Source organism: Zea mays, chromosome 9 (assembly GCF_902167145.1).
Source record: "Zea mays cultivar B73 chromosome 9, Zm-B73-REFERENCE-NAM-5.0, whole genome shotgun sequence".
In the NCBI taxonomy this organism is placed as follows: Eukaryota; Viridiplantae; Streptophyta; class Magnoliopsida; order Poales; family Poaceae; genus Zea; species Zea mays.
In genome coordinates, this window is record NC_050104.1 from 38,279,893 (window position 1) to 38,351,981 (window position 72,089).

A 72,089-nucleotide genomic window follows, 5' to 3' on the forward strand; every position below is an offset into this window, starting at 1 on the left:
TTAAAACAATGTCGAAAAAGACTGCATCGACGGTCTTCGGCATTCGACCACATCGAAGTCACCGCGAGGGGCAGCGCCGGCCTCCCTCGCGTGCGACACTCCGCGCAAAAGTTGCCTAAGGGTGCAGCCGGACTAGCACCATAAGTGCGAAAAATCGAAGTCTTTTCCAAAAGACTCTCCGTGCAAAAGTCGCCTAAGGGTGCAGCCGGACTAGCACAACAAGTGCGAAAAATCGAAGTCTTTTCCAAAAGACTCTCCGTGCAAAAGTCGCCTAAGGGTGCAACCGGACTAGCACAACAAGTGCGAAAAATCGAAGTCTTCTCCAAAAGACTCTTCGTGCAAAAGTCGCCTAAGGGTGCAGCCGGACTAGCACAATAAGTGCACAAAACCACTCTCCGTGCAAAAGTCGCCCAAGGGTGCAGCCGGAATAATAAGCACGAAAAATCGAAGTCTTTTCCAAAAGACTCCGCGCAAAAGTCGCCTACGGGTGCAGCTGGAATACTAGTATGAAAAATCGAAGTCTTTTTCTACAGAACTCCGCACAGAAGCCTACGGGAATAGCCTGATCAACGAAAGCGCGCAGCTTCATCACACATAATTATGGTTACACACATACAGCGAGGGCATCACACATTACATCGTCTCAACCTTCGGGATGATACCCATCTCCCTATAGTTGAACAACATTATCCTCAATTCCTCACCCGCAAACAGACTTCGTAGCTCCCCCTCACCCACACTCACCCCAGCCGGCGAGGACAACAATTCTCGTTTGCCAGTCCCATCCACACGAAGACGACCACCCTCCATCTCACCATGATGACGCCTTTCACCTTGCGGCGACTCACCCACTCTCCGTTTCGCCACCGCTCTTCGCCGCCTACGCCCAGCACTCGCACCCAGATGATCCTCAGCACCCATCACACGTGGAGGAGTCTCCGCCGCAGCCACATCCAACGCTGCGAAATAATCCAAGTCCTCTTCCGAAGACCCCTCCGTCCACACAATCGAACTCCCAGAATCATCAGACTCAAAAAACTTAGACACAGAATCATCAGAATCGCCTTCAGCAACCACGGTCGAAGCCGCCACAAAATTAGCATTGTCAGTAGCGGTTGTGTGCGTAGACCCAAAACCCTAAACCTGCGCAGCAACCGAGGTTCAGTAACACAGACAAAATTTCCAAACTCCCCAGCACCTATTTAGCCACCTGCGAAGGCCCGACCACGACCGTGGGGTCTTCGGCTGCCGGCTCAGCCACCACCTTCAAAGCATCTTCGACTGTCGGCACAGGGGCCGACATAGGGTCTTCACCGGCCACCGTGGGCACGGGTGCAGCTGAGGAGCCTTCACCGGCATCCAGGGGCGGCACCGGGTTGACCTCCACAGCCTCGGGCGGCGCGTCGACTAGAGCTCCAAGGTCCTCAACGTCCTCGGCATGCGCCATCTGCAGCAACAGCACTCATTCAGCAAAAAACCACACACACCCACACATATAACCACACATAAAATGTAACATTTACCTGCTCTATCGCCCGGTCGGACCGCTCCCTGACCGCCTCCCGACCGTGCGGACCCCACATCCTATCAAAGAGTGCCCCCGCTGACTGCTTCACCATAGGATCTTCGACCTTATAAATTTCACGTTCAAAGTTCTCATCTGATTGGTCGAAGACCTCGTAGTGCCTGCAGCCCTCGCGGGACAATGCATTCATGGCCCCCTCGCAGGTGACGAGGGAGGCGAAGGACATGAAACCCTCCACAATGGTCGGGAGCACCAGTAGCTCCTCTTGCAACCATTTGAGGAAGCGAAGGCCTGCTTCTCGGTCGGGTACTTCGAAGTCAGCAGTCCGCGCTCCCAGCTCGCGGTACGCGTCCACAAACTGTGCGTGCGTCCGCTCAACTTCCGAGCACGTTGAGGCCTCGACTTTGTCCACGTGGCTACGCAAGGCATTGAACCTTGCCTCCAGCTCCTCGGCGCGTTGACTGGCGAGACTGCTCTCCGCCCGCGCCACTCTTGGTCTCCGCTCGCGCAGCCTGCGCTTCAGCGATGGCCTGATTCGCCTCCCTCCTCTCCTCCGCCAGCTGGCGCCGGAGGTCCGTCTTCTCGGCATCCATGGCGGCAACTTTCTCTGCCAGCCTGCGGGTTTTACTTTCCGCAGCCGACTTCTCCCGGACAGCATCCGCATGCTGCGCCCGAAGCCTCTCGACTTCGGCAGCCACGTCCACAGTCAGGACACCCGACGCCACGCGGTCGGTGAAGTCGGCCGCCTGATAAAAGCACATGAGACCCAAACCCTCATGAAAACAACAAACACTGAAGTCCAGCACAACTTACTTGCTTCAGCTGCTGCGACGCCTCCCTCAGCCGCTAGGACATGGTGCCTGCCACATCCTTGGCGGCGGCAGCTGACAGAATCTCGCCGCTCGCGCAAAAAGCGGCCCACGGGTCTTGCGCGGCACCCTTCGCCCGGACCACCGCCGTTGGCGACGTGGTTACCGCCGAAGGCGAGACAACAACCAATTGCCCCTCATCCGGCCCTGAATCTGATAGATCTTCTCTCCATGAGTTTTTGATAAACTCAAAAACTTTATAAGTCAGTTTTTCCTCTCTCTTATTATCAAGTGATTTTGTTTCGTAGGACTTCATGAGGGTATCCCAGAACTGATAAAGTAGATCTAACATCTCAGTAGTGTACTTACCATTCTTTTCTTTGGGCACCCAAAATTAGGAGTTATACCTCCTAGTTTTTTATTCCCACTCCTCAAATACAGTTTGGTTTTGAGATTCTATAATTTTTTTATTGATCTCTTGATCATCGCGTTCTCTTACTACAACATATCACTGGTCAAAGAACTAGCAAAAAAAAACTTACCAACAAAATAATCCTCGACACTGATGTTCGTGCCGAAGTCGGCAACACGTCTCCCCGGTGAAGGCAACTCACGTCCTTTCGCGGATCCGCCCGGGGGAGGCTTGGTTCAGCCAAAGGCGGCAGTCTTCGCGCCCGCCGATGCCTTGCTGGGTCCGGGCGCGGCCGGTTTCACAGCCGGCATCGGCTGGCTACTGCCGGAAGCAGCAGCCTTCGTGCTCCCCCGCGCCCTCTTCGCCTCATGCCTAGGATCTGCGATCCTGACAACCGCCCGACGCTTCTGTGCAGTGTCCTGACGGTCCTTGTTCATCACTGCCGACACAACAGCAGCAATATTCCGCCCGTAAGGAAACACCTTTAAGTCACGAGCCATGCGAGACGTAAAAAGTCTTCGCCAGCCGCGCGGGGGATCGGAACGTTCTTGGGCCATCGACCCCCGGTAACCTCCAGCATCCGCGCCGAAGACTCCCGGAGCTCGGGCGAAGACATCCTTCCCCCGAGGGCTGCGCACGTCCCCATCAACTCCATAGCAAAACTATCGAAGACCCCCATTCCCCCCACTGCAGTACCTAGTTTTCTCTTCTTAGTGGCCGGGGCAGCCACCTGCGAAGGCTCTTCCTCGGTCACACCCGTCGGTTTTTCCCCATGGTGGTCGGCGGCGTCTTCCCCGGGATAACCAGCGTATGGCAAACGGTTCAATTCGAAGACCCGATTCAATCTATCGTTGGCCCCACGGATATCCCAGCTCCGTAGACCCTCTGTCTTCGGCACATAGCACCCCACGATCCTCGCTGCACCGTCTTCCGCTTCGCGCACGAATGCGGTGGGATCCCGACCATGCAAATCCAACGCGAAGGCTGGACTTCGCACCCGCTGCCCGCCCCGGAACGGCATCTCGCGAGGGCATACTTCGCCCAGCGCCCAGCCATGCGCCAATGGCCACACCCCATACCCGATAAATTCCTCCACTAAGTCACGCCCGCTACTCATGCAGGCAGCGCACCGAAGGGCTCCCTCGTCTTCATCATCCTCCGCACCTCAAACTGCGGGTACGCCACATAATAATGGGAGCACATGACGGCCACGGGGAGTCCTGGATGGTCTTCAACTGCGCCTTCGGAAACGTAAAACCAGAAATCCCACTAGTTGCCCCACTTATTGCGGGCGCAGGGAACCAACTCCATGACTTCCATCGAAGTCTTGCCGGTCCTCAGCGTAAACGTGCACGATCCAAACTGTGCAATCTCACGTCCAATTTTCCTCTTTTTCCAATGCAGACAGTAATGTTTTGTGAAGACCTCCACAGAGGGCTGACCACCATACGAAGTCGTCGCCCAAACATACTTCGCCAGAGCCACCACGGCATTCGGCGTCAGCTGGTGGACCTGGACCTCGAATCTCCGCAGGACCTCCGCCATGAATCGATGTGCAGGCAGACGAAGGTCAGCGGTGAAAAAGCCTCAAAAACGACCAACTCGCCTTGTGGCTCGGGGACCTCCTCCGCCCCCGGGACGCGCCCCACTCCGCTGCCAAAATATCCAAGTTGCTGCATATCCTGGATGCGGACCGAGGAAATCCGCGACACGCCAAACTCCACTGTATCACCAGGATGTAACTCCTCCGCCGCCATGTTGCTCAAAGTGTCCTCGGACGATGCGCCGGCCGGCGGTGTATTTGGAGCAGATGAGGAAGAGGACGGCATGGCTACGTACCGTCGGCGGCGGCGGGCGGTCTACTTGACGCGGGCCAGATCTCCGATGAGCAGGAGCAAGGAGGGTAGGCGAGCGAACGAACAGTTTCAAAAGGAGGCTAGGGTTTTGCGGCACACAGATAGAGTACCTGACCCGCGCCGCCTCGCCCCCCTTTTTATACATAGGACACGACGCTTCGGGAAACCCGCAGTCCAACAGTACCGCGTCCGTCAACGGTCACATCAAAAACCCCCGCGGAACCACTTCGAGCGAGGGCAGCGTCTCCACCATCTAGCGACGTCTTCAGCACCAGATGACTTAGTCGAACTGGTCCCTCGGAGGGCAAATGTTGGGGCAAAGGCGAAGACGCTACCCTTCGCTCGATGCCTTCACCAATCTCGCTGCACCAACGGAGGCGAAACGACCGGCGGGTCCCACCCTTCGTCCACTACGCTGCAAGACGAAGGCCTACGACGAGGTCGCCCATGTCCCGCGTCCTCGAGGAACACGAAGGCCCACGTGGAATTCGGCCCATTGTAACAGGCCCCGCATGGCTAAGTGTATTACGGGCCCGATTTGTAATGACTTTTCTGTAATGACAGTCTGTAACCCCACTTTATGGGAATATTCCGGGGATAGCCTAGGCGCCTGAGGGCACATGCGTCCTTACTCCAAGACGTTAGGCACTCAGGCACCTATAAATACAAAATACCCCCGTACAGTGCCCTTGAGAGGCTGGATGAACAGAGCTATTGCCACCTCGAGTCAAAACCTTGTTTATGTTGCTTTCTTTCCTTCGTTGGATCAACTTGCCCAGGAGAGCAAGTTCCAACACCCAAGGTGCTTGTTTCTAATGTCAAAGGACCCAAGACCATTTGGGTACCTAAGAACAAGGCCTAAACTTATTTTGTAGGTTTATGCATCCGGGGGCTCAAGTTCGATAATTGATAGCGAGTGCACAAACCACATGACTGGGGAGAAAATGATGTTCTCCTCCTACGAGAAAAACCATGATCCCCAAAGAGCTATCACATTCGGGGATGGAAATCAAGGTTTGGTCAAAGAACTTGGTAAAATTGCTATATATCCTAACCACTCTATTTCCAATGTTTTTCTTGTAGATTCTTTAGATTACAATTTGCTTTCTGTCTCTCAATTATGCAAAATGGTCTACAATTGTCTTTTTACGGATATAGGTGTTACTGTCTTTAGAAGAAGTGATGATTCAGTAGCATTTAAGGGAGTATTAGAGGGTCAGCTATACTCAGTTGATTTTAATAGAGCCGAACTCGATACTTGCTTAATTGCTAAGACTAACATGGGTTGACTCTGGCATCACCGACTAGCCCACGTTGGGATGAAGAATCTTCATAAGCTTCTAAAGGGAGAGCACATTTTGGGACTAACAAATGTTCATTTTGAGAAAGACATGATTTGTAGCGCATGTCAAGCAGGAAAGCAAGTTGGTGCTCATCATCCACACAAGAACATCATGACGACCGACAGACCGCTTGAGCTACTCCACATGGACCTATTCGGCCCGATAGCTTACATAAGCATCGGCGGGAGTAAGTACTTTCTAGTCATTGTGGATGATTATTCTCGCTTCCCTTGGGTGTTCTTTTTGCAGGATAAATCTCAAACCCAAGAGACCTTAAAGGGATTCTTGAGACGAGCTCAAAATGAGTTCGGCTTAAGGATCAAAAAGATTAGAAGCGACAATGGGACAAAGTTCAAGAACTCACAAATAGAAGGCTTTATTGAGGATGAGGGCATAAAGCATGAGTTCTCTTCTCCCTACACGCCACAACAAAATGGTGTAGTGGAGAGGAAGAATAGAACTCTACTTGACATGACGAGGACCATGCTTGATGAGTACAAGACTTCGGACCGGTTCTGGGCGGAAGCAATCAACACCGCTTGGTACGCCATCAACCGTCTCTACCTTCACCAAATCCTCAAGAAGACATCTTATGAACTCCTCACCGGTAAAAAGCCCAATGTTTCATATTTTAGAGTCTTTGGTAGCAAATGCTTTATTCTTGTTAAAAGAGGTAGAAAATCTAAATTTGCTCCTAAGGCTGTAGAAGGCTTTTTACTTGGTTATGACTCAAACACAAGGGCATATAGAGTCTTTAACAAGTCCACTGGACTAGTTGAAGTCTCCTGTGACATTGTGTTTGATGAGACTAACGGCTCTCAAGTAGAGCAAGTTGATCTTGATGAGCTAGATGATGAAGAGGCTCCATGCGTCGCGCTAAGGAACATGTCCATTGGGGATGTGTGTCCTAAGGAATCCGAAGAGCCTCCACAAGCACAAGATCAACCATCATCTTCAAATCAAGCATCTCCACCAACTTAAGATGAGGATCAAGCTCAAGATGATGAAAATGAAGATCAAGAGGAGCCACCTCAAGAGGAGGACAATGATCAAGGGGGAGATGTCGATGATCAAGATAAGGAAGATGATGAGGGTCCAAGACCGCCACACCCAAGAGTCCACCAAGCAATACAACGAGATCACCCCGTGAACACCATCCTCGGCGATATTCATAAGGGGGTAACCACTCGATCTCGTGTTGCTCATTTTTGTGAACATTACTCCTTTGTGTCTTCTATTAAGCTATACAGGGTGGAAGACGCATTAAGGGATTTGGATTGGGTGTTGGCAATGCAAGAGGAACTCAACAACTTCACGAGGAATGAGGTATGGCATTTAGTTCCATGTCCTAATCAAAATGTTGTAGGAACCAAGTGGGTCTTCCGCAACAAGCAAGATGAGCATGGTGTGGTGACAAGGAACAAAGCCTGACTTGTAGTCAAGGGATATTCGCAAGTCGAAGGTTTGGATTTCGGTGAAACCTATGCACCCGTAGCTAGGCTTGAGTCAATTCGAATATTACTTTCCTATGCTACTTACCATGGCTTTAAGCTTTACCAAATAGACGTGAAGAGTGCCTTCCTCAATGGACCAATCAAGGAGGAGGTCTATGTTGAGCAACCTCCCAGCTTTGAAGATAGTGAGTACCCTAACCATGTCTATAAACTCTCTAAGGCGCTTTATGGGCTCAAGCAAGCCCCAAGAGCATGGTATGAATGCTTAAGAGATTTTCTTACCGCTAATGGCTTCAAAGTTGGAAAAGCCGATCCTACTCTCTTTACTAAAACTATTGCAAATGATTTGTTTGTATGCCAAATTTATGTTGATGATATAATATTTGGGTCTACTAACAAATCCACTTGTGAAGAGTTTAGTAGGATTATGATTCAAAAATTCGAGATGTCTATGATGGGGGAGTTGAAGTATTTCCTAGGATTTCAAGTCAAGCAACTCCAAGAGGGCACCTTCATCAGCCAAACGAAGTACACTCAAGACATACTCACCAAGTTTGGGATGAAGGATGCCAAGCATATCAAGACACCCATGGGAACCAATGGGCATCTCGACATCGACACGGGAGGTAAATCCGTAGATCAAAAGGTATACATGTCGATGATAGGTTCTTTACTCTATTTATGTGCATATCGACCGGATATTATGCTTTCCGTATGCATGTGTGCAAGATTTCAAGCCAATCCTAAGGAAGTTCACCTCAGGGCCGTGAAAAGAATCTTGAGCTATTTAGTTCATACACCTAAGTTTGGTCTTTGGTACCCCAAGGGATCCACTTTTGATTTAATAGGATATTCAGATGCTGATTGGACAGGGTGTAAAATTGATAGAAAGAGAACATCAAGGACTTGTCAGTTCTTAGTAAGATCCTTGGTGTCTTGGGCTTCAAAGAAACAAAATTTTGTAGCTCTTTCTACCGTCGAAGCCGAGTACATTGCCGCAGGCCATTGTTGCGCGCAGTTACTTTTGATGAGGCAAACCCTTAGGGATTATGGTTACAAATTAACCAAATTCCCTCTCCTATGTGATAATGAGAGTGCAATCCGCATGGCGGATAATCCCGTTGAGCATAGCCGCACTAAGCACATAGCCATTCGGTATCACTTTTTGAGGGATCACCAACAAAGGGGGGGTATCGAGATTGCTTATGTTAGCACCAAAGAACAATTAGCCGATATCTTTACCAAGCCATTAGATGAGAAAACTTTTACCAAACTTAGGCATGAGCTAAACATTCTTGATTCTAGGAATTTTGATTGATATTATGCACACATAGCTCATTTATGTACCTTTGATCATCTCTCTTTCATGTGCTATGACTAATGTGGTTTTCAAGTGTATTACATGCTATGTCTTAGATTAAAATGGAAATAGAGTCCTCGGCGAAGACAAGGCTTCCACTCCACTCCATCGAATTATTCATCCTTCGCCGTCACTCCGCATCGCTCTCCACTTTGGTATAATCCTTCACTCATATATTGTTTGCCAAAGGGGGAGAGAATTTACTAAGGGCTCATATTTCACTCACAAAGTATCCGTTTTTGGCGATTCATGCCAAAGGGGAGAAAATATTAGCCCAAAGCAAAAGGACCGCACCACCACCAATTTCAAAAATTGCAATTTTCAACTTGTATTAAAGAAGTTTTTCAATTGGTATATTATTTTTGATATAAATTCAAATTGGTATGATCTCTTTCAAAATTAATATCTAAAACCCTCTTGAACACTAAGAGGAGAATTTCATTGAGGGGGAGTTTTGTTTGGTCAAAGGAAAATCATTTGAAACAGGGGGAGAAAATTTCAAATCTTGAAAATGCTTCTCAAATTCGGATTCATATACCTTTGACTATTTGCAAAAAGACTTTTAAAAAGAATTTCCAAAACATTTGCAAAAACAAAACAAGTGGTGCAAGCGTGGTCCAAAATGTTAAAATGAAGAAAGCAATCCATGCATATCTTATGAAAATATAAATTGGTTTAATTCCAAGCAGCCTTTGCACTTACCTTATGCAAACTAGTTAAATTCTGCACTTATATATTTACTTTGGTTTGTGTTGGCATCAATCACCAAAAGGGGGAGATTGAAAGGGAAATAGGCTCAAACATTTTCCTAAATGATTTTGGTGGTTGAATTGCCCAACACAAATAATTGGACTAACTAGTTTGCTCTAGAATATAAGTTTTACAGGTGCCAAAGGTTCAACACAAACCAATAAAAAGTCTAAGAAAGGGTTCAAATAAAAAGGAGCAAAACCAACCGAAGGCTACCCTGGTCTGGTGCACCGGACTATCCGGTGTGCCACCAGATAGTGTCCAGTGCACCACCGGACAGTGTCCGGTGCACCAGCGAGATCCACTCTGAACTGTTCAGCTTTGGGTTTTCGGGGAGCCACTCCGCTATAATTCACCGGACTGTCCGGTGTAGCACCGGACTGTCCAGTGTGCCAAGCGGAGCAACAGCTAACAGCGCCAACGGTCGTCTGCAAAAGTGAACAGTGCGTGAACAGTGCGCGGACAGCGCGCGCAGAGTTAGAGCAGGCGCTAGAAGGCGCACCGAACAGTGAACAGTGACTGTCCGGTGCACCACCGGACTGTCCAGTGGCCCCACATGTCAGAGCTCCAACGGTCGAACCCTAACGGTTGGGTAACGTGGCTGGCGCACCGGACACTGTCCGGTGGAGCACCGGACTGTCCGGTGCGCCCTTCGACAACAGCCTTCCCCAATGGCCACTTTGGTGGTTGGGGCTATAAATACCCCCAACCACCACACTTCAAGGCATCCAAGTTTTCAGCCAACACATTCAATACAAGAGTTAGTGCATTCAATACAAGACACAAATAGATTGAATCAAAATCTCTCCAAGTCCCAATTCCACTCAAAGCAATTAGTGACTAGAAGAGAGAGTTTTGCCGTGTTCTTTTGAGCTTGGATCGCTTTTCTTCTTCCCCATTTCTTGTTCCCAAGACATTTGTAATCAAAGCAAGAGACACCAATTGTGTGGTGGTCCTTGTGGGGACTAAGTGTCCCAATTGATTGAGAAGAGAAGCTCACTCGGTCTAAGTGACCGTTTGAGAGAGGGAAAGGGTTGAAAGAGACCCGGTCTTTGTGACCACCTCAACGGGGATAGGTTTGCAAGAACCGAACCTCGGTAAAACAAATCACCGTGTCACACTCTTCATTTGTTTGTGATTTGTTTTTGCCCTCTCTTTCGGACTCGACTTTATTTCTAACGCTAACCCCGGCTTGTAGTTGTGCTTAAAGTTTATAAAATTTAGATTTGCCTATTCACCCCCCTCTAGGCAACTTTCACTTGTCCGGTGCGCCGTAACGTCACCCAACCGTTAGGGTTCGGAGCTGGTCGACCGTTGGAGGCTTTGTCCTCTTGTGGCACCGGACAGTCTGGTGCCACAACGGACAGTCCGGTGCCCCTCTGACTCCGCTGCTCTAACTTCTACGCGGTATTGTGCTGCACTGTTCCTTCTGTCAGAGTCGACCGTTGGCGCAGATAGCCGTTACTCCGCTGGCTCACCGGACAGTCTAGTGGCACACCGGACAGTCCGGTGAATTATAGCGGAGCACGCCCTGGAATTCCAGAGAGTGGCTGCTTGACATCTGTACGGTCTTAGTGCACCGGACAGTCCGGTGTGCCAATTCTCAGCACACTCAAGTTCTTTGCTCCGTTTCAAATTGAGTCCCTAACTTGATTACTTTCTTGGTTTGTATTGAACTTTATGCACCTGTAATACATGAATTGTAGAGCAAACTAGTTAGTCCAAATGTTTGTGTTGACTATCAACCACCAAAATTAATTATAGAAAATAGTTAACCCTATTTACCTTTCAGCCATGTTCAGCTGTCCAATCTTCGTCGTCTTCCTCGACGGCGCCCTCGTCCTGTTCGGCTGTCCGGCGTCCACCTGCCCATCGCTGGTCGGCAGCTCGCCGCCATGGAAGCCCAAGAACCGGATGGACACGAAGGCTTATGGCAACTTTGATAACGAGCTGGCTCACGAGTTAATCGAGTCAGGCCGAATTACCAAATGAGCCAAGCTGAGCAGCTTCTCCAGCTCGTTATCATAACGAGTCGAGTCAAGCTAACTCGTTATCATAACGAGCCAGCTCGATATCCAGCCCTACTAACGACCACTCCCTTCGTTCATTCTAGATTATAAGATATTTTATTTTTTATTATATAAAATCAAAATGTACTGTAACTAAGAATGAACATAGTACATAAGCTACAAACTATACAGAGTTAATAGCACATGTACGGTGTAGTAGATGAACTAGCAAGAAAGTGATATAATGATTTTTACCTTAATGCTCGGTTGTTCGTCGGTAAACAAAAGAAATTGCATGCAAGACTCTTCTTTAAATACTACTCCCTTCATCCAAAAATATAATTCAAGAATCTCGGTGATACTTATCTACTACTACGCATTGTGCAAGGGTAGCAGATGAGCTTGGGGAAAGATGAAGCAGATGTGTTTTCTATTATAGATGTAGACATAAACACACATGTGATGTAGTGGTAGCTACCGCTAGCATTTGCTTGAGAGGTCGTGAGTTCGAATCCCTTTGGAGCCATGTGTATTTTTTTAATTTTAGCTAGGCGTCGGCTGTACGGGGGAATAAGAATGAGCTTTGCGGGGAGGGAGAATGAGAATGATAGATCTAGAATGGTGACAGAACATGGGAATGAACTGTGCGCGGGGAGGAGGGAATCAGAAAGGTAGAACACGGAATGAGCAGAACAGCGGAATGGCCGACTACTACTGCAGCCTTAATAAGTAGTAGAAATTTTACTACCGTGTTCATATGGGAAACATTATTACTGGTTGGTATCTTCAACCGATATTAATGTTAAGTCATTAATACCTGTCGAAGACACACACCAACCGATACTGATGAGTTCACATTAGTATTTGTTTATGTCTCCATCCGATACTAATATATGTGCCTTATAAACATTATTCCTCCTTGAGTTGGTGCCATAAATAGATATCTCTACTACTATTAAGAAGGTAACGTAGACTACTTCTGTGCCCCCGCCTCCCCCTCTGGACTGGGACCTCCGGTACCGGATCGCGCGTGGCGTCGCTAGGGGCCTAGCCTATCTCCACGAAGAGTGCCAGGACTGCATCATACACTGCAACATCAAGCCTGAGAACATCCTCCTCGACGCGGAGTTCCGCATGAAGATCGCGGACTTCGGCATGGCGAAGCTTCTCGGGCGGGAGTTCAGCTCCGCGCTAACCACGATCCGGGGGACCATGGGGTATCTCGCGCCGGAGTGGGTGTCTGGGCAGCCTATCATCAAGAAGGAAGACATCTACAGTTTTGGCATCGTGCTTCTGGAAATAATCTCAGGGAGAAGGAAGACCAGGAGACTGAAATCTGGAAGCCATCGGTATTTCCCCCTCTATGCTGCTGCCCAGCTGAACGAGGGGAACGTGCTGTGCTTGCTGGACCCTAGGCTGGAAGGGCATGCCGATGTCAGGGAGCTTGACGTTGCTTGCAGAGTTGCATGCTGGTGCATCCAGGACGAGGAGAACGACAGGCCATCCATGGCCCAAGTTGTTTGTATGCTGGAAGGTGTTGTAGACACTCAGATTCCTCCAGTTCCGTCTTTGTTCAATGACCTTATTGACGGTGACAACAGCAGCACATGTTCCGAAGAAGGCTAATGTTTTTCTTTTCTATATGCCAACAATTCATTAGGATAGTTTATTGTATCTCTACTACTCTATAAAAGTCTAAAGTAGGCGTCCACACCCCATGGTGTAGCACACCCCCACCCCCGCGATGCCCGCCCACGCCTCCCCGTGATTCCAGCCGGCAAACGCCGCGTGAATCCCGCCCCACGATGCAACCCCCTGTCCCCCGTCCCCACCCCTCGCCCTCTTCCTCCCCATGTTGCCGCTACCCAACAATGTCTCAGATCGCCCTCTACCTCCACCTCCGATGCCGCGTCAGTAAGGAAACGGGCGAAGCGCTCAGAGTCTAGGCGGGGCCGGTGATGATTCAACGCTCAAAAGAGGCCCTGTAGGCAGCGTCAGACGGCAGTGGCGATTGACACGATCTTGGAACAGGCCTTCATCGAGGTCAGAGCCGGCGCGCGGTGGTCTCCTCGGTCGGCACTGTGGTCGGCCTCGTCTGTACGAAAGGTTCGACACTGCTTCCCCTTTCCTTGACCTTTGAATATGAAATGTGTAGATTTGTGCAATGGCATGATCTATGAAATGGTTGTTCCTTGATCAGTGAATATGAAATGGCTAGATCTGTCAAATGCCTTGTTCTATGTAAAAATTTGTTCCTTGAATACGATGAGTACTACGATGCCAGCGCTTTCCACTTGTGTACACAGAAATTGTTTTGTTGATGACGACCAAAAGTATGCGCTAACTCATCTTCCTGTCTATGCACCGGCGATTCCCTTGAAACCCTTAATATGATTTTGCATTAATTATTTCTCACTGATCTGACAGATTTAGGAAGGCTATATTTACTTGACCTGCTACCTTTCTTTTACATAGTGAATTACTGCAGATTTACAAATTTTAAGTAAACACACATGTTGTTCGTTCCTCAGTAATTTACATGCCTGATGATATCTTATTTGTAAGTAGACACACCTGATGCGTCACTAACATCTCTACTCCCTTGCACTCCTAAGGAAAAATATGTTCATTATATTTTTAATGCATAATTTTGTAGACTTGCAGTATGCAACCAAGGATTAAATGGTTAGTAACATATATGTGCTCTTTTACCATCCGTCAAGCTGAACTTAGAAAAGTAGCTAACATTTTCTACCTGCTCCTATATGTCATCCATGGCATCTTGTTTTGCAGTACCCAGGCCACCCGACAATTTGAGTAGTACCACCAATTGGGTTATGTTTTCTAATCCCTGTATGTTGTAGTATATGAAATTGTAAACTAATTAGACTATTGCATCTTCCATTATCACATAGTGTATTCATGTTTATTTAAGTTTTAATGCACAATTTAGGTACTTGAATTTTCAGAGACGCTCTGAATTTAGTTACTCAAATTTTCTAATTGATTCACTGATGGGTTAGCGTTGCAGGGGAGTCAATTTGATTTACCAAAACTGCATACTCAGTGGGTTCCCTATTTTAGTAACATTTGGAGTCAATTTTGATTTACCAAAACTGCATGCTCAGTGATTTTTTGTAACTGGATTTTACATTATTTTACATAATTGCATAATTCTTTAGTGCTTATTTGTGTTTTATTTTCAGGTTGCAAAGTAGACATCCCCTATTTCTATAGTTCATGCTTCATGGATATGATGGTCACACTTCAAAGGTGTCCAATATTTTTTTCCAAACCTGAAAAGTTAACTAGCAAGTAGTTCATAAGTTCCATTGCTATAGTTAGAAAAGTGCAAAAATTATGGTACTATCAATGCACTTTCCTCAAAAATGACTTCGATGCCTTTTAGGAGTGAGGTATACATATTTAAAACTTATGAAGGGATGTTGCGTATAAGATGCTAAACACAATATTTTGTTTTTCTTGTGTTCACTTTCCAAAATAAGTTCAATAAACCTAACAAAAATACTATCTCTTGTCATTCTTTGGCCAGCGAGAAATCTGAAATACAAGATGACTCATTGCATAACTATTCAGAACTCCCCACGAGCGCTTCCCCAGTGGATGCGTGCGTGCCCACACCGGCGATGGCTCCCTTCTCTCTGGCCGCTATGGCGCTTCCCCAGTGGATGCGTGCGTGCCCGCACCGGCGGTGGCTCCCTTCTCTCTGGCCGCTATGGCAGGGGAGACTCTACAGCGGCGTGATACACACTTGTAGGTGTACTAAAACAATTCAGAACAAACAACCTTCAATCTCTGGTTAATGAAAATCACATAAGTAGAAAATAAAAAATATACCTTTCAGTGAATTGTGCTCATTTAGCCTCTGTAGCCATGAACACACTCACTAGGTACAAATCTAGGTTCTGAATGCAGGATATTCGATAGGAATCACAATTTAACAATTTCAGAGGGCAACTTCTATTAATTTCATTCGAAACCTGGACTCTAACAACAAAGGTATTTAATATGTTCAAAATACTTCATTGTAAATCTTGTTTTCTGAGGAAGCATTGTATGATGTTTGTAAAAATATATTTGGTTATTACTAGACTTACTTTCTATTGTTTGAACCTAAACAGTTCTTCTGTCTTCTCTTGCAATGCTGATTCGTGCATGCTTTTTCAGTTTACTGATCTCAGACTTAAAATAGCTTGGTTCGGTCAACTCATCGGTGTGTAATCTGCAATGTAGATTCGTGCATCTCTTTTTTATTGACGCTTGAAAGCAAAATGCATATCCTAATTTTGGTTGATGAATCTGTGGAATATTCAGCAATCCAAGCTGACTCGAGGTCACTTGCAACGTTACTTCTGATCTGAAATATTCAGGTTTCTTTATGAAAAGAGAATGCTTTTAACATCTCAATTATATCAGTTTTAGATCACATGCGACCATCTTCAATCATGGTGTACAAGATGAAAGACTGTTCTCATTCTTAACTACTGCAGGCAAAGCGACTTCCAGACAGGGAAGCAATGGTTTCACATATTCTTAGAGGGTCCAAGGTTCTTTGATGGGGGAGATGCAACAAGTGAGCATGGACTAGATAGATCTAATGTTTAGTATGCTAACTGAAGTATTAGAGCTTTATCTCTGAAATGAATGTTCTTCGCTAAGGTAACTTGTTGATATAGAATATCATCTTGAGAGGTATATGTTTGTGCGTTGTTACAAAATTAATTTGATAACATACATTGATATACCAAAATTATTGTATTTTATTATATTGATTCCGTAGCAACGCACGGGCATATACCTAGTAAATTTTAAGTTATTTTCGAGCTTTGTTACAAAGCGGGTCTTGGACCGCCCGGTACGATAGCACGACACACCACAATAGTCCGACACGACCCGTTTTAAACTAGTTGGACCGTGTTTGGGCTTAGATTTTGGGCCACAGATGATCACGACACGACTCACTATTTTTCCGTGTCGTACCATGGCCCGATTAAATCGGCACAGCCCATACTCGGTCCATGCCGGCACGACACGACCCATTGGTTACATATAAATAGATAGAAGCTTTATTTTTTGAGCTCTGTTACAACGCGGGTCTTGAGCTGCCCAGCATGGTAGCACGACACGGCACGATAGCCCAACACGACACGTTTAAAACTAGCCGGTCGTGCTTGGACTTAGACTTCTACCCACGGACGGACATGACACAACTCGCTATTTATCGACGGACGAGCACAACACGACCCATTGGCTACATATGGTTTCACTCAAGTGGCTACATATGGTTTCACTCAAGAGTCACAATCACATCAAAAAGTTTGAATGGTAATTATGATTATGAAATATAATCTAATTATAAAACTAACTATACATGAATAATTAAAAGATGAGATTAAATTTTATTTAATACTTAGGAGATATTTTGTTTCTAGGGACTAATTTTTTGTCCATTCATTTTATTCTATTTTAGTATCTAAATTGTCAAATACAAAAACTATTTTTTTATATTTAATAATTTAGATAATAAAATAGAATAAAATATAAACACTAAACATTAGCCCATAAAAACTAAACACATCTCTATATTACACGAACTATACTGAGTTCTTACGAAACACTGAAAACCAAGGGCGAAGATTGCTTTGTTCGACTTTGATCTCGCTCTCGCTCGCAACTCACCTCTCCCTCTCCACTCGCACCTCGCCGCCGTCTACCCGTCTGCTGTCCTAGCCCCGCTTCTGCCGCAGCCATGAACCCTTCCATGCCACCGCCTCCGCCGCGTAACCCTAATTCCTTTTCGTCATCCGCCTCCATGCCACCTTCTCCGCTCCCAAACCCCTCGCCGCCGACGGCACGGCCGGAGGCGGCGTCCGAGCCCGACTTGTCTTCAGCGGAGGTGAACGGTCGCGCTAACCCTAGCACATCCTCCTCGATGCCTCCGCCTCCGCCTCAAAAACCCGCCCCACCGGCACCGCAGATGGAAGCGAAGGCGGCAGAGGCTGAGGGAGGCGCTGTCCCGAGCCCGAGCGTGAGCGGTTCGTCAGCGAAGGAGGCGCCCAACAGCAGCGGGGCCTCCTCCGGCAACAACGTGATGGAGGAAGCGGCCGCGTCGCCGGTGGAGCGGCAGAGGGCTCGCGCGCCGTACGCCATTCCCGAGTGGAGCACCGCGCCGAGCCAACCCTTCTTCCTTGAGGTGCTCAAGGACGGGACGATCGTTGATCAGCTTGACGTGTGAGTTTGCAATTCCCATCCTTTCATCAGTTCTTTGTTAATTTAATGATATTTTTATTTCGTGATTAAGGTGTTTGGTTCCTTAGTCACCCTCCTAAACTTTAAGTGCCTGAACTTTAGTCTCTAGAGTTTCTATTTGGGCCCTGTTTGGGATAGCTACAGTAAATTTGGTGGAGTTGTTGGAGCAGAGTTGTAAGCCTTTAGAAGCTGGAGTTGTAAGCCTTTAGAAAACATTTAAATAAGTCATTTTGTTTATTATTTAAATAAAAAATATTTTTAAAACTAGTTAAATTGATATTATAAACTACAGCTCTACACTGGAGCTGTTTGGCAGTTCAGAAACTAAAAGTGACTAAACTTTTAGTCACTAAAGTTTAGGAGGTGGGAACCAAATAGCCCCTAAGGGCTGGTTTGTTGACCAGGATCACGAGGGGATACATAGGAGAGGAATCCCCTTACTATTTTGAAATGAGTTAACCCTCAATACCCAAATGAGCGTTAAGGATTTCTCCCTCATAGATCCCCTCGTGATCCCTGGTCACCAAATCAGCCATAAGTTGTTGTTTAGTTGTGTGAAATGAGTTAACCCTCAGTACCCAAATGAGCGTTAAGGATTTCTCCCTTATAGTTCCCCTCGTGATCCCTGGTCACCAAATCAGCTCTAAGTTGTTTAGTTGTGTGAAATGAGTTAACCCTCAGTATCCAAATGAGCGTTAAGGTTTCTTACCCTTTTTTTTGTTCACTGCTTTGGCTGTTGCTGCTGATATATAAGTCATGTTGTTTGTTGGCATTACCAAGATTAGAATTGGTGGAATGACCTGTATTACACATATGTTGCAGGTCCAAGAAAGGAGCTTACATGTTTGGTCGAATTGATCTGTGCGATTTTGTATTGGAGCATCCAACCATTTCTCGATTCCATGCTGGTACGTTTTAGCCATTCTCTTTATCAGCCTGACAGTCTTGACTTCGCCATAGTTTGCAAAAGGAAAATTTGGTTACAGCACTTATAAAATGGTGTTTTTGAAATGAACCATTACATGAAAACAGCATCCTATTGCTAGCAGCTAACATTGTGAAACCATCCATCCAAGCCTACAAGCCAGCAGCCATTTTCTTCCTCCTCCATCAATCTGCTACTTGCCCTGATTTTCTTCTCCTTGACCTCTCTCTCTCCCCCTCCCTCTCTCTCCAGTGGTGGAGCCAGAACTTTTTAAGTTGGGTATTCCCTATAGATATCACTGGTGGTTTGGATAAATAATTGTTTAATCAATTTGTTCTTCATTTTTCAAAACCCCATCTACATGAAAATAGCAATTGGTTGTTGCATGTCTATTTGTGTGTGCATAGCCTTTCAGCATGTTGGATGCTAGCACTACTCGCCTTGCTCAAGAATTGGTATTCTTATACTCTGTGCCGACAGCATGCCTAACCTAAGGTTTGGATCATTTGAGGAGTTGAGGAGATGAGGGCTAAAAGAGATGATGAGCGACAAGACTCGAGAATCAAAGAGATATGAGCGTGTTTGGATGTTGGCGCTAGCTTGTCCAACCTATTTGCGTCTGGTAGCGTGTTCTTTTGGATCAACACTAAATAATAGCATGCCCACGCAAGATGAGAAAAACACTGGCACACAGCTACACTTAGCCAACCAAATCCTTCACCAATGCTTGGCTAGCCAGTACATTGGCTGGGTAAGTGGATGATAGCTTCCAAACACACATAAAGCCATATATCATATTGTGACAAGGTTATTGATATGGGCTACCTCATAAGCAAGAAGACGGTGAACATGCTAATGCAAAGTGCAGTACTAGAAAAAAGAAGTAGCTAGAGTTTAATGGGCTGCTCAAGAACTAAAAAATCATTTCGATAAAAAAACATAAAACTATGTTTACATAGTATTTTGCAGAATAAGTTGGGTATTCCTGGGAATACCCAGGAATCATGCTGCATCTGCCCATGTCTCTCTATCCTTCCGCCCATGTCTCTCTATCCTTCCCTCTCACACAGTGCAGGCCTGCAACTTTCTACTCATGACTCCTAGCCGCCGCCTCGTCCCAGTAGCTGGCCTGCACATGCTATTGATTAAATCTCAACTAGTGATGGCTGACACTGACAACATAAGGCAAAGTAGCAATTTAAGTTTTCTTTGTTATGATACTTAACATGTGTTATGAACAACACCATGTTATTTCTCGAGGATCTAGCATTTACTTAAGACGCTATAACATATGGATGTCACTATGACACTATCCCTATATTTTAGGAAGCAATGTAAAAGAAAAACTTGGTAGACTGGTTTAACACTGTTGTGCAATTGATTTCTTCCTTAATTAAGTGTTTCTAGTATATTTCCCTTGTATAAAAAAATGTTACTTGAAATGCTCTCTTTATGGGCAATATTCCTCTTATCTTGATGTTTATAAATATATGGATTTTGTCACAACTCACAATGGATTTTTTGGTTCCTAAGCAGCCCACTTATGAATCACTTTTATGTCATTTTATTAGTTTTGCAGTTCAGAAATGATGGGAAGGTTTTCCTTTTTGATCTTGGAAGCACACATGGATCCTTTATCAATAAAAATCTGGTAATATGTATTCTGAATAAAATCTGGTTTTAATATTTTTATACTTTACACAATGAAACGACATTGATGCATTCTGTCATTTCACCTTGTTTTTTTAATCATAAAGCAGTGTGATTTGTGTTGGTATTATACCTGTACTCATATGTTGCTGTACTATATATTTATGATGTTGCACTGCCAATTTAAGAAGGGCAGACCCGGTGTAGTGGTGAGAGCTGTTCCACCGAGACACTAGGGTGTGGGATCAAAGCAGACTCTCTGTATTTACGAGGAGAAGGCTTGCCTTGTTTTATTCCTTCCTAGGTCCCACTCATGTGGGTGCCTTTGGCACTAGGTCTGCACTGCCAATTTGCACTGTAAATTTGCGACATTTATAACCTTACAAAAAAATTAAACCATTTGTATGAGATGCTTTGTTTTATGCCCATACATCCCATATCTTTTTTGAAAAGGTAACATCAGATTAATTTGTCACGTTCATTTGCTCTCGTACTTTTTACTTCTTTGAGTCACACAAGGGTTGTTGAATAGTATCTGCAATGCTAAAGCTGTAATGAGTAATCTCTTAAAGTTAACCTTTTAGAATCTTTATTTGGCTGGCCTTTGTTTCTATCTATTGTTTCAAGTTATTGGACTTCCCTGTTTATTGTCTTATTATACTTTTTGATGACATGTACTGAACTAGCAGATCAAGAAGAAGCTGTACACAGAGATTCATGTTGGAGATGTAATTCGATTTGGGCAGTAAGTAAGCTTGTTAACTAACTATTCGTCCATTCCTTGTGTTCAATTCTAGAGATCTTGTTTCTATTTTTTCTTTATCTTCCATTTCATATCCAGAAGTTCCTTCGTAAATTGCAGCACTGTGGTGTTCATTTATTCCCAATGCTATCTCTCTAGGGCTTCTTATGTCTGCATATAGACAACTTGGTTGCATACCGTTCTTATTTCAGAGTTAAGCACAGTCTCTGGTCAAATCAATACACATAGCAGGCATTGGTTGTTTGATATACTAACGTTAAACAGTTTTTATATCCTTGTGGCTAATGCTTCATAACTTCACCATTTCCTTTTGTTTTACTAGTGTTTATTGTTGTGTGTTTGTGTGAGTTTTGGGTGTGTTGTATATTTTATGTTCTTGAGTTCTAGATTCAATGATATTCTTGCTTACACAAGAAAAAATAACTAGGGTTTACTGTGCTTATGCTTTACACAATATGCATATTAGATTCTATAAACTAGGACTGGATTATAGACTTGACAATTGTTCTTCAAATGTAAATAGAAAGTAAGAAAGATTGCAGAAGGATATAATGTTGGTAAAATAAAAATGCCACTTTTATCTGTAATTTCGTGTCTTGTCTCTGTTAGTTCTTGTATTAAGTTAAATTTGCTTTCCTTCGATGATTACAAGATTGTACCTTTTGGGAGCCTGTTTACTATTGATCTCATGTCCTTTTTCTCACTTCTTGGGACTCACTTAGTTCTATGTATTAATTAGATCATCACGGCTGTACATTTTTCAAGGACCATCTGAGCTAATGCCTCCAGTAAGATTCTAAAGCTCAATCAACTCATCTACCACTCTTAAATTTTGTCATTTCTTTAAGTATCTATCCCGACTTGCATGTTGAGGCGAGTACTACAGTTCCTCCATAATCACACAGAATGATTCGACAATGCAACAAGTCAGCCTGTTGCTATCTATTTCTACCATGTTGCATCAACAACGAAGTCCTTTATTCCCAAGCAAGTTGGTCTAGGCTAGATACAAAGCCTACACAATAATAAAAAGGGGCGTACCCAGCGCCGTAGGCTTCCCGCAGTGTGCGGGGTCTAGGGAAGGGTATCTTTAAGCGTCAAGCTTTACCCGCATAATATGCAGAGGCTGGGGCTCGAACTTGGGACCTTCTGGTTACAGACGGTAGACTCTACTGCTGCACTAGGCCCGCCCTTCAAAACCCTACACAATAATAAGTAAAATAAACAAAACAATAAAAATGACACAAATATATTAGTTATATTATATTAGTATAATGAGGTTAAGTTTAGATGAAAAAGCAAACAAGAGTAAACACATCATGTTCCACTTTTTATTTGGTTATACCAATGATTTCAAGTCGCCTAGTCGCCTGGTCGAACCCTGGGACCGACCAGGCGACGACTAGGGCGACTAGTCGACCCCAAGTCGGTCCCTGGTCGTCCTAGACTAGTAGTTATACTTATATAGGTATATATATAAATATACATGTATACATTATATAAATTAGAACAAACAACTAGGATAAACAAAGTAACATATTGCTTCATTGTGATTTGTGACTTACCTTAACCTGATATGTGACATGTGACATCCCATAATGGAGTACAGAGAAGGGGGAGAAGTGGGGGGAGCAGGAGGAACCTTCAGATGACGTGCTCATCTCGTCACTGGTTCGCAGCCACCGCCGGTTGGAGACTGCAACAGTGCAGCAGGTGAGCAGGACTGCAGGAGAAGGGGCAGGGGACGCAGGGTGCTGTAGCCGCCAGCAATCAGGAGTCCAGGACTGCAGGGGCGGTGCCAAGAGAGGAGAGGAGACGTGCAGGTTGGAGACTGTTGGTGGCTAGGTTAGAATAGGAGAGGAGAGGGTACTCTAAATTAGACTGTAGATGGGCTAAAAAAGGCCCAATAACTAAACCCTAGCCTGGACGACCAGGACACATAACTCGGACGACTAGTCGCCCTAGTCGACGATTAGTCGGACGACCAGGATGACTAGGTCTTCTAGTCGAGTCGTCCAACAAATCGTGTCCTAATTGCCGACCAGCCCGACTTATCGCGATTAATCGCGATTAGTCAGACGACTTGAAATCATTGGGTTATACTTCTGATATCATATTGATTTATTCAATGCTAAATTAGAAAAACAAATGCTATATGATTTGTTTGCCTTTGGATTTCACCACTTTTTTTAGGTTCTTTCGAGCAGTGTTTGTGTTAGATTGTTAGTGCGTATTGGGCCTAGCCCAACCCAAGAGGCCCATTAGGGTTGTAACCCAAGGTTATGTAACCCTATCTCCTATAGCTGCAGTGTATTGGATTCTTTCCTCTATCATGGCATCCTAAGATAGGCTCTCCTTGGAGCATTGCCGCCGCCGCCGCCGACACCATGGCCGTGTGCCCCCTCGTCCTCCGGCATTGCCGCCTCCTCTCTCTGGCTGGCGCGCTGCCCCCTCTTAGGCCTTCGTCATGTCTGGCGTGCTTGTCTTCAGTCGGCGCTGCCCTGACCATAGCCACCGTGGGCACGTGCACAACTGGCGTTTGTGTGGCTGTTTCTTAGCACCATCGTCGCAGCCCCCTCCTTCTCTGGCTCGATGGCACCCTGGCCTTGCCTAGCGCTGATGCGGGCTGCTTCCCCCTGATGATGTTATTGCCGTCCACTTAGCCCTTGCTGTTGCCATCGCCGCAACCAAGTCTGTTGTGCCGTTGCTCTCTCCTGGGAGCATGAGCGTGCCACCATTGATGCCCTTGCACGCCAGCTTACTGAGGTCGAGGAATAGCTCGAGGGTGGGTCACCGACCCCTTCCTCAAGTCTGATGATATCAAGATATCGAGGTTTCCTAGGCGTACGAGGCAACTATCATAGCCAACCTCCACGCTTAGGCGGTTGATGTCCAGAACATTCGATTGTTGGTTCCTATCCTCCTCGACCCAACCTCCACCTACGCTCGCTGGTGTGACCTTGTCCTGCTTACCTTGTAACACTACACCCTCGATGACCATGTCCTCACTGACACTCCTATCTTGGCACCAAATGGACAACTTAGTCCTCCTGGATCCTCGACACCGTCACCATCGAGCTGCAGGATATCGCCCGCGAGTGCGTTGGCATTGCTCACCAGTAGGGATGGCATTTTTACCCACGAGTTCGGGTTCGGGCACAAAATTTGACCCGCGGGTCTCGCCCGTACCCGATCCATGATAAAATCGGGTCGGGTACCAGTTTTACCTCCTACCCGCGGGTTCCCCATGGATATCCGAAATCAGTCACTCTATTTTTTATAGCCCACTAAGAACCGACCCATCCTTTAAGATACAAGTGGGCAGACCGACCATCTCCGCTCCACTCTACCAGCGCAACGACATCTCGTACGTGCGTGTATACCGGCTTAGATGCATGTGCAAGGTTTTCAAGTCGATAAGTCGAGTCGAGTCGACAATGTACCGACTTGGTGACTAGTCGATAAGTCAGTCGACTAGTTGTCGACTTGCCATTATAGTGGTTGTTTTGCCTATATAATGGCTTCATATAGACAATATAGCATTTATATATGAAGAAAGGGCATGTTTTACCTCATTTGAAGCCTGAAATTGAACGAAACTGAAATAAACAGCAAGTCTTACCTCATTTGAAGCCTCAAACTGAACCAAATCAGCCACATAAGTGATAAGTCATAAACTCATAAGTCATAACAGCCATATATAGACATATAGTTCAAATTGGAAATCAAATAGCAACAAAATATAGTTCAAACTTGAAAGGAAATAAGCTCCATTAGATAGCTAAGCTGCTGCTACAGCTAGATAGATACTAGATACCCTAAATATCTCCCAAATCAAGATTATCCATTGCATTTTCTTCACCACCAGCACCAGGTTTAGTTGGACTGCTATGTGGGGATTCACCAAAGTCATCCACTTCATCATCATTAGGCATGTACTCTTCATCATCTTGTTCATTGCCCTCGTTGTCTTGCTCTTCCTCTTCCATAACTCTCTCCTCCTGTTTAGCAGCAGCTTGACAACACATTGAATAAACAGACTCATATCCGGCTCTTCTTGGGAAGTTGCGACCTTGAAGTGAACTGGAAGCACCGATTGCATCATCCACATGAGCCCATGCAAGATCATCCCCTTCTCTAACTGTTTCATTTTGATTGTCCACCCACTCATTGTCCCATTGGAAATCCTCTAAAATTAAAGGGTTACCAATATTTCCCTCTTCACGCAATCTTTGGAACCTAGCTGCCATCTTTCTATTGTATTGGATATAAACCAAATTGTTTAACCTTTGGTACTCCAATCTGTTCCTTTTTTGGTTATGAATCTGTGTTAAATAATGAATCTATGGGTTTATGTTGTACAATGGGCCTTTGGGCTGCTTGGGCCGAACTGGGACACAAGTCGGCTGACTTGCCAGACCAAGTCGACGACTAGTCGATTGAGAATTTCCAGTCGTTGGCAAGTCGCCCGACTTGCCAGAAAAGTCGAGCCGACCTCACTAGTCGAGATCCCAGGGCCGACCCGACGACTAGTCGATGACTTGAAAACAAGGTGCATGTGTGTGGTGTACTGGTGTGTACCGGCCTGCACCAGCTTGGCCATTTTTTCTCTCTCGAAAGCTCAGGGGAACTGCGCCTTGGAAATTATATTGAGTAGAAGAAAACGGTCTAAATAAGACAAGAAAATACAAGCCCCTTACGGGGCTAGCAGCAAGCATAAATAAAAATGTCCATGGAAACCACACTAAAAACTACTTAGACACCAGGCAATGGAGCTGCCTAGGGATGAAAACGGGATGGATACAGGGTCATCCCGTATCCTACCCTAATGTATTTATCTCGGATACGGGACCAGATACAGGTAGTTAAGATTTGGGACGGATATAGGACGGGACCGGGTAATAATCCGGGCGGGTAAGAAACGGATAACAGATACTACTCGGGTAGTTACCAGATAATTGTCGGGTAGTTCGTCCCGATGATATTAATTGTCCAACCACCCAACAAATACATAAATTAAGCAATACATAATCATGTATATGATAGATCAAATGTAGGAAAGGAAATCGATAAATTTGACATCATGCAGTTCAAAGTTACTAATTACAAGAACATTGTAGAACCAACACCGCAATATTAAAAATTCATAAAATATTTTAGTTTCACTAAAAAATTGTAAATAAGTTACAAAAACAAATAAACATTTTATACGAAGATAACTCAAGTCCTCATATGAAAATGATAAAGTAAAGTACTGATTATGTTGAAACTTGGATACTTATAGTGATTTCACATGTAACTCATATAAATAAGTGAACGTGAAATGGAAGAAACACGACCATCTTATAGATCTTATGATCCAAACATTTTTTATGGTTATATATGAACATATGTTGTGCCTCCGTAAAATTTCATAATTTTTTGAGGCTATTTATATATTATTAATTTCTTGTCGTAGAAAATCATCAAAGTACAATTAAATCCATCAAATAACGTAGCGTCGACCGAAAATTACAAATAAGTTACCAATACTAATAAATAGTCTATACAAAGAAAATCTTAAGTCTCACGTGGAGATAACCTTAAGCCCCCCACATAAAAATAATAAAGTATATTAATTTAATATAAATTTGGACGCCTAAATATATGTTTAAACAAAAAATGATGTACTACAAAGTTATAGATCTCTTCGAGCTCTACAATTTTCATATAAACTTTATCTTCATCCGATTTCATATGTAAAAAACTATATTATTATGCAGAAAAAGGAAAAACGAGTACCCGAATTCCGGGTATTCGTATCCGACTCGAATATCCGGGTATTTACCGGGTAGTCCTCGTTCTGTATCCTACCCGAATTCGAAGCTACATTATCAGGGTATTACCCGTATCCGTCCCGAATATAAAAATACCCGAATCTGTATCCGAAAAAAACGGGTATTTGCACTATCCGTATCCGGTACCCGACGGGTATACCCGACCCGTTTTCACCCCTAGAGCTGCCAAATAGGATAGACCCTTGGCCCTAGCTAATTCCCATAATCTTCTCTCATCTTTAGCCTGCCTAAGGATAGAGGGAAGAATGGGAGACTGACCATCAAACACACATCTATTGAGATGGCTCCAAATCAGCCAGGCCCCCAAAATTATAAGAGAATTTAGCCCTTTCTTGACCATCCCTTGAACTGCTTTTGAAGACGCCTCCCACCAGCCCAAGTAGGATGTAAGACCAGGTTGAGGAGCACGGCCGTGTCACCCAAACTTTCTAAGCAGCATATACCAGAAATTCCTTGCAAGCACACATGAAATCAGCAGGTGGTTAAGAGTTTAAGGTTCTTGGTCATCGATTCTGAATTACAACAGTCAAAATCCATCCAATCGATCGGTCTCTGTCACGTGGTACGTGTCGCCGACTCTTGCCATTCAGCATGCACGACCCCATCAACCTGCTGCCTAGTAATCATATCATAGACTACTATTACATGGAGTTTGGGTCAACACCGGATCCGAGCAGATTGCAATACGTAGGCAACATACCCGACGAGTACGGGTACAAAATTTTACCCGCGGGTATAGTCACGGGCGGGCAAGAGTCATCCCCGCGGCTATTGTCGCGGGCGGGTATTTACTCTACCCGACCTGAACCCGACCCGTTGCCATCCCTACTCGCTAGGCCTCGGTTGCTATTGAGGACCAGTTCCGTAGCAACCGTGAGGCCCACACCCTCCATCTCGACGTCACCTACCCTAACTTTGTCCAAGGGGACCTCTCCATCACTAAGTACTGCCACCATATGAAGAGCATGACAGACTCCATGCGTGACCTCGGTGAGCCCGTTTCGGACTATACCCTCGTTAATATTCTGAGGACTTGACGAGTGTTACGATCATGTACTTACTTGGATCACGCGATCAGTCCTTCCACATTTTCCATGTTCCACATTGTCCACAACGATCTCATCTTCGAGGAGCTCACCAAGGTGGCTCAGGTCGCTCTAACACCGCCACGTCCCTCTACAACTGTAGCTCTAGCGGGAAGCCCTAGCATCAGTCCTTCCACTATAGCACTTGGAGTCTTCTTCTCGTGCTTGCTTGCTCCATCGGTGTCGGGAGCCCCTTGTCTTCCTACCAGCTTTGGTGCGGGTGGGAGCCACCATCGGTGGAGGGGTGGCCGTGGTGGCAGTAGCGAGAAGGATGACGCTCCCTAGCCGTCACTCTACAACTTGTGGATTGGCCACATCTCTATGTGGACTAGCCATGGGTGGTTTGTCGCTATGCCCACTGCAGCTGCAACAGCTGGTCCTCCTTGCTTTACCCACGTTCGGTAGCTCTGGGTGTCCTCTTGGATCATCTCCTATGGCTTTTCCGGCACTGTACCAGCCTCCACTTATGTTGGAAACCCTAACCCTAAACAAGCTAGACTGTTGTATATATATAATGGAGATAAATATGGGCTGGGCCAAAGCCCATTACAACAACAAACACAATTAATCTAACACCCCCCTCGCAATCGAAACTGTAGCTGTGGTAAATGTTGAGACTGGAGCAAAACTTTGAGAACAATGAGGAGGTAAGACCCTTGGTGAAGATGACGACAACCTACGAGCTTGCCGGGACGTGATAAACATGGGCGTCTTTGACAGCAACACACGGATGAAGTGGAGGTCAATCTCAACATGCTTCGTGCGTTGATGTTGGATAGGTTTGACGGGGAGGTAGATAGCGCTGGCGTTGTCACATTATACCGGGTGCTTGTGGGAGGCTGTTGTGAAGCTCCTAGAGAAGCTGTCGCAACCAACTCGCCTTAACCACCCCATTAGCGACAACTCGATACTCAGCCTCAGCACTGGAGCAGGAGACCATCGGCTAACACTTGGAGGACCAAGAGATTGGCCCAAGAAACATCGCATAGTCAGAGGTTGACCGATGGATGTCTGGGCACCTGACCGAGTCAGTGTCGGTGTAAACGATCACTCGATCAATTCATGGGTGGAGTAGCGTCGTAGGTTGAGGCTGTAGTCGATAATGCCTCAAAGACACCGAAGGATTCGCTTGACCGCACTCAAGTGCGGTTCACAGGGATCATGCATATAAAGGCAAACATGCGGAACAACATATGTGATGTTAGGTCTAGTGAAGGTGAGATACTTAATAGCATCGGCGAGGCTCTGGTAAGTGGTAGGGTCACATACAAGATTGCCATCACCATAGAGCTTGAATTGTATGTCGATCGGGGTCGTACAGAGCTTGCAGTCCAGCATGCTAGCTCACTCGAGGATGTCCATGGTGTACAAACCGTTGCTGGATGAAGGGGTCCTCAGAGTGATGCTCAACGACAATCCCCAGAAAGTGTGAAGGGACCCAAATCCTTTATGGCGACTCATGCTGAAGAGTGGTGATGATCCGGTGCAGTAGAGCCAAGGAAGAGGCAGTGAACACGATGTCATCAACATAGAGGAGCAGCCGAGCACGTACACAGTGTCACTACCACGCCGGTAGATGAACATAAATGTGTCTGACTTGGCCTCAACAAAACCAAGAGAGAGTAGGTATGCAACGAAGCGGGTGTACCAGGCGCGAGGAGCTTGCTTCTGACCATAGCTGGACTTGTCGAGCTTGCATACCATATCGGGGTGAGCAGGATCAACAAAGCCAGCAGGTTGACTGCAGTAAACTGTCTCAGTGTGAGTCCCATGAATAAAGGCATTCTTGATATCCAGTTGATGAACTGGCCCAAAGCGAGAGAGTGCCAAAGTGAGGACAATACGAACGATAGTAGACTTCACGACGGGACTGGACATCTCATCGCAGTCATCAACAAGACACTGCGTGAAGCCCTAGAGAACCTAGCGGGGCTTGTGTCGATCCAGAGAGCCGTCTGCCTTTTGCTTATGTGTCCAGACGCACTAACTAGTTCAACCCAAAAACTTAAGCTGTTGAGAGACGATAGGAAATCCACTTATACACTTCAACACCCCCACTCACGTGCAGTCAGAGAGGAAGGCACAAATGTGGAAATAAAGGGGCGGATGCACAAATGAAGTGTCTACCAGGATTCAAACTTGAGACCTCTAGCTCTGATACCATGTTAGAAGCCCTATTTCAGCACTGCAACAAGCAGTGTTCTTAAGGCGGTAAGGCGAGGTGTTGGATCACCGCCTGGACGCCTAAGCGAGCAAGGCACCCATGATTCTTCAAGCGCCTGGACGCCTAGGCGACACCTTAAAAACACTGGCAACAAAAGTTCGCTATGAAGGATTTGGGTCAGCTTCACCATTTCTTGGGTGTTGCAGTTGAGCACCGCCTCCCACGTGCAATTCCTTCATCAGTGACTATATATTCTAGACATACTTTAGCGCGCTGGCATGGTGGACTGTAAGCTGTGTGCCACGCTAGTGGATGCTTCGACAAGGTTTCCTCAGGTGCTAGTGCTCCAGTAAGCGACCCCACTGTCTACCGAAGCCTTGCGGGGGCTCTTTAGTACCTCACCTTCACTAGGTTGAACATCTCCTATGCTATTCAGTAGGAACGGCTCCACATGCATGATTCGCGAAGCCACATCTTACTGTTGTGAAGTGGATTCTCTGGTACTTTCGAGGTACTCTTGACTACGACATTCTTTGATGTTCCTCGCCGGTCGAACTCGTCGTCTACACAGACGCTGACTGGGCAGGTTGCCCGAGCATGCATAGGTTCAGTTCCAGCTACACCATGTTCCTTTGGGGCATCGTCGTCGGAACAACATCCTGTGATCTCCTGCTCGAATGTCAAGGCCGGACATCTTGCAGTGGCAAACAGTGTGGCTGAGGCATTCTGGCTCCGCCAACACTTGCAGGAGCTCCATGAGACCACGACCCCCTCACTAGGAGTTCCCTTGTCTGCTACGACAACATCAACATAGTTTACCTCTCCATCAACCTCATCCAACACCAACACACGAAGCATGTTGAGATTGATCTCCACTTCGTTCGTGAGTGCTTCGCCATCGGGGATGTTCGAGTCCTCTACGTTCTGACGACTTCGCAGTTCCCTGACATCTTCACCAAGGGTCTACCCTCCTCGGTGTTCTCGTAGTTTCGATCCACTCAACATTTCTCTTGGCTAGAGTTTTGACTGCGGGGGGTGTTATACTTAAGTGTGTTTTGGGCCTAGAGCACGACCCAAGAGGCCCATTAGGGTTGTAACCCTAGGTTAATGAGTTTAGGCGATGGTTCTTAATGAGTTTAGGCGATGCGTTTAATTTGGGCCATGGTTCTTAATGAGTTTAGGCGATGCGTCGTCATTCACCCCCTCACAACGGCTAGGTGCATGGCGAGGCGACGCCTTAGACACATTGTAAAACAAACTTAGAGTCTACTAGTTGACATGATTGGCGGTAGTCCATAATTTCGCTCTCCACATTAGAAAATAAGATGATGAGTAGTGGACAAGAAAATATTCAAGGTTCAGAATCTTTCAACAATCAACACCCAATGCTTGGCTCTCATCTCGCTATTCATCATCGTCATCAGCATTGTAGCAGTATCCAACTATTCTCCCATCTTATTCCTTAGTTCAGTGCCTGCCTGTGGACATGAAGTCACATCTTCATAGCCACCAGCTAGATGTTTGAACCTTTTAATTCCTCCTAGAATTCTTTTGTCGCAAAGCTTACATGTCAACTTATCTCGCTCCTTAGGGTCTGCCCAATATCCATAATCCCATCCAGGATCATTTGAGTTCAGGACCTTCATTTTTAATTTTTATCATTCTTGGGATCATATGCAGCTGGATTCTCCACTTGTGTTGTTGCTGTTGGCTGCAGAGCAGGGAAGAGCCAAGCCCACTCTGTTCACATGTAAGATTTAAGCAGAGCCAAGCCAAGCCAAACACAAACAAGCACTAGAGCAGAGGAAGCACAGGCAACAGAGCAGAGGAAAAGGGAAGATCTGGGCACTTTAGTGATGAAGATTGAGCAGGTGCTGACTGGAGAGAGGAGGGGAGAAGCAGAGTACATATGTGTGGAGTTTGGGCGGAGAGGCGTGGGTCATACAACCGCGGAGGCATGCGGAAAGAGGTGGTTCAAAGGAGAGGCGGGGCCGCATGGATCGCGGACCAATGGAGACGCACATGAACGAGGTTGCAGACAAACAGAGATATGTGTCACCGCTTTGCAGGGGATCTGATCATGTTTCTTCTGCACCGACTTCTTTCCCTTTTTCTTTCTTTGTTCCTTCAATCGTTCCTCAATTAACTGATAATAGTCAATTGGAACCCTTGATTTCTCGCCTTATCACTCGGTTTCCCTATCATTTTCCTGCATGTCTGCCCCTTTCGCGCTTCCCCTTGGATTCACCACCTGCCCATCCCTCTTGCGACTGGTCCCTCTATTCTCCATGAGCACATTCCTATGGTGGACTGCTTCCATCCTTCAGGATGCCCAGGCGACGTCATACTCATACACAGGCTGCTAAGGCGAAGAGCACACACACAGGAGACAGGACCGCACACACACCTGGATGACTAGGCTACACCTTAAGAACCATGCTTCAGGCTACAAAGGGTTCTGAAATGTGTCTTATAGAAACAATTTATTCCAGTGGTAAACTAAGATAATTTGTCAAAATGTACGGACTCTTTTATATTGAATTATAGGTAGTTTAGTTATCCTTCTGTAATTATGTTCACTGGAACTGTTAGACTTGATGCCTTTTAATATTGTGAGACCACCAGTCCATTTTGTCATGGGGAATATTTTCAAATCCTGTAAGCACCTGCAACCTATCCTATTGTTTCAGTTTCCTATATTCATTTGCTTCTTTTGCATGTCAGGAAAAAGACTTGCAGAAGCTTCGGGATGCTAGAATTCAGCAAGACATGCTTGATCGTGAAGCTTCCATTTTACGTGCAAAAACTCAAGCAGCTTTGGCAGAGGGAATCTCATGGGGTATGACAGATGATGCAATAGAAGAGTCTGCAGAGGTTAGTTGTTTATTTACCACAGCTGGTTGTAGTTGTTTATTTACCACAACTGGTTGTGTTTTTAGTTTTAGATCAGAGCTTTTGATGGAGCTATACTCAAGTTTAATCTGCGCACCACTTTCCTAATTCAGCTTCATATATTGCTTTGTATTTTTACTGATCATGTTCTTGGATCTTAGGATGATGCAGATGAAATTACTTGGCAAACCTACAAAGGTCAGCTTACTGATAGACAAGAGAAAACTCGTAGCAAGATAGTAAAACGAATGGAGAAGGTAAGCATTTGTACTGAAATTTCATATTCTTGTACATTGTTGCAAGTTCTTATTTATCCAGTACTCTACTTGGGTGGAAAGTATAATATCATTTCATGTGAATGTGCCAATAAACACTAGGACTCATACGCAGCCTTTTCCAGTTTAATTTTCAGTTGATACTCTTTCAAACATAGTCACCAGAAACCTGGGTCGATGAGTGATGTGGATTGCAGGTCACAGTTATCTAAAAATGAAGGTCAAAGGGTCTTAATGAGAAGTTCCAGTACATGGGAACCCTCAATAATGAGGATTTCTAGTACATGGGAACCCTCATCAAGCGCTAGTGTTCACGAGAACAAAAGAAATAAAAAATAATAAACTGAAGACACAGACAATTGTAGCAATTATGAACCACATTTTATGCAAAATATTCATCAAACATCTAGAAGCGTACATTGATGTCAGTGCTAACATAGAGAGCTCGAGCGGATCAACATCGCCGATCTCCTCCACCTTGCCCTCCACCATGCTCGTCATCGCTTGGCCACCTGCCCCTCCATGCCCTCTGCCACTCCTGTCGACCTACTGTACACATTCCTGCATTGGCTCTAGGATGCAGTGGCCTTTTAGGCGCGCTGCAGTCCAGTGGCATCGGTGGCAACGACGACTATGGTGGCTGCAGTCATCGCCGTGGAGGTGGTGTCCGCTCGCTGGCCCTCTCTAGGTGTCAGGGCCCGAGGAGGCCCACGGAGGGGTTGCGGCAGCAGCAACCATGGGCCCTTCAAGGGGGATTAGATAAGGATAGTTAGAGATAAGATTAAAAGATTAGTTGAGATTATTTATGAGATTAGTTGAGATTATCTAGGAAGGTTATCAGTTAGTTTGTTGAGAGTTTTAAGGAGATAAGTTTCTCTAGCTAGACAGGGACGGCCATCCGACCTATTTTTGTAATCAATGTATGAGAAATAATGTAAGCAAGAATTAGAAGGGAAAACCCCTCTTGCTCGCCCGTGGGCAGAGGCCCCCGACTGGCGCCCTGTGAACAGTAACCGCGAGTACGGAGTACCACACCACCTCCACCAGCAGCTCCATCCATCGAATTCCCTCTCCAATCCCTCATCGATCTAGCGACCATAACATCTGGTATCAGATAGCTTGGGTTTCGATCCGATCTCATGGCTTCTGCTGCCAATTTCGCGGCGGCGTCCTGGCAACCGGCGTCCCCATCTCCATGGAATGTGCCACATGCCACCTTCGTCACGCTGTCCTGGCAATCGACGTCCCCATCTGCATGGGCTGCGCCACATGCCACCTTCGTCACGCCATCTTGGCAACCGACGTCCCCATCTCCATGGGCAGCATCGCCTGCCAATTTTGTCAACACATCCTGGACGTCGGCGTGCCCATCTCCAGGGACAATGCCAAATTTTGTCACATCATCTTCGTTGACGACGTCTCTGTCTCCATGGACGACGCCAATAGAGGCAGCCATGGCTCAACAATCACCAGCTCCATCGATGGGGGACTTGTGGACCAACATAAGGGCTGATCTCGCAAAAATGCAAGACTCGCTCCGGATGGTTGAGCAGGGGCTGCTGCAAATCAAGGCAGCAGTGCAACATGAGCAGCAACAGCTGGCGTTGTTCGCACGGCTCCAGACGTCGGCGGCTGTGGGCATACAGGATGCTGCTTGTGGCTTCCTTGCACGATGGAGAGTGCGAGAGATGCACCGATAGATGCTCGAGGCAGCCTTGGTGACGGTTGACCGCGGCACACGGGGGCGCGACCTCGCCCTGTCGGCCGACCATCAGCAGCGGCATCGAGCCGCTATCTCCAAGTGCGAGCACGGTACGTGTCCCGCGGGCGACGAACTTCAATTCTACGACAACGGCGGTAGGGAAGGCACTCCCCTCGTTATTGGCAAGGGCATACTGTTTAGCGCCACCACATTCCGCTACCGACCGCCACGAGGGCGCCTCTGCTGGTTATTGTTGCGACCTATTCCAGGTGCCTGTCCATGTGCTCCCCTTTCGTCCAGATGGCGTCCATGGGATACAGGTGGCTGCACACGTGCAAGTCCAATGCGCGGAGGGTGTCCGCCTTATCTTATAGGGTAAAAAAAATTCAGATTCAGAATAATAAGATAAGCCGAGATGTAAAAGGCTTGTCTTCTAGGTGTCTGGTTTTGGGTTAAGTAGACTCGATCTTTGAGCACCCGTCATGCTGCAGCTCGAGGACGAGCTGCTTGTCCAGGAGGGGTGTAGTGTCAGGGCCTAAGGAGGCCCACGGAGGGGCTGCGGCAGTAGCAACCATGGGCACTCTAAGGGGGATTATATAAGGATAGTTAGAGATAAGATTAGAATATTAGTTGAGATTATTTAGGAGATTAGTTGAGATTATCTAGGAAGGTTATTAGTTAGTTTCTTGAGAGTTTTTAGGAGAGTTTTAAGGAGATAAGGATCTCTAGCTAGACAGGGGTGGCCAGCTGGCCTATTTATGTAATCAATGGATGAGAAATAAAGTAAGCAAGAATTAGAAGGGAAACCCCCCTCTTGCTCGGCTTTGGGCAGAGGCCCCCGACCGACGCCATGTGAACAGTAACCGCGAGTACTGTTCACGCATGAACAATACCGCACCACCTCCACTAGCAGCTCCAACCATCGAATTCCCTCCAATCCCTCACCGATCTAGCAACCATAACAGTAGGCTACATCTATGATCCATACACCATATGCATGTAGCCAGCCTCATCACTGGGCTCCTTCGATGGCCGACAGGGCCAACAACAGATGTTCACCATGCTGGCCGGTGTCCAACTGTTATGGTCGCTAGATCGTTGAGGGATTGGAGAGGGGTATCGATGGGCAGGAACATCGGTCGGGGCCTCTGCCCACAGCCGAGCAAGAGGAGGGTTTCTCCCTTCTAATTCTTGCCTACTTTATTTCTCATCCATTGATTACATAAATAGGCCGGCTGGCCGCCCCTGTCTAGCTAGAGATCCTTATCTCCTTAAAATTCTTCTAAAAACTCTCAACAAACTAACTAATAACCTTCCTAGATAATCTCAACTAATCTCCTAAATAATCTCAACTAATCTTCTAATCTTATCTCTAACTATCCTTATCTAATCCCCCTTGGAGGGCCCATGGCTGCTGTGACTGTCGGAGCCCCTCCGTGGGCCTCCTTAGGCCCTGACAACAACCCTGTGGACCAATTTCACCCACACATCGCGCCCCTGCCCATCCTGCCGCCGCAGCACCGCCTCAAGCTACTCCCCTGGCACACCCGAGCATCAACAATTCTCTAGTGCCCACAACCCACCTCTGATTGAGTGGTTGACCCTGGTGCTTGTAAGCACATGACGCCCAATGCTGGTCTCCCTTAGTTCTTATAATTCTCCATCTATCATTCTTGGCAATGGTTCTCTCCCTATCATTGGTGTTTGTCATAAAGCTTTGCCTCATAATTTTCATCTAGGAAATATTCTTGTGGCACCTAAATATTAATATAAGTCTTATCTCTATTCACCAGTTTACCATCGACAACTCTTGTTCCATCAGGCTTGACCGTTTTGCCCTCTCAGTAAAAGATCTGCTTTCTAGGAGACTCATCATCAGGTTTAATAGCCTCAGGCCACTCTACACCATCCAGTTACTAGCATCCCCATCATCTCACCTTGTTGCTTCATCACCCACGGTATCCTGGTTGTGAAACTCTTCATAGGCTTGCTAGTTCATCATTTATATCATGTAGTAAAATACCTAGTCACTCGATATGCCACTCATGTCAACTAGGTCATCACTAGATTGCCTTTTACTAGTTATTCATGTGGAGCTCTCAATAACTTTGATTTAATTCATTGTGATCTGTGGACCTCTCTAGCAGTGAACATTTCTGGTTACTAATATTACTTGGTTATTCTTGACTCTACGCCTCAAGTATGAGACATTTTCCACCCTATAACTTCTATGGGGCTATGCAGTTCGGATGCACCACTATGAGCGTTCAGAGTGATAACAAGTGCGAGTTTGATAACTCCCACATGGTCTTTCTTTCTCTCGAAAGGGGTTGTGTTGCACATGTCTTGTCTCTAACATAACCTCAGAGCGGGTAGGGCCGAGAGCATTATCCGCACCACTAAGGCCGTGCTCAGTAGATCGTGCATATGGCCGTGCAAAGCACTGTTTTGCACTGTATGTTGTACATTTTAGAGTGGAGTTTGAAATGAGAGATGAGATGAGTAAGGCCGCTGGAGATAGCCTAATAATGTCGTTCGCACCTTACTCCATGTCCTATTGGGTCAACGCTCTTCACACTGCCACACATGCCATCAACCTTCTGCCCACTAAAACCTTGTAGTCGCAAAAGCTCTGCCTGACATCCACCCCACACAGTATCAACCTTAGGATTTTCTGTTGCGCATGCTATCCTAACTTGCCCTCCATTGCGCCACACAAACTGGCACCTCACTTTGGTATCTGTGTGTTTCTAGGCTACTCCCTAGACTGCAAAGGCTATCAGTGCCTCAATCTCTCTAACCATGTCATAATCTCCCAACTTATAGTCTTTGACGAGTCATTTCCGTATTAATCTACGTCCTCTAGCCCTTTCTTCACAAGTTCGTGCTCGTCTTTTTCGATGATATTTTAATCTACTGTTCGTCGTGGTTCCAGCACCTGCGTCATGTTCATCTCATCCTTGAGGCCCTTGATGCACATGACCTCCACTTGAAGTGGTCAAAGTGCTCCTTTGGAGCGTTGTTGGTCGCCTACTTCAGCCATGTTATCTCTGCCAACGGTGTCGCCACGAACGACGACAAGGTGGAAGTTGTCTCGTCCTGGCCAGAGCCCTGCTCGCCCTAGGGCGTGCGCAACTTCCTGGACTGGTAGACTACTATCAGAAGTTCATCCGGGACTTTTGGCATGATCACTGCGCCCCCGACACAATTGTTGCGCAAGGATGCCTTTGCCTGGATGCCCAAGGCTACGGAAGTATTTGTGGCACTCAAGCACGTCCTCTCCACGGGGCTAGTCCTGCAAATGTCAGACTTGACTAACAGTTTGTTGTCGAGTGCGATGTTAGAGGTAAACAGAGTGGTTTTGCCGGAGGTGCTAACCTCAGCCATCATTGCTTGATTATATAGAAAGATGAGATGAGTCACATTGATTACATAACAGCTCATTAGAGCTTAGCTAATCAGATAGGAGCCTTGGCAGCCGCACACACCTGTTGAGCTGCTCAAGGTCTTTAATGACTATAATTAACTAGCACAAGTAACTAGGAGAGTGCTTAGGAAACAGGACTTAATAACAACATTTCTCCCCCTAAGGCCTGTTTCAACTGATCTTGATCTCCTTGATCCCAATTCTGCTTCTCATATCTTCCAACTTGGTCTTGCCCAAGGCTTTGGTCAGTATATCAGCAAGCTGATCTGCAGTGGGAATAAATTCTGTTTTGATGCTACCTTCTTCCACACAGTCCCTGATGAAGTGATGCTTGATTCTAATATGTTTGCTCCTGTCATGGAAAACAGGATTCTTTGCCAAAGATAGAGCAGATTTATTGTCTACTCTAAGTTCCACCACCTCAACTTCTCTTCCCAATAATGCTGCAAACAACCTTGACAACCACAAGGCTTGGGTTGCAGCTGTTGTCATTGCCACATATTCAGCCTCACAGCTTGACAATGCAACAACTCTCTGCTTGATAGATTGCCAGCTGACCAGACTGTTTCCAAGGAAAAACAAACATCCAGTAGTGCTTTTACTTGTATCAATATCTCCAGCCAAGTCTGAGTCACTATAACCCACAAGTCTTGCCTTGCCTGTCATTCTAGTATAGCATAGTCCATGATCTAGAGTACCAGTCACATATCTCAAGATCCTTTTTACAGCCTGAAGATGTTCAGCTGTTGGCTTCTCCAGAAATCTGCTAACATACCCTACAGCAAAAGCCAAATCTGGCCTTGTGTGCACTAGATATCTCAGACTACCAACTAGTCTTCTATACTGAGTTGGATTTACCTCCTTTGCTGTACTTTCCTTGCTCAGTTTCAACCTTTCTTCCATGGGGGTGGTAGCTGGATTACAGTCTGCCATACCACCGAGCTCAAGTATCTTCTTAGCATAATGAGTCTGTTTCAGAGTAATGCTTCCCTCTGATTGTCTTACCTCAACCCCAAGATAGAAAGACAACAGACTCAAATCACTCATTTCGAATGTCTGCTTCATTTTTGCCTTGAAAGCTTCAATCTTCTGCTGATTGACTCCAGTGATGATCAAATCATCAACATAGACTCCAATTATCAGCAAAGAATCACCTGAACCTTTCCTGTACATGGCAGCCTCATATACATTCTGCTCAAAACCCATCTGCTTGAGAGTCAAGTCAAGTTTGGCATTCCACGCCCGAGGAGCCTGTCTTAGGCCATACAATGCCTTGTGTAACCTGTACACTTTCTTCTCTTCTCCTGATACTTCAAAACCTGGTGGCTGAGTAACATAAACCTCTTCTTTGAGTTCTCCATTCAGAAATGCAGACTTCACATCCATGTGATGTACTGTCCAACCTTCTTGTGCTGCTAGAGCAAGTAAAACACGTACTGATTCCATTCTTGCAACTGGTGCAAAGGCATCTTCATAGTCAATCCCTTCCTTCTGAACAAAGCCACGGGCCACAAGTCTTGCCTTGTGCCTGATCACAGCACCATGTTCATCCTTCTTCAATTTAAACACCCACTTCAATGAAATTGGGCGATGACCTGGACTAGGAGTAACAAGTTCCCAAGTCCCATTCCGCTCAACTGAGCTCAGCTCTTCCTTCATTGCTGCCTGCCAATCTGGATCATCTTTTGCCTCTTCATAGCTTGTGGGCTCACCGGCATGAGTGAGGTTTAGTTCTGCAAACAACCTCTGTGCCGGCAAAGGGGTTGGCTGATTACCAATAATATCATGGACCTTCCTATAACGAAGCTCTTCACCATCATGATAAGCATCCACCCTTTCACTATCATTCTCCAGAGGAGTCACATGCTCTATCTGCGGGCTTGCTGGAGCTGGTGTAGGTGTTCTAGGTGACACAGGCACCTCTGTCTCCACTGCGGATTCCTCTGCTTCTGCTGCAGACTCTCCTGCACTCACCAAAGGGAGACTAGGTGATGTAGGATGTGGCTGAAGAGGTGGTGAGGGCAACACTGAACTTTCTGCTTCAGGAAACTCTTCTGCCCATGGAAACTCAACAACAAAATCGCTGCATGCTGCCTTTGAAGTACCTGCTGCCGCTGATGCCCAGTCCCAGCCACGTCCTTCATCAAATACCACATCACGGCTGACTCGCACGCGCTGGGACACTGGATCAAATACACGATATGCCTTGGCCCCTTCTGCATAGCCAATGAACACTCCAGCCTTACCGCGATCATCAAGTTTCTGGAGCTGAGTAAGCTGCCGGGTATAAGCCACGCAACCAAATACCTTGAGATGGCCAACTGTTGGTGCGCGGCCATGCCATGCCTCATACGGAGTTACATTCCTCAGTGCCTTTGTTGGAGATCGATTCAGAATATGCACAGCCGTCATCACAGCCTCCCCCCAAAACCGAGAAGGCATCTGGCGTTGCTTGAGCAGAGCTCGTGCCATGGCCACCACAGTTTGATTCCTGCGCTCAACCACACCATTCTGTTGCGGTGAATAAGGAGCACTGTAATGCCTTTTAATACCTTCATTGGCGCAGTATGCGGCGAACTCCGCGACGGTGAATTCCCCGCCATTGTCGGTGCGCAGGACCTTCAACTTGCGCCCACTTTCCACCTCTGCTGCCGCCTTGATCTTCTTGATTGCTTCCGCCGCTGCGTCCTTGGATGGCAGCAACACAGCCCACATAAAACGGGTGGCATCATCGACGAGCAGCAGGATGTAGCGGTTGCCCGCCGGTGTTGCTGGCGTGACTGGGCCACACAGATCACAGTGCACCAATTCGAGTTGATTCTGGGCACGATATGCTGCTGCGGCCGGAAAAGAGCGCCGCCTCTGCTTCGTGGTGACACAAGTGTCACATACCTGCTCCACATGATCGACCACCGGCATCCCACGCGCCATCTCCTCCTTGCTGAGTCGTCGGAGTGCATCGAAGTTCAGATGGCCGAAACGTTCGTGCCACTGCCATGCCTCAACATCCTTGCGCGTCGCGAGACAGATAGGTTGTGCAGCCTCGAGGTGCAAAATGTACAACCTGTTCTTCCCTCGATGTACCTTGGCCAGCAATCGGTGATGATTGTCCCAAATGTGGAGCACGCCATGGTTAATCACAACCTTGGACCCTCCTTCATCAAGCTGTCCCAAACTTAGTATGGAGTTCTTCAGCGCTGGAATGTAGTAAACGCCGTGAAGAACTCTCTGCTCACCGGTCTTAGCTTGAAAAATGATGGATCCAACTCCCTTGATTTCCACCTTCGATGCATCCCCGAACCGGACCGTTCCTCGAACGCCAGTGTTCAGATCAGCAAAGAGTTCCTGACGCCCGGTCATGTGATGTGTTGCGCCAGAGTCTAGGTACCAACCGCTGTCCATATCTTCTTCATCCACGCCAAGGTAGGCACATGCACGTGGCTCAGAAAGCTCGACGTGCTGCGCCGTGTAGCTGTGCGCCGGCGTGCTCTGCTCTAGGCTGATAAAGCCCTGTGCCAGAAACAGAGCACCATCTTCTTCACATTCGGCGTACTGGACGCGCGCCTCATGCCTTCCTTGGTTCCCGCCACGCTGTCCAGCCTGATTTCCACCGCCGCGACCTCCACCACGGTTGCCACCGCCGCGGCCAGCACGGTTTCCACCGCCACCGCCGCGCTCTGCATCCTCACGGCGCGGCTGCGGACACTCACGTGCCCAGTGGCCTTCCTGGTTGCAGTTGAGGCAGGTGTTGGGGCCGACACGGCCAGCAACATTGCCGTCTCCTCGTCCGCCACCACGTCCACCTACTCTGCCTCGTCCTCGTCCACCACCGCGGCTGCGTCCACCGCCACCGCGCTGGTTCCTGGAACCAGAGCCACATGCATCGTCTCCCTTCTTTTCCTTTCTGCATCGCGCTTTCCACTGCGCCTCAGTGTACAACAGCTTGCCATTGATGGCCACCGGCTCAGTCAGTATTTGTTCTTCGCGATTGTCCACTGCCTTAAGCCTTCCAGTCACCTCCTCAAGAGTCAGTGCCTCAAAATCAAGGAACTGCTCAATGGCGACGACGATCTGCGAGTACTTGGCCGGCACCGTGCGCAGGAATTTCTCCACCACGCGCTCCTCGGTGATGTCCCTATCGCCATGGATGACAAGCTGCTGGTGCAGAGTTGACAACCGCACAGCAAAGTCATCCACTTGCTCACCAGGATTGACGCTGATGTTCTCCCAATCACGGCGTAGGCGCTGCAGTGTTGCTCGACGGACCTTGTCCACGCCGATGCGGGTCGCAGCGATGGCGTCCCACGCCTCCTTCGCCGTAGCCTTGTCGAGCAATGGGAGACCCATCTCCTTGGGTACAGCCCCGACGATCACCTCCAGTGCGCGTCTGTCATCGCGGAACTGGACAGGACCGCCTTCAATGGCGTCCCAGAGATCGCGCGCCTGCATCCTCAGCTTCATGGTCTGGCTCCACTCGTAGTAGTTCGTCTTGTCCAGCATTGGCCACGACGTGCCGCTGCCGGAGTCGCGGTACACCACCCTTCCTTGCGGCGACTCGTAGCGAGCGCCGCCACGGCAGCGCCTTCGGTCCCGTAGTGGTGACTGCGAGCGCCTCCTATCTCGCGGTGGAGTCCTCATCCGCTTGTTCCTCTCTGTCTCCTCTTCCTCCTCCCAGTCCTCTTCATCTTCTCCCTTCTCGGCGGCGATTTCGGCCCGCAGCTCCTGCGCCGTCCTCGCCGCTGCCTCTGCTGCAGCCGCTGCCTGGACTGCCAGCGCCGCTGCTTCCTCTGCAGCCTTCAGGCGTGCAGCCTTGCTGGAGAAGTCGTCCAGCTCTCCTTCGCTGGTTCCCTTGGCCTTGAGCCTGGCAGCGCGCTCAGCAGAGGTCGACATGAGTAGAGAAGAGAGGAGTCGGCCTTGAGACTCTCAGGTGTCTAACCTAAGCTCTGATACCAAATGTTAGAGGTAAACAGAGTGGTTTTGCCGGAGGTGCTAACCTCAGCCATCATTGCTTGATTATATAGAAAGATGAGATGAGTCACATTGATTACATAACAGCTCATTAGAGCTTAGCTAATCAGATAGGAGCCTTGGCAGCCGCACACACCTGTTGAGCTGCTCAAGGTCTTTAATGACTATAATTAACTAGCACAAGTAACTAGGAGAGTGCTTAGGAAACAGGACTTAATAACAACATGCGACACTTTCGATGTGGGTTTCGGTGCCGTTCTCCACCAGGGGGCCGGTTCTCTGACCTTCTTTAGTTGGCGCTTCGCCACCTGTCATCACAAGCTAGCGTCATACGAGCATGAAGTCATAGGCTTGGTTCAGGCTAAGCGGCATTGACAACCCTACCTCTAGGGTCGTCGCTTCCTCGTTCGCACCAGCCACTACAACCTCAAGTTTCTCTTGGACCAGCAACTATCGACTGTTCCCTAGTACTAGTGGATCATCAAGCTATTCAGCTTCGGTTTTTGTGGTCAAGTATCGTCTCGGTCGCCTCAACTTGGTGGCAGATGCCCTCTCATGCCGCGACACCGGCACTAGGGACTTTGCAAGCTGCACCCCTCTCTGGGCCCTCGCTCCACCTACTCAACGAGACTGTGCCACAATCACTAATGATGAAGAGGCTGGTCGCCTCCACAAGTAGCTCTAGGATGCAACTCTTGGTGTGCCATAGCGGACCATCGATGACTTCTTTCTCCATGGTAAGCACGTTTTCATGCTGATACAACTTGACTTATTGTAGCAGGTGCTTGCGCTGGCCCTACCACTGACCTTGAGGGGATACAGAAGGCCTTCTAGCGATTGCTTATGGAATTCTACATCGCCGACGACTGGGTGGTCGGCCAGGACTACGTCCGCACGTGTGTCACGTGCCAACGCAACAAGACGTTGACCTTGCAGTTGATCGGTCTCCTTTAGCCGCTCGACGTGCTGTCCTATGTGTGGGCCGACATCTTCGTAGACTTCATCGATGGCCTCCCTAAGGTTGACAACAAGTTTATCATTCTCACCATCATCTAACGCTTCTCGAAGTACATGAACTTCCTTGCCCTCAGCCACCCATACACGGCTGCCTCGGCCATTCGAGCCTTCTTCAAGGGCGTTCTTTGTCTACACGCCTTACCATCTCCATCGACAACACTGCGATCTAGTCTTCACCAGTCACATGTGGCATGACTGACTCCCTCTCTAGAGTCCTGGTCCAAGGGTAAGATCAGGCCATGCTATGCTAGCTCCTTTCATGTGCTGGAGTGCAGTGGCCTATTGTCTTCAGCTTCCAGCGGATGCTTGTCTCCACGACGTAGTCAATGTGGGGTTGCTCACGCCGTTTCATGGGAACTCCAACAACTCCCAAGCCACGTGTGTTGCACGCCAAACTACGTCGGGGCACCTGGCATGTTCTCATTTAGTGGCGTGGCCTACCCAACGACGACACCACTTGAGAGCCGCTTCAGCAATTCAAGGACCCCAATATCCTAGCTCGAGGACGAGTTGTTCAAAGAGGCGGAAAGAGATGTTGTGGCCGGTGTCACCTATAGACGTCAGGATCGCCATGCAGACAACTAGGAACGAAATGCCAAAGAATTTCCTTCTTTAGGTATTTTGTTTTGCTTCCATAAATAGGATCATGATGGATTCTTGATTAGGAGGTTTCCATAAAAATAAGGATAGCTTCCTTAGAGGTTTCCATATAATATAAAGAAAGATGTATCAATCTAAGCAAGCAAGACAATTATCTTGCTTGGCCTCAAGGGCCATCTCCCACAACTTTTCTCGCTTGTCTGCTCCTTGTGCACGACCACGGCTCCTGTGTGCCACCTGGGTACACGCCCCTATCCCTGTCATCGATCTCATATCTATGCAACTTACACAGCCGCAGTAGGAATCCATATCCTATCAAAAGTCAGCCATGATAGGATTCCATATTCTATCAAAAGGCTGCAAGCGTATTGCCTCATGTGTTGTTAGTTGTAGAGGGTCATGCTATTGATGTTGTGCACTAGGGCCCTGCTATTGATGCTGTGCACTTGTGGTAACCATGCCCGCAGAGTGATACTGTGATAGTCTCAAACTACACTTTTTACACGATTGTATTTCTTCTTTCCATGAATCTTTACTTATTCTTTATTTCAGATTGCCAACATGAAAAAAGAAATTGATGCAATAAGAGTTAAGGACATTTCTCAAGGTGGGCTAACCCAAGGTCAACAAACACAAATTGCACGAAATGAACAACGGATGTCTCAGGTGTGGGCATTCTTATGCTTACATTTGTTAATATGCTATCACTGTCCATTTTTCATCTAGTGAGCAGGATTAAATCTTATGTTCTTATTTTTTAGATTATGGAGGAGCTAGATAATCTAGAAGAAACTTTAAATGACAGTATACGGGAAAGTATTGGTGCTCGTTCTGGAAAGGCAAAGCGTGGCAGCTATAAAGCAAGTCTCGAGGAAGAAGATGACGTTCTTAGGTATGTACACCGATAAGTTGGACCTATGATTGCTCACTGGTACATCATGTATAATATTTATGCATTGGGATCTTAGGGTCTGTTTGGTTGGGTTGTGGCTGTGAAAAAAGTTGTTGTGGGCTGTGAGCTGTGGAAAAGCTACTGTGGGGTGTGAGCTGTTAAAAACTAAAAATCATTTGGTGGAAACCACTAAAAGCCGTTAAAAGTTCTTCGATATATGTTTTCACAGTTCTATCCGAAAGCCACTAAAAGCAGGTCCATGGGTGCTTTCAGTTTTGCACTGTGAAAAAGTCGGCTTTTACAAAAAGCTGCTTTCTGGATCCAGCTCTTTGGTTTGACTTTTGTCTTTTATGGGGCAAAAGTCAAAGCCAAAAACCAAACCAAACACACCCCTAGTATCTTATATCTTTTACTAACGTTTAGTATGTTTAAAGATAGAATGCTAGAATATTTTATATTGGCTAATGTATTGTTAAATAATTTAGTGACGATGATGAATTTTATGATCGAACGAAGAAGAAATCTACTCAGAAATCAAGTGAGCAACAATCGGTTGAGACTGCTGACAGCCTTCTTGAGAAAAAAGATTTCATCACCAATGATATTGAAAGTAAAACAAAATTGCTGGAAGAAGAGAAGCATAAGCTGTCTCAGAGTGATACACCAGATCTCAGGGATGACCTTGATGCTTATATGAGTGGCTTGTCATCTCAATTAGGTATGCTTGTATGCTCCAGTAGTCCAGTTACTTCCATTGATCATTCATAGCTCCTTGTTTATTTAAATCTTTGTTACAAGCCTGATATCATCAGTAGTGACCCTGACAGCTGTCTGCTACTTCTTTTGTACGGAGTAGAACCATTGAAATTACTCTATTAATTTTTCTAAGTAACAAAAACATAAGAAAGGAACTATCTGACTATTACCTGTTACCTAGAAGTCTTAACTGGAAGGTTCTTTGGGCCTCGATTTGAGGGCAGTTCCCTTCAGTTTTGCAAAAATCATTAGCTTCCATATTCTATAACAATGAAAGCAACCCTAAGCTATAGAGAACCTTGGTCATGACCTTGAATGTCATGAAATTCAGCTATGTGGCAGAGTTGCTGATTCTTGTTCTGATTTTAACATTGGTTTGAGCACAGTCTAATGCTGTGATTAATGTGTTACTGTAGATGATCTATTCATGTGCGCAGAAAAAGGATATAAGTTTCTTATTGGTTTTCAGTGAAATGGTAACTCTATTATTAAGTGGCTGAAGCATACATGATCTAGAATTAAGTTACCAGAGTATATACTGTTGCACATGTGCTATTTTCTTAGGACGAGCATTGCTTTGTTCTGCCATGAGGCATATGTTTAGTCTTTAACATTGATGAACTAATCTAAAAGTTATGCATTGCTACACACTTATTTCTGCATTTGTTTCCGGTTTAGATGGATTTCTCTGTCTTGTTATGTTGCTAATTTGAGATATCTTGCAGTACATGATAAGATTGCCCGAATTCAGAAGGAGCTCTCTGATCTTCAGGATGAGCTGGACAGAGTAGTGTACCTACTGAAAATAGCTGACCCTACGGGAGAAGCAGCTCGTAAGAGGGATCTAAAGCCAAGAGAAGCGAAACCTCCAACATCTAATGATAATCCAAGACTAGAATCAAAGAAACAAAATAAAATTGGAAAAGCTACAGCTGAGGAGAAACCCAAGGATTCTTCTAGCGAAGTGGGCACAGATAAACCTGCTAAATTACAGACAGATATCTCCAAGAACCAAGAAGATGGCAGCAAACCTGCATTCGCCATGCCAAAACCTCAATGGCTTGGTGACAAAAGGATCATAAAACCTGAAGAAAACCTTATAAATGAAGAAAAGTCTGATGCAGAGGAACCTGATAATTTTGTGGACTACAAAGACCGGAAAATTATTCTTTCTTCAGGCAGTGAAAAGAAGCTTGAAGAGGCTGCCCCTGGGCTTATTTTACGGAAGAGAAAGTCTGCTGACGAGTCAGTTGCTAGCGAGGCAAATTCATCTTCGGTTGAAAGTGAAGCATCAGTTGCTGATGCTGTGGCCCTTCTGCTTAAGCATAAACGTGGTCTACAAACCTCAGAAGAAATGGAGAATGAGACTGAACCATATTCTAGCAAGACCGAAGGGAAGAAGTCGAAACAAAAACGTGTATTGGGCCCAGCAAGACCAGATTTCCTTGAAGCCAGACAAGACTCTGAAACATGGGTGCCACCTGAAGGTACGGAAATCCTACTGATGTGTTACAAATCAATAGCATACTGGGTCCATTGTTAATACAGCCGTTGAATCATCTGTAGGTCAAACTGGTGATGGGCGCACTGCATTGAATGACCGTTTGGGTTATTGAAAAGCTCTTCCAGCAACAGTTCCCTTGTGGAGAAGTGCAGTATCGTGCCTATGGTTTTGAGCCTGTTTGGGGCTCCATATTCTGTGAAGACAACGCAATAGAAGTTAAGAATGCTTATTCTGTTGATGGCAAGTTTGGTGAAGGAACTATTCATTGACTTTTTAGGGCGCTAGTGGGACTGTAGCTCGGCTAATCCTCTCACACTCTAAGGGTTTGTTCGGTTATTTTCAATCTATATGGATTGGAGGGGATTGATATAAATTGGGAGAGATTTTGAGTACTAGGAATTGAAACCCCATCAATTCCTCTCAATCCATTTCGATTGTGGTAGAACCGAACATGACCTAAAGAGGATATTTAGGCTATAAAGAGGTTCAATGTGTTAAGGCCTATTAGGTCTAGGCCTACTGCACACACACACACACACACATATATATATATATATATATATATATATATATATATATATATATATATATATATATATATATATATATATATATATATATATATATATATATATATAGGGAAGAGGTAATGGAAGCCCTGGGCTTCCCCTACTAATGGAAGCCCCAGCCAGGACGCGGTCAACCCAGCACCCGCGCAGCCATGCAGTCAACAGCCAGAAATCCAGGACGATAAGCGCGTAAGGCAATATACGAATGCATATATATATGGATAAAGATGCGTAAACCATGCATAAAGGAATCTTTTGACGCCCGAAACACGTGGAATGAATATGACACCGTGGACAGCGTTTACGACTGCATAATGACATGTACTTGACAGCATAAATCATGCAGTATGTGGTTCTGGTTCTGGCTCGGGCGGATTCCAGCGTAAACCGTGAGCTAAAACAGCGTAAATGAGTTCGAAATTTAGCGTAAATCCTATTTCTGTTTTGTAACAGCAAACGGGGCCTAAAATTACGGCGTGAAAATCGCGTGCAATCGATCGTGCGCGGGTCCTTGCTCGGGCCGATTCCAGCGTAAACCGTGAGCTAAAACAGCGTAAATGAGTACAAAATTTAGCGTAAATCTTATATATGTTTTGTAACAGCAAATGAAGCCTAAAATTACGGCGTGAAAATTGTGTGCAGCCGATCGTGCACGGGTTCTGGCTCGGACGGATTCCAGCGTAAAGCGTGAGCTAAAACAATGTAAATTAATACGAAATTTAGCGTAAATCATTTATCTGTTTCGTAACAACAAATAGGTCCCGAGATTACGGCGTGAAAATTATGTGCGGCCGAGTGCGCAGGTTCTGGCTCGAATGGATTTTAGCGTAAACGTGAACCTAAACATCGTAAATTAGTACGAATGTTAGCGTAAATCGTATATCTGTTTCGTAATGGCGAATGGAGCCGAAATTTACGGCGCGAAAATCGCGCGTCACCGGACGTACGCGGGTTTTGGCTCGGACGGATTTATGCGTAAAACGTGAACCAAAACAACGTAAATGAGTACGAATTTTAGCGTAAATCATTCATCTGTTTCATAATAACGAATGTAGACCGAATATATCTCTTTGCGCACGAGGTTGTCATAAAATGCATCAAGAAATATCGTAAATTGGAGTAAATACAACAAGAAGTGATCTGAGGTAATTGTGGCGTAAAATGCAAGCTACCCATCTACAGGAGAACTGTTTTAGATTTTACAATAAGATATAGGAGATAATTATTCCTGTACTCAACTATGATAATGTCGTGTTTACATTTTAGTTGTTGGTACATACACGCAAAACTATGTTCCACCGTAACACCATTGTTAGCAAAAAAAAGTGAGTTCAAAAGGCTCTTCCAGCTTTCCTAATGTGGAGAAAACCATCGAGGTCCATACCTGCAAACGTAACATGAACTGTTAATATGATCTTTCTTTGTTAATATGATATACTTTTCTAGCTTGTTATGACTAACATAACCTACAGTCTAAACTGAATGCACACTTGAGTTAGAAGATCAGATTACCAAAAGAAAAATCTCTTGAGTTAGAAGATCAGATTATGACGAAAAGGTGCAAATATACACACCCTGCTACATTAAAACTCAGCTCTCTTTTCATCTGAATCCTTAATCTAAAGCCATGCTACACTGAATCTCCTGCTTACCTAAGTTCACTTCAGTTTTAGACTATGCAAACAAACAGATGCATATGGCTATAAGCCCCTCTCCATCCAATTACTTGAAAAACGGTTTTATTTTTATGCAATATTGAGTTATAGAAATCAATGAAGGCCCTCTCAAAATCCAGCAAAGAAATGTTTAGAAAATTAGAATCGAGCAGTGATCATAAATAGTAGTAATTGGTAAAGTCTATCTACTATAGCATACGTCATTGACGATCACAACTAAAAATAGTATTGATAATTCAACCTGTACACATACATGAAAGATGCAAAAGTCTATTAGGAGAGGCAATAATTCCTCAAAATTGATCAAATTAGGTTACACCATGCTAATAAAAGTTTGAACAATTATTCCGATTCCAGAAAACCAAGAAACCATTCAAGCATCTTCAAACACATTATCATAACTGATAGAGGGTCGCGACAACTGAGCTGATTGAAAGTGTGGATGTACACACAGACTACCCAAATCAGAGTTATAGTCGATACAGAATTGGGGTGCCTATATCTTTTTTATATAAATCATGTAGTTGCTCCTAGGTTTGTCCAGTTTATTTAGGGGAAATATAACTTGGATCTACGTATTTACCAAAAGAACATAAAAATGATATAGAACTGGTGGTCTACGTGTTTATAATGCGGAGCGTACACGAGATCTGGTAATTGAGCATAATAACACATTCAAATTAGCATAAAAGATGTATTTAGGAATAAAAATCACAAGAGCAGGGCGAGATGAGTAAAGAATGCACCAGAACCAGGAGGGGCACTTGGCGATGAGGTTGTCGCCGGCGAGGATGAACCCGGGGATGGAGAGGAAGCCCTTCTCGAGGAAGACAGAAACGGTGTACGGGCCCATGACGGGAAGTTCGTAGGGCGCGGAGGCGGCGCGGGCGTGGTCCGGAGCGGGCGAGGGCGTGGATGGATCGCTGGTTGTCGGCGGCTGGGCGAGTCCGGAGGGGGCGAGGGTGCGAACGGATCGCCGGTGCCCGGGGGCTGGGCAAGCCAGGAGGGGGCAAGGACGCGGACGCATCACCGGTGCCCGGCGGCTGGGCGAGTTCAGAGGGGGCGAGGACGCGGACGGATCTGAGCGAGGATGGAGGTGGTGGCCGGCGGCTGGGCAAGGACGCAGACGCTAGGGTTCGGCCGCCGCGAGAGTTACGGGAGAGATGAGCTGAAAAAATGAGTGCTCGGTTCCTTGATTCGTGGGCCCGATAGACGTAAGCTGCCCAGATTGCGGGGACACGATCTTTTCGTGGGCCCGGATGCCGCGAAACATGTGCACACCAAAAGTGTGTAAAACATAACAGGATTGAGCATAACGCGTAGTTATAATTGACGTAACTAGGTGGTACAGTCAGCGCCTGGTCGGTACGGTGCGGTCAGCGCACCTGGTCGGGGCTTCCATTAGTTAGAGAGAGCCCAGGGCTCTAAATACTATATATATATATATATATATATATATATATATATATATATATATATATATATATATATATATATATATATATATATACACACACACACACACACACACACACAACCTATAGTCCTTAGGGACTGATTATCTATTGTGAACCCCAAGGTTAGTAACATGGTAACAGAGCAGGTTATGATTAGGGTTTACCTAATTTTCTAGCCGCCGTCGCCGTCGCGGCCATTTCAACCCTAGCCGTCGTCGCGGCCCTCATCTGCTCCGCCCTCCAGCGTCGTCGCGGACGCGGACCAGCACCGTCATCTGTTTGCGAGCGGACGCCGATGTGGACGCGGACTGCTGCGCTCGCGCCTATGCCATCTCGGCATCTGCTCCGCCCTCCTGCCCCGTCGCGCCGTCATCTGCTCAGCCCTCCTGCGCCGTCGCGGACGCGCGCCTCCTCCTGTGCCGTTGCGGACTCCTGTGCCATCATCTGTCTGCGGATTACTGCGCTCGCGCCTGCGCCATTGCGGCACCTGCTCCGCCCTCCTTCGCCGTCATCTGTCCACGGGCGGACGCGGACAGCTACACTCGCGCCAGTGCTCCATCTCGCCACGCGCGCCAGTGCTTCGTTGGCCTGCTCGGTGTTGTCAGCCCTGCCTCCATCAGATCGGTACAAGCCTCCTTCAGGAAATGACCCTGCGATGAATGCAATCTACATTCTTCCAAGATGGTATATGACAGAAAGAAAGTGGTGCGATGAATTAGTATCATTTACTAGTCATTGTAAAACCGCTTCGTTGGCCTGCTCGGTGTTGTCAGCCCTGCCTCCATCAGATCTGCTCCACCGTGCTTCTGCCTTCTGCAGCCCTGGCCAGATCCGCTGCCCGGTGTTGTTGCTCCGTTGGCCATCCGTCGGATCTGCTCCGCCGTGCTCCTGTCTTCTACAGCCCCGGCCAGATCTACACCCGCTAAGTTATTTTGGTACCATCAAGCTAGTCTTTTTCAGATAGCGTTTTTATTGCTCTTCAATATGTCGGCCAACGCTATTGTTGTCAATATTATGCTTGATGGGAAGAACTACCCAGAATGGTCTTTTTGTGTTCAGACTGCATTAAGGGGTCACAATTTACTATTTCATTTGATTGAAGATTCTCCAGTTCTAGCGGCTGATATAAGCAATGCTGCTGCAATCAAGACTTGACAGATCAACGATGACAAGGTAATGGCTGCAATGGTCAATAGCACTAAACTAACTATGATTACGAGTCTGTCCAAATTCACCACTGCTAAGGCTATCTGGTCACATCTGAAGGATCGGTTTGTTCAGGATAGCGGTGCTCTTTTACATACCCTTATGCAGCAGATTCATGTCATTGAGCAACATGATATGACTATTGATAAATACTATTTCGCCTTTGATCGTTTTATGAGTGCATTGACCTCCATTGTAACACTATAAAAACCATCAACTAAAAATAATGCATTTAGTTATATGGTAATTAGGGTAATAAATTTTTATTCAAGTGTTTATTATTTATTTGCATTTGAAATAATTTTTGATTACTCATGATTGATTTGTGGATATTTAATAGCATTTCTTCATATAGGAAAATCCTAGTAAATAATGTAATAATTATTAGTCAAAAATAAATATTTTATTTATAAATAATTTTGGTATAATTATTATGAATTTTAGGGTTATTTTAAAATATATTTCGAATTTAGAAAAGAAATAAAAAAAGAAAAACAAAAGAAACTCTAACCCTAAGGCCCACTAGGGGCCCATCAAACACCCCAGCCGCGTCTCCCCCTGGCTTCTTCCAAGCCAGCCGCCGCCCTCTGTTCTCCCTCTCCCCCTCTTCTCTCTCTTGGAGGCTGGTGTAACACACTAAATCCATCAATTAAAGATAACTTAGTTTATATTATTAATTTTCAGTAGAAAGGAAAATATGTATATTTTCAAATAATGAAATGGTGATATAAATAAATTTAATGATTTCTTGATTACATAAAATTTTATCAAGTATTTGATTCATTCATGCCAAAGCATGTGCTTTGTTTGATTCGATTTGCAAATCTAACTTTTGGATTATGTTTTGCAAGAAAATATCATTTTGAAAAATAATAGTGAATTGTTAAAAATAGATATATTTAATAAGACATGTATTTTGATATGGTTAATCATTTTGTATGTAATTATTTGCAAAAAATCTCACTTTTATGCTTTTTTTAAGCACGTTTTATTTTAATAATGAGATTTGCCCTAAAACTATTTATTTAGTAACTTCTCTACGTTACTATTATTTTGGAATATATATAATTTCTGAGTTTAAAAAAAAGAGAAAATAATTTCAAAAAAAAAGAAAAAAACCAAAAACAAAACGCACACACGCACACATCTGTTTTTTAAGAAAAAACAAATTGAGAAAAAAAATACATACGGACTCACTCCACTAGTGCCCGCTCGGCTAGTAGTCCGCACCTAGCCATCTTACACACGTGACCCACTCTGCCTCTCTCTTTCTTACTATGACGCAAGGGCCCCACACATTAGGTGCTTCTTTATCTCCCAGTTCCAGCCGTTCCTCTGTAGTCCTCGTACATTGAACGTCGTGTGCTGCCGTTCTTCGCCGCCTCACCTCCCCAGCGCCCCTTCGCCTCCACAGAACGCCGCCCTACCGGAAAACCGCCACCACTTGCGCAGACCGCCCCTTCCCCTTCCTCCCCTACCCACTACGTAGCCGTCCGTTTCTTCCCAACTCGACCACCTCCATTAATGGCGACTGTTTCTTCTCCATTACTCCCATCGCGCCGTCCGTTATTCCTCCCCACTCGTGCTCCATTCAAACAGCCATTTCTACCACTGTAGGCTTCGTTCGGTTAAGTCCATCCAGGCTAGGATGAGGCTAGATTGGAGCCTAATCCAGGTTATATTCCAAGCCCATGAAAAAATCCAGATTCTATCTTTTTTGGTGTTCGGTTAAGCCCACTGGATTTCAAGCCCATGGGTTTGGAATTTTTTGGCTAGGGATGATCCTGGATTAGAGCCAGAACTCTAGGGGTCTGGAACAAATCCCGTGAGCCACAAGGGAGCGACGGTGGCGCAAGAAGCTGACGAGTCAGCCTCCTCGCCGTCGGCGACCTCTACCACGCTGGCAAGCTTCTCTCCGGTAGGGTTCCTTCTCTTTCGTTAGATCTGCTCTCTGCCTCTCTTTTGTTCGGAGTTGGGATGGTGGTTTTGGTTGAATCGCACCAAAGAACTGGGGAGAGAGATGAGTCAATGGGGCTGCTTCTTCAGCGCGACCCGCACCAGGCCCTCCAACGACGTGGGGAGGAGCGCCTGGAGCAGCCCGGCGAGGTCTGTGTGGGAATACTAGGCGCTGACGCGGGCAGTGACTATGGCCAGCCGCCAGGCCCGAGCTACAGTGGAGGGAGAGGTCGAGCTCGCACCTGGTTGGTGTGCGCTGGAGGCAGGAAGATGAGCTCGCACCTACAGGGGATGGAGGAGCTATAGGGGCTGCCGCCGCACCAGGCACCGCGCAGCCCGAGCACTCCCCCGACAAGCTGTTCGGCTGCCCAAATTCTCAGATGTAGCAGCAACCATAGGGGTTGATTGAAGCGTCCCGATCCTTTGGGACTCAAATGTGATACAATTACTAGTCCCAGGAGGCTAGTAACCACATTCATTACTTCAAATAGTTACAGAGTCTGAGTAAAGTTATTACAATACCGGGGGATACAAGCTCGAGAGTGAGCCAAAAATCATAAAGCGCAGTGGAAAATAAATTAGCCCAGGCCACAGGCAGAACTGGGTGAAGACACAGCCCCGGTTGTACTACTTTCTTTCCAGAAACACACACCCATTTCCCTGTTCCCGGTTGTAGTAGAAACACTAATTGTCATACCATACCAGACTCGTCCATACCAGTGGACACGGACTATTCGAATAGGTTTAGACTCTGCGCAGAGGGGTACACTTTACCCACTAGTCCGGCTCTGCGATCTCATGGCCAATGAGATCCGAATCCGAAACTCTTTCCTTCCTTGCACGTCCTAACCTTAACGGTTATACTGGAAGGAGTCAGGCCATCGCCATGTCCAAACTGGACAAATCATTCCCCCTCCTTATCCTCCCGGTGCTCCCCAGCCTTCATAACCCTGGGGTTGGATCGTACGAGTTCAGATCGAGTGGCTGCCCACACAACCTCGAGTGGTTGTACTTTTTATGAGTACAGGTAATGAAAGATGACAAACTGGTCCTTATACGAGAGGACAATCCTTCTGCTCAGGCCTAAACCAGCTGAGCCATCACCTTAGGCCCTCCCCTAAACCAGGGAGTCCCTGATCATCCTACTCACCCGGTGATGAGGGTGAATACCCTTCATCGCACACTTTTTGGAAAACATGTTACTTGCACCCTTTTACTTATCCCATATCTTGTAATCAAAGGTGATTGTTAATGTGGGCTCTCTCATGCTCACCATGCAATTCGATTCCCATCCCATATTCCAGGCTTAGGCAGTGGTAGAGAGAAATAGGTAAATAATGCATCAAGGGAAGGATGGACTTGCCTTCGTCGAAGCTTTCCTGGCACAAGAGGTTTATCTCGGAGGGGTCGGGTTCTTGCCCTTCTTCCGGAGCTATAAATTCCGGAGGATCGGATCCCTCTTCCGCTAATCAAACACAGATAATAACAATACATCAATCATGGTGACTTTAGTGGGGGTGTGCCATTTCTTATATCTCATTATTTTGGTGCCCTATAATTTATCTGGACTATTTTTGGTACATAAAATATTAGCATATAATTCTATATGAGAAAATGGGAAAAGAAAAGAGAAAAATAAAAAGAAAAGGAATTTCCTGCCTTGCTGGGTCGGGGGGATTTCGGCCCACTTGGGCGCGAGCACGCGCGCGCGGGCGCGCTTGCGGCCCGGCTGGCCCAGCAGCGAGGGGGAGACGGCGGGGGACGGCGACGTGGCACGGGGCCCACACGCCAGCGAGGGGGGTTAACGGCATGGACGGCCACGTAAGGAGAGGGGGGGGGGTTCGATCGGAGTCCGGCCGACGGCGAAATCCCGCGGCGGTTCTCCGCCGTTGGTCCGGTTCTACGGCGGGGAGGCGGTGGCGAGGCACAGGCGGGTGCAGGGGATCACGGGGGTGGGGTTAATTTGACCGGCGGGGGCCTATGGCAGCCGGTCCGCGACACGGTGGCGGGTGTCCACGGCGGCGAGGTCGCCGGTGCCGCAGTTGGGTGCAATAGGGGGCGGGGAGGTGTGCTTCGTGACCGTGATCGTGTGGCGGAGCTCAAGCACTAGTTTAATTTGACCAAAACTCACTTGGGAGGGAAGAGCGGGGCTCACCGGAGCGACGGGGGAGTGCGGCGGCGCTAGCTCGATTGGCTCGGGGGAAAGCGGAGGAGATGGCCGGAGCTGGTGTGGAGGGAACGGGGCTCGGGCGGGTCCTTTTATAGGCGCCCGGGAGAGGGATGGAGGGGACGGCGAGCACCGACGAGCTCGCCATGATGGCGGGAATGGCGCTAACGTCGATTGAGACGGCTCGGGTAGGCGGGTGGGGGGTGAGGGGACGGTTCGGGTACAGTGGCGGGGTGGTCGCTGAGGTCGGGCGTGCCTTAATGGCGAGGCGACGGGGCGAGAGGGGCTCGGCGGTGGACGCGCCGGTGAGGCATGGGCGAGAACGACGAAGCTGACAGGTGGGCCCGAGCTGCCAGGGAGAGGGAGCGGTGCGAGAGGGAGGGAGGCGAGTCGCTGACGGGTGGGGCCAAGCTGTCAGCGGGGCGCGCGGCGCGTGGAGCTGGGCCGCCTGGGCCGGGGAGAGGGGAAGGGGAAAGCGCGGGCGCGGCGCGGGTTGGGCCAAATACGGCCCAGCCGATGAGGGGGGAGGTTTTTCCTTTTTCTTTTCTTTTTCCGATTTCTAATTCCTTTCTTTTCCTTTTTCTATTTTTGTTTCTTTTTCCTTTGAATCAAAAAATCTCTAAACGATCTTGAGTGATAAATATAGTCTATGTGAGGTGCTCTTATTATTTCAAGTGTATGCACATGATGAGGTGTTCTAAGGGTAGAGTTAAGGGAGAAAATAAAATAAGGGGGGGTTTAGGAGGTTAGGGTTTCAAACCTTGGGTTGGGATTTTTGGGATGTTACAAACCTACCCCACTTAAAGGAATCCCGCCCTCGAGATTTAGACTGGATTTGAGAAAAGATAAGGGTATTCCCTCCTCAAGGAGTCCTCACTCTCCCAGGTAGCTTCCTCTTCTCCTTCTCTGCTCCACTGCTCTTTGCAGAGCTTCACCTCTGAGGTGCGGGTCTTTCTGACTGCTGAATCAAGAATCTTCACCGGCTTCTCACGATACTGAAGGTCTTTCTGAATCTGCACTGCCTCTTCTTCGATGTGACTTTCTGGTGCTTGCAGGCATTTGCGGAGCTGGGATACATGAAACACATTGTGGATGTCGGACATGGATTCCGATAATTCAAGACGGTATGTTGCGGGTCCTACCCTGCCAATGATGGGATAGGGACCGACGAATCGTGGTGCTAGCTTCCCTTTTACTTGGAACCTCCTGACACCACGCATTGGAGAAACCTTGAGGTAGACGAAGTCTCCTTCCTCAAATCTGAGTTCCCTCCGCCTGTTGTCCGCATAACTCTTCTGCCGACTCTGAGCTTCAAGTAACCTTCTGCGGATCAGAGCAACTTTCTCTTCCGCCTCCTTGACAAAGGCAGGTCCTTCTAGTGCTTTTCCCCTACGTTGGACCACATGAGAGGGGTCTGGCTTTTTCGTCCATACAATGTTTCGAACGGTGACATCTTGATGCTGGCCTGATAGCTGTTGTTGTATGAGAATTCTGCGTAGGGTAGACTAGATTCCCAACTTCTATCAAATGCTAGCACACATGCTCTTAATAGATCCTCGAGGACTTTGTTGACTCTTTTTGTCTGCCCATCTGTCTGAGGGTGATAAGCGGTACTGAAATCTAGCTTGGTGCCCATAGCTTTCTGAAGGCTTGTCCAGAATTTGGATGTGAACTGGGTTCCCCTATCTGACACTGTCTTCCTTGGGATGCCATGGAGTCTGACTATCTCCTTGAGATAAATCTGGGCAAGGGTGGCTCCTCCAAAGGTAGTTTTCACTGGGATGAAATGGGCTACCTTGGTGAGGCGATCTATTATTACCCAGATGGAATCATTCCCTTTTTGCGTCCGGGGTAGTCCGGTTACGAAGTCCATGCCTATTTCTTCTCACTTCCATTCAGGTATCGGGAGGGGTTGTAATAGGCCTGCAGGTTTTTGGTGCTCGACCTTCGTTCGTTGGCAGATGTCACACCGGGCCACATACTGAGCTATTTCTTTCTTCATCCCTCTCCACCAGTATCTGGTTTTGAGGTCTAGGTACATCTTGGTAGTCCCTAGATGGATGGAGTAGGCTGAGCTGTGAGCTTCTTCGAGCAGGACCTCTCGTGCTTCCCCTTTTGGTACACACAGACGATTTTTGAACCAAAGGGCTCCTTGTTCATCTGTCCTGAGGTCCGGGAGTTGTTCCTTGCGGGCCCTTTCCACAAGTTTTTCTGTCTCTGGGTCTAGGCGTTGAGATTTGCATATGAGGTCTTCCAGCATTGGTCTGACTTCGAGACTGTCGCTGTTTCCCAGACATGTATTTAGTTGAGCTGATTCTTTCTTCCAATCTTCTAAAAAGTTGGCCCCCTTTATTCCGAATGGTTTTTGACTGAGGGCGTCTGCTACCACGTTGGCCTTTCCGGGGTGATAATGAATTTCCAGGTCATAATCCTTGATCAGCTCCAGCCATCTTCGCTGACGGAGGTTGAGATCTGGTTGAGTGAATATATACCTCAGACTCTTGTGATCGGTGAAAATGTGACATTTGTTTCGATTAGGTAATGCCTCCATATCTTCAAAGCATGCACTATGGCTGCCAATTCCAAATCATGGGTGGGGTAATTCTGTTCGTGTGGCTTAAGTAGGCGCGATGCATAAGCAATGACTTTCTCGTTTTGCATCAGCACACACCCTAAGCCTTGCCTCGAGGCATCACGGAAGACGACAAAATCCTGATGGATATCTGGTAGTGTCAAAACGGGTGCAGTTGTGAGTTTCTCCTTTATGATCTGGAAACTTCCTTCACATTTTGGGGTCCACACAAATTTATGGTCTTTCTTGAGAAGCTCGGTCATAGGTCTTGCTATGCTGGAGAATCCTTTGATGAAGCGGTGGTAATATCCTGCCATTCTGAGGAAGCTTCAAACTTCACTGACATTTGAGGGCTGCCTCCATTTGGATACTGCTTCTACCTTGGAAGGGTCCACTTCTATTCCTTCTGCGGTCAAGATATGCCCAAGGAAGGCTATCTTTTCCAACTAGAATTCACATTTACTGAGTTTGGCATAAAGTTGGTGTGCCCTGAGTTTTTCGAGGACGATCCGAAGGTGACGCTTATGGTCTTCGCGGTTCTTGGAGTAGATAAGGATGTCGTCAATGAAGACTACGACAAACTTATCTAGCTCTTCCATAAACACTTTGTTCATGAGGTTCATGAAAAAGGCGGGTGCGTTTGTCAGTCCGAACGACATCACTGTGAACTCATATTGTCCGTACCGGGTGACAAATGCAGTCTTCTGGATGTCTGCTTCCTTGATCCTCAATTGGTGATAACCAGACCTTAGGTCTATCTTGGAGAAGTACTTGGCCCCTTGAAGCTGATCGAAGAGGTCGTCGATCCGAGGAAGTGGATACTTGTTCTTGATGGTGACTTCATTCAACGATCGGTAATCAATACACATTCTCATGCTTCCATCTTTCTTAGAGATGAACAGGACTGGTGCTCCCCAAGGGGATGAGCTGGGATGAATGTATCCCTTTTGCTGAAGATCTGCGATTTGAAGCTTCAGTTCTGCTAACTCGGTGGGAGCCATGCGGTATGGTCTCTTCGCGATGGGTGCCGTCCTAGGGATCAGATCTATGTATAACTCCACTTCTCTTTCTGGTGGCATTCCTGGTAACTCTTCTGGAAACACATCCATGAATTCTTCTACCACTGATACACTTCCTGTTGCTAGACTGAACATCATTGGATCATTGGCGGGTGGCTGGGCCTGACAAGAGACTGACTTTCCTTGGTGGTCTGTGAGGAGGACTGTCTTGTCTACGCAACTGATGATGCCTTTGTGTTTAGTTAACAAATCCATCCCTAAGATCACATCAATTCCTTTGGATGGCAAGACAGTTAAGTCTGCCAAGAATACTACCCCACTTAAAAGGATTCTGACTTGGGAGCATTTGAGCTGGCATAGAAGGTCTGACCCTGGGGTTCGAGTGACCAAGGGAATCCCTAGAGGAGTAGAGGGAATGCCATGCTTTTCCACAAAACTAGTGGCTATGAAGGAGTGGGATGCTCCAGAATCGAAAAGTACAGTAGCGGGAGTAAATTCAACAAGGAACTCACCGAGCACTACTCCCGGAGCTTGCTGAGCCTCCTGGGCATCGACGTGATTCACTCGTGCCCTTCCTTGATACTGGGTCTTGTTCTGCTGGCTGACGGAGGAGGGCGCCTTGGGGGCGGATGCCGAGGTATTCTTAGGGCCATTCACCGAGTTGGAGTAGGCGGGTCCTGGTGGCTTCAGCTGCGGACAGTTGTTTTTGAAGTGACTGGGATCACCGCAGTGCCAACATGCATTCGCCGGGGGTTGGTTGCTTGCAACTGAGGGGGCATGGAAGGAGCTCTGACTCTGCTGGCTGAACCATGACGGGGTGGGTCCAGCTGGTCTACTGAAGTTTGGTCCCTTGGGTGGAAATCCAAATGATCGAGTCTTCTGGTGCCGGTCTTGCTACTGAGCCCGGAGAACTTGGAATTTTCTTTTGAGATGCCCTTTTTCTTCCTCCTTTGCCCTTTCAACTTGCATGGCCTTGTTGGAAAGGTGAGAGAAACTGAGGAAGTCTTGGCTAGCCAGAATTGTCTTGAGTTCTGGCCTGAGTCCCTTCAGGAAATGGGCCATCTTTTTGCCCTCGGTATTGACGTCATCTGGCGCGTAGCGGGCTAACTCTGTGAACTTGTGCACATATTCGCTGACAGATCTTCCGTCTTGAGTCAGTTCTCGGAACTCGTCCTCCTTAAGTTGAACGAGCCCTTGGGGCACATGGTGCTCCCGGAAAGTTGCTTCAAATTCCACCTAGGTAGCATCTCTGATGGTGACGTTGAAGGTATCCCACCAAGCTAAGGCCATCCCGGAAAGTTGGTGGGCAGCCAGTTGAACACGCTGATTTTCTGGACATCCAATGGCTTCCAGCTTTCTTTTAATCATGCGCATCCAATCGTCTGCATCGAGGGGGTTGCTAGACCCGACAAACGTGGGAGGCTTGAGTCTCAGGAAATCGCACATTCTGTCTTGCGGTCTTCCACCATTCGGTCGTTGATTTTCCAGACTTCGAGCGAGGACCTCTATGAGTCGAGTTTGATTGGCTAGAACTTGGGCTAGATCTAAGGGTAGTTGCGGAGGTGTGGGGAGGTGGGTTTCACTTTCCTCTCTATCGGCTTCCCCTTCAGCTCTCAGGGGAAATCCTGCTCCAATCCCGGAGGCGGTAGACGTGGTTTTATCCGAAGCCATCTGCCAGGGAAGAGAGTCACTATTATGCACATGCAAATTGTTTTCAACCAAGTTATTTTATTCCTGACACCAATACATTACAAGCATATGGCTACTACAGGCTGTACTACACGAGAGCGTTCCCTGAGGTACTACCGAACTCTTTCTCTAAAGTATCCCCAAATTCCTTGAGAAGATCATCAAGGCTTGCTAGGGATATATCCTCGGCGTTGGACCAATCATCTATCCTTGGGGGAGGTGGGGCTGGAGGGGTCTTCTTCTTCTTCTTCTCTGTTTGGCACCCTCGGTTGGTGGTCTTCTTCTGGATTTTCTTCTTGGGAGCAAGCTTCTTTAGCTTCTTGTCATAGTCCATCTTTAAGGTTCGATAGGCCTCACGGGTGTTGGCCTCCTCGCCTTCTGCTATGTCGAGACACTCCTGGAGAGATGCCTTCTCTTGCTTAAGCTCTTTGACTTGCTGCTCTAGGCTTTCCACCCGGGAGTTTAGGTGGGTGCAGTGGGAGGAGAGATCATTGTAGTGGTTGTCGAGGGTGTGGAGGTATCTGGCCATGTAGACGATGGTGGGGTCATCTTCTGTGGGGTCTCCTCCTGACAGAGCCTGGAGTCTTTTCCTCCAGGTGGGGGTATTTTTGTTGCTGGGTGGAAAATATCGAAGGGGGGTCTCAGAGATCTCTCGGGTGTAGTTTTGGCACAACTGTTTAAGGGCTTTTCGGGCAACACTCTGGCAAGTGTCTGGGAAGCGGTGCCCGATGAAGGTGACTTGGAAGGGAGGGTGGTTTGGGTAGTTTTGGCTTTCTCCCAGGTAGACTGCCATAGAGCACTTTTCTACTCCATTTTCACGGTATTCCTTCCAGACATATTCGGGCTTCTTGCGGATCCCCATGCGTAGCGCGCAACTTCGTAGAAGGTGAGGAAAGCCTTCCTCCTCTGAGCAGTAGGATGTCCTAATAACCTAGGGGCCTTCCATCTGGTAGAAGAAAAGAAGGGTCTGTTAATATCGAGGAAAGAAGAGAGAGTGTTTCTTGGAGGTAAGAGGCGTTTTCTTGTTAAGGCAACTTTTTAAGGTCAGGGCTGCGGTCTACGACTAGTCCTATAGGCTCTGATACCACCTGAAGCGTCCCGATCCTTTGGGACTCAAATGTGATACAATTACTAGTCCCAGGAGGCTAGTAACCACATTCATTACTTCAAATAGTTACAGAGTCTGAGTAAAGTTATTACAATACCAGGGGATACAAGCTCGAGAGTGAGCCAAAAATCATAAAGCGCAGTGGAAAATAAATTAGCCCAGGCCACAGGCAGAACTGGGTGAAGACACAACCCCTTCAATCAAGCATAGCAGAAAAGAAGTCTTCAGCTGCTGAAAAACATAAATAAATCTGGGTGAATACACTAGGTATTCCGCAAGCCCACTCGGCTCCCGTAAAGAGAAAGTGACCTATATTGTACATGCTTCATATGGTGGAGTTGAAGTCACTCATACTTTTTCAGAGAAAGGCAGTACTCGTTGTTTAAGGTTTTCCCAAGACAATAGAAATGACACTTGCTTGACCACCACTGAGCTTCCCGCTCCCGTGGTACTACTTTCTTTCCAGAAACACACACCCATTTCCCTGTTCCCAGTTGTAGTAGAAACACTAATTGTCATACCATACCAGACTCGTCCATACCAGTGGACACAGACTATTCGAATAGGTTTAGACTCTGCGCAGAGGGATACACTTTACCCACTAGTCCGGCTCTGCGATCTCATGGCCAATGAGATCCGAATCCGAAACTCTTTCCTTCCTTGCACGTCCTAACCTTAACGGTTATACCGGAAGGAGTCAGGCCACCGCCATGTCCAAACCGGACAAATCATTCCCCCTCCTTATCCTCTCGGTGCTCCCCAGCCTTCATAACCCTGGGTTTGGATCGTACGAGTTTAGATCGAGTGGCTGCCCACACAGCCTCGAGTGGTTGTACTTTTTATGAGTACAGGTAATGAAAGATGACAAACCGGTCCTTATACGGGAGGACAATCCTTCTGCTCAGGCCTAAACCAGCTGAGCCATCACCTTAGGCCCTCCCCTAAACCAGGGAGTCCCTGATCATCCTACTCACCCGGTGATGAGGGTGAATACACTTCATCGCACACTTTTTGGAAAACATGTTACTTGCAACCTTTTACTTATCCCATATCTTGTAATCAAAGGTGATTGTTAATGCGGGCTCTCTCATGCTCACCATGCAATTCGATTCCCATCCCATATTCCAGGCTTAGGCAGTGGTAGAGAGAAATAGGTAAATAATGCATCAAGGGAAGGATGAACTTGCCTTCGTCGAAGTCTTCCTGGCACAAGAGGTTTATCTCGGAGGGGTCGGGTTCTTGCCCTTCTTCCGGAGCTATAAATTCCGGAGGATCGGATCCCTCTTCCGCTAATCAAACACAGATAATAACAATACATCAATCATGGTGACTTTAGTGGGGGTGTGCCATTTCTTATATCTCATTATTTTGGTGCCCTATAATTTATTTGGACTATTTTTGGTACATAAAATATTAGCATATAATTCTATATGAGAAAATGGGAAAAGAAAAGAGAAAAATAAAAAGAAAAAGAATTTCCTGCCTTGCTGGGCCGGGGGGGGGATTTCGGCCCACTTGGGCGCGAGCACGCGGGCGCGCTTGCGGCCCGGCTGGCCCAGCAGCGAGGGGGTGACGACGGGGGACGGCGTCGTGGCGCGGGGCCCACACACCAGCGAGGGGGGGGGGGGGGGTTAACGGCGTGGACGGCCACGGAAGGAGAGAGGGGGGGGGTTCGACCGGAGTCCGGCCGACGGTGAAATCCCGCGGCTCCGCCGTTGGTCCGGTTCTACGGTGGGGAGGCGGTGGCGAGGCACGGGCGGGTGCAGGGGATCACGGGGGTGGGGTTAATTTGACCGGCGGGGGCCTATGGCGGCCGGTCCGCGGCACGGTGGCCGGTGTCCACGGCGGCGAGGTCGCCGGTGCCGCAGTTGGGTGCAATAGGGGGCGGGGAGGTGTGCCTCGTGACCGTGATCGTGTGGCGGAGCTCAAGCACTAGTTTAATTTGACCATAACTCACTTGGGAGGGAAGAGCGGGGCTCACCGGAGCGACGGGGGAGTGCGGCGGCGCTAGCTCGATTGGCTCGGGGGAAAGCGGAGGAGATGGCCGGAGCTGGTGTGGAGGGAACGGGGCTCGGGCGGGTCCTTTTATAGGCGCCCGGGAGAGGGAGAGGGATGGAGGGGACGGCGAGCACCGACGAGCTCGCCATGATGGTGGGAATGGCGCTAACATCGATTAAGACGACTCGGGTAGGCGAGGGGGGGGGGTGAGGGGACGGGTTGGGTACAGTGGCGGGGTGGTCGCTGAGGTCGGGCGTGCCTTAATGGCGAGGCAACGGGGCGAGAGGGGCTCGGCGGCGGACGCGCCGGTGAGGCATGGGCGAGAACGACGAAGCTGACAGGTGGGCCCGAGCTGCTAGGGAGAGGGAGCGGCACGAGAGGGAGGGAGGCGAGTCGCTGACGGGTGGGGCCAAGCTGTCAGCGGGGCGCGCGGCGCGCGGAGCTGGGCCGCCTGGGCCGGGGAGAGGGGAAGGGGAAAGCGCGGGCGCGACGCGGGTTGGGCCAAATACGACCCAGCCGAGGAGGGGGGAGGTTTTTCCTTTTTCTGATTTCTAATTCCTTTCTTTTCCTTTTTCTATTTTTGTTTCTTTTTGTTTCTTTTTCCTTTGAATCAAAAATTCTCTAAATGATCTTGAGTGATAAATATAGTCTATGTGAGGTGCTCTTATTATTTCAAGTGTATGCACATGATGAGGTATTCTAAGGGTAGAATTAAGGGAGAAAATAAAATAAGGTGGGGGGGGGGGTTAGGAGGTTAGGGTTTCAAACCTTGGGTTGAGATTTTTGGGATGTTACACTGATGAACGGCTTTGGCTGTTGGGCTGTAGACGATGCTGCAGCAGCCATCTAGCACTAAACGACTTTGTCTGAACTGGGGAAATGGTGTGCGATGACACCTGGCCGGCTCACCATGCTAGCTGTACTAGGTGTCCAATGCATAGGCAATAAGTACATACATTACTAGGTGTCAAAAGAAAGCACTAGTTTAATTTGACCAAAACTCACTTGGGAGGGAAGAGAAGGGCTCACCGGAGCGACAGGGGAGTGCGGCGGCGCTAGCTCGATTGGCTCGGGGGAAAGCGGAGGAGATGGCCGGAGCTGGTGTGGAGGGAACGGGGCTCGGGCGGGTCCTTTTATAGGCGCCCGGGAGAGGGATGGAGGGGACAACGAGCACCGACAAGCTCGCCATGATGGCGGGAATGGCGCTAACATCGATTGAGACGACTCGGGTAGGCGGGGGGGGGGGGGGGGGGGGGGGGGGGTGAGGGGACGGGTCGGGTACAGTGGCGGGGTGGTCGCTGAGGTCGGGCGTGCCTTAATGGCGAGGCGACGGGGCGAGAGGGGCTCGGCGGCGGACGCGCCAGTGAGGCATGGGCGAGAACGACGAAGCTGACAGGTGGGCCCGAGCTGCCAGGGAGAGGGAGCGGCGCGAGAGGGAGGCGAGTCGCTGACGGGTGGGGCCAAGCTGTTAGCGGGGCGCGCAGCGCGCGGAGCTGGGCCGCCTGGGCTGGGGAGAGGGGAAGGGGAAAGCGCGGGCGCGACGCGGGTTGGGCCAAATACGGCCCAGCCGAGGAGGGGGGGGGGAGGTTTTCCTTTTTCTTTTCTTTTTCTGATTTCTAATTCCTTTCTTTTCCTTTTTCTATTTTTGTTTCTTTTTCCTTTGAATCAAAAATTCTCTAAATGATCTTGAGTGATAAATATAGTCTATGTGAGGTGCTCTTATTATTTCAAGTGTATGCACATGATGAGGTGTTCTAAGGGTAGAGTTAAGGGAGAAAATAAAATAAGGGGGGGGGGGTTAGGAGGTTAGGGTTTCAAACCTTGGGTTGGGATTTTTGGGATGTTACACTGATGAACGGCTTTGGCTGTTGGGCTGTAGACGATGCTGCAGCAGCCATCTAGCACTAAACGACTTTGTCTGAACTGGGGAAATGGTGTGCGATGACACCTGGCCGGCTCACCATGCTAGCTGTACTAGGTGTCCAATGCATAGGCAATAAGTACATACATTACTATCCCTTAGTGACACTCATTGATAGCTTTCAGTTCGAATTTACTCACTGCAGAAACAGATAAGCATGATTACAGACTGTTGTTTGAAATCTCCATTTTCTGTTTACGAAATTAGAGAAAAAGCATTTGAACGTTCACATAAGGACATGATCATGTTCACATATCATTTAATATATCATTTTCTAGTGATCTATATGCATCTAAATGCCCATTACGAACTAGATGTTAACGGTTTTAAAAAATCTAATCCCTAGCTAGCTGTTAATAGCATGCAGCGTGAACATTTGAATGTATTTGTTTTCTAAACACTGTGTGATGTTTGTACTACATTCTCTTAGTCTTGTGTGCTACTAGTACATGGAATTTGTTCTTACTGATGCTTATATGAACCAATAATTTATTTTTTCAGATTGTCCCTGCTCCAGCAAGAGTAGACGAGGACGAGCCTCCCCCATCCTGGGTGTTGGTGCCTGACTCATTTTGTCAAGGTACTAGCCAAAACCTAAAGAAATTGAATTATATGAACTGCATAACTAGCTTTAGTAATTAGTTTTCCTTATTTCTCTTGATGCTACTTTTAGTTTTGCTATGGACATGAGCAATAGAGATCACCTTAGGAGGAGGGAGGATGATGATGATGACCTCTTCCTTTTGATTCTCCCTTACCTACATCTATTGGGTTATCTTAGACGTAGTAAAAAGAAATTGAGGCATACATCAGCGCTGACCGGGGAGGAAAAGGTTCGAGAGCTACTTGAATGTCGTATCAAGAACTGCAGGGTATCATTTAGAATGGAACCTTACATTTTCAAATCATTGGCCAACTATCTTAGAATGGAAGGATTGGTTGAAGATACAAGAATCAAAGTTGAGGAAAAACTTGGGTTCTTCCTATACATGATTAGCCACAATGCGACATTTGAAGATCTCCAAGTCTTTTTTAGTCATAGCAATGATACATTTCATCGTGTCATCAAACATTTCTTCGACATTGTTATCCCTGACCTTAGCATGCGGTTCCTAAAGCCTCCTTCCAATCAAGTTCATCCTAAAATTCATGGAGACAACCGATTTTATCCATACTTCAAGGTGACTTCTTTTAACTCTTATGTGTCCATCTTAGAACATCCTCAATATTAGATCTTAGAAGATCGTTTCTTTTTTTTGCAGAATTGCATAGGTTCAATAGATGGAACCGATGTTCCAGTATCAATGTCACCCGATCAAGCCGCACCATTCAGGAATAGAAAAGGGACCCTTAGCCAAAACGTGATGGTTGTGTGTGATTTTAACCTTAACATAACTTATGTGTCAGCCGGATGGGAAGGATCAGCAACAAATTCAATGGTTCTTAGATCTGCAATGAACAATGTTGTAGGAAAGTTTGAAGTACCTTCTGGGAAGTACTACCTAGTAGATGGTGGTTATGCCAATACGGCTTTATTGCACCGTATCGTGGGGTTAGATATCACCTGAAAGAGTTTGGCCATGGTCATCGAAGGCCTCAAAATCACAAAGAGTTATTCAACCATCGCCGTGCTGTTTTAAGAAATCATGTAGAGAGGGCTTTGGGTGTCATAAAGAAGAGATTTCCAATCCTCAAAGTTGCTACGCTTCACAAAATGGAAAATCAAGCAAAAATACCTATTGCTGCTGCAGTCCTCCATAACTTAATTCAATCACACAATGGTGATGAGAGATGACTAGAAAATGATCAAGGAAATATCAACCCACAAAGTTTTGTGAGCCTACCAGATAGTGACCATGGAAATGATGAAGGGAATATGGAAGGGAATAACTTAAGAGATATGATAGCTTATCATATGTGGGCAGATTATGAGCAACGTAGAATTCAGTGAATTATTTCTGTAATGGATATTGTGTGATCAATAAATGTCATTTCAATTGGACTACATACTTGTGATGATATTTTGTAATGGATATTTTGTGATGGCAAATTACTGCTGTTTTGAGAATAATCAAGTGTATTTTTGTAAGCTGCTGAATTTTGCTGTAATGGTTATTTTGCAAATTACTGTTGTAATGGATATTTTGTGTTGGCAAATTACAACCTCCTTTTTGCTAGTGTTTCGGTTGGGAGTGGGTCACAGTTCATTCCTTGTGTCACAAAAATAAAAGTAGAAATGATGTTCATAGTTTCTTTTTTGCTGGTGATTCTCTATAATAGATATGATGTTCACAAGAGGTTCTCCCAAAATTTTGATGTTATCTAAAGCTGCTCTAAAGAAGGTTTCTCCTAAAGCTTCTACATCAAAGAAGTGTGGAGGTACATGTTATTTAATATAAAGCTTGTACATGTTATTCTTATTGTGTTTCAACTTCAAATGATTAATTGTCCCTAATATTTTTTTAAAATTTAGGTGGTGTTCAGAGAGCAGCATGGAATTCTGAATTGGAGAAGAGCCTCGTTGATTTGTTGTTTGAGCACAATGTACCTCCATATAGGGCTCAAAATGGCTGGAGTCCAGATGCTTGGAACAAAATTGTTACTGAATTCAACAAGAAGCATGAGTATGCCACATTCAACAAAATAAAAATTCAGGAGAAGGAGAGGGAATTGAAAAGGGATTACAAGATGTTGAAAGAGGCTAGAAAGCAAAGTGGTGTTTCCTGGAATGAGAAACGATGCATGATTGTTGCTGATCCACCAATATGGGAAAACATCATAAAAGTAAGTTTTTGACTCTAGCTTTATATCCAATTGTGACTCCAGCTTTATAATTGTGAACTTATAATAAAGTAGTTTAGGAACTTACTTTTTTACAATGTTTTATCAGTCATTTCCTAGGGCCAAGAAATTTCAAAAGAAGTCTTTCCCTCTCTTTGATGCTCTTGGGGAACTATACGATGGGCACATTGCTCAAGGGACCTAGAACATAACATCTACACAGCTACCACAAGAATGGAATACAATTTCAAATGAAGAAGAACAAGTGAACACCACAAGAATGGATTAGGAAGGTATTATTCAACAACCACAAGAAGAGGATTCAAGATTGGAACAAGATGAAGATCCTATAATTGAAATGACTGAACAGAGGGTACATGTAACAACAAGAAGGTCTACTGCATCAATAATCAATCAAGATAAGGAAGCAAAGAGGATGAAGAAGGATTCTTTGGAAGGACTTGTTGGGAGATATCTAGATCTAAAATCAAAACAAGTTGAGGATGAGGTTACACAAATGGCTAAAGGAAAAGAATCTGCTCAAGGCAATGACTTCTCCATCATGAGATGCATTTCTGTTCTTAGATCCATGAACGTGACAACAGATGAGAAGATAAAAGCAGCTGAGGTGTTCGACATACCAAACAACAGAGAGACCTTTATCAGTTTTAGTATTGATGAGCCAGAAACTGCCCTCCTATGGTTAAGACGGAAGATGGATAAGCTCTAAGGTAAGTATAGTCAATTTGTTTTTTTTTCAAAACTAAAAATCTTTGAATTTTAAAAACTGAAATCATTAGTTTTACTATTGTCATTGTCTCCTTGTGGGCATGCTGAACAAATACTTGTCATTTAGGCCAATGGAGTTCATGTGTGATAAAGGCTCCCAAGATGCTCTTGTTTCATTGTTGTGTAACTATTTTGAAGTATGTTTATAGCACAAACACTATAATGCAATCGTCCAGCTTCTTCTCTTGTGCAAAACAGTTGCTTTTCTTTTCCCAATCCTGCAGGGTGTGGTAGTGTAGCTGCCTGAGTAGTAGTTATCTTTGGGCTTCAGTAGTTTGATTAACACTGTTGCTTCTTTGTCGTGTTTGCAGTTTGGACTTCTGTAGCACCGTTGGTCTGAATTTGAAAATCTACATCGTGCCAGTTGCTAGTTGACGCATTGAACTATGTTGATTTGTGCTCCAGGATCAATGGTGTTCTACGATCTAAGGATAAAGAAACTATGTTGATTTGTGCTCCAGGATAATTGGAAATTATGTTGACTTGTGTTTTTTAATCTGGATTAAAAATGTGTTCAATCTGAACGAAAAAATATGTATCACGTGACATGCATGCTTAAATTTCTGGAGAGATACAGTGACATGTTCTATACTTAAACTTTGTTGGTTTTATTGGCTTTTGTTGGTTTTCTAGTTTGGGATTTATGGCATGTTTGGTTCCCTGCCTAACTTGCCACATTTTGCCTAACTTTTCTGCCTAAGGTTAGTTCTTCAATTTGAACGACTAACCTTAGGCAAAGTGTGGCGTAGTTAGCCATGAACCAAACAGGCCCTTAATCCACATGGAATAAACGAACAAACATAGTTGATTGGGTTTTAGGATATAATCCATATGGAACAACCAAACAAAGATTGGTGGATTGAGTTTAGGGATTTAATCCCACAAGGGTTTGGGTGAAAAACTTGGATTCACCCAATCCATATGTGGAGAAAAACC

The 72,089-nt window shown here is 46.7% G+C and overlaps 2 protein-coding genes and 1 pseudogene across 2 annotated transcripts; all 3 read left to right on the top strand.

Moving 5' to 3' along the window:
• The first annotated feature begins 12,423 nt into the window (after positions 1-12,423).
• LOC118473301 (G-type lectin S-receptor-like serine/threonine-protein kinase At2g19130) lies at positions 12,424-13,172 on the top strand. Its single transcript, XM_035962519.1, has one exon. The coding sequence runs from the start codon at positions 12,653-12,655 to the stop codon at positions 13,142-13,144; it is 492 nt and encodes a 163-aa protein (XP_035818412.1). The 5' UTR covers positions 12,424-12,652; the 3' UTR covers positions 13,145-13,172.
• Positions 13,173-17,114: 3,942 nt separating this feature from the next.
• LOC103638266 (kanadaptin) lies at positions 17,115-48,749 on the top strand. The gene is made up of 12 exons (XM_008661229.3): positions 17,115-17,770; positions 18,611-18,696; positions 20,285-20,364; positions 21,053-21,108; positions 21,866-21,914; positions 32,937-33,086; positions 33,266-33,361; positions 45,646-45,759; positions 45,855-45,985; positions 46,471-46,703; positions 47,467-48,228; positions 48,308-48,749. The coding sequence occupies exons 1-12, from the start codon at positions 17,289-17,291 to the stop codon at positions 48,355-48,357; spliced, it is 2,289 nt and encodes a 762-aa protein (XP_008659451.1). The 5' UTR covers positions 17,115-17,288; the 3' UTR covers positions 48,358-48,749.
• A 21,119-nt stretch (positions 48,750-69,868) lies between these two features.
• On the top strand, positions 69,869-71,094 carry LOC103638268 (uncharacterized; annotated as a pseudogene).
• The last annotated feature ends 995 nt before the right edge of the window (positions 71,095-72,089 follow it).

Excerpts from the sequence above, each read along its gene's own strand:
- LOC118473301 (XM_035962519.1), top strand. The coding sequence starts at position 12,653 with ATGAAGATCGCGGACTTCGGCATGGCGAAGCTTCTCGGGCGGGAGTTC.
- LOC103638266 (XM_008661229.3), top strand. The coding sequence starts at position 17,289 with ATGAACCCTTCCATGCCACCGCCTCCGCCGCGTAACCCTAATTCCTTT. Across the intron at positions 21,915-32,936 it reads CATCTGAGCTAATGCCTCCA|GAAAAAGACTTGCAGAAGCT; the intron begins GTAAGATTCTAA and ends TTTGCATGTCAG. Across the intron at positions 45,986-46,470 it reads GAAGAAGATGACGTTCTTAG|TGACGATGATGAATTTTATG; the intron begins GTATGTACACCG and ends TAAATAATTTAG.